The following is a 72,089-nucleotide window of genomic DNA, read 5'->3' as shown; positions in this document are numbered from 1 at the left end:
GCGCAATTGTTTGTGGGATTAATTGAACTTTATGTGTATTGTGTTCCACATTATGATGGAATTACTGCACCCTAATATCCCTTCATGAAATGAGTAAAAGCTTTCTCTGGAATGAACATTGTGAGAATTCCTTTGGTCTGGTGAAACGAGATCCCTTAAAAACATATGATAAATATGACAAAAGTATAGAGATGATAGATGTGTGTGTGTGTGTGTTTGGGGCAGTTCTGCTTCAAGAAAGGAATGGCAAAGAGGAGGTCCTGGCTTTTGCCTCAAGGTCATTGTGGGGTGCTGAATCCGGCTACTTATTAATTGAGAAAGATTGGCCGAGCAACCTGAGATGTTGTCTTGCAGCCGCTCTCCATGGCCGCCAGTGGGTAAACAGAGTTCTTCTAATCAGATGTTAATGTAAGATGACAGACTGTCAAATTAAGTTCTGAAAATGGTTTTTCTGCAGTGATGCCCATCTGGTCCGGAGGCATGCAAGATGATTGATTCCCGCTTGCCAATGATTGAATTCTAGCCCCCCCCCCCCCCCCCCACTGCCAAGGGCGGGTACTATGGAGGCTTTCACCTCACCCACTCCCATCCCTTTCACACTCCTTTCTTTATTGGCTCCAGCGCTGATGTAATAATGTGTGTGTGGCCCTAGGAAAGATGTATTTTCTGACAGGGGCACTCAGTAGTTTGTGGGCAGTCGTGCTGTGTACATAGGGACGGGGCTGTCTGGTAGAAGTGGTGAGATCAGAGCAGTGCACACATGCCTTCATTTTGGGAGCACTCCAAGTGTTTTTTTAAAGCAGGAACAGGATCAATGATATTTGTCATGTCACAAGCGATATTTGAAGGGGAAAGGAAACCTAAATCCCTATATAGGTTTTGTGTGTGTAAACTGTGATCAGAATGTTCTTGATCACTGTCCCTTAAGTCCCTTAATGGGAGGGAACTGAGGGTACAGGATGGGGATAGGATGTGAAGGAAGCTTGCATTACTTGTGTCAATGCTGTATCTGTTCTTTATGTGAAGGAAGCTTGCACTACTTTTGTAGCGCTGTATCTGTTCTGTATGTGAGGGAAGCTTGCACTAAATTGTGGTGCTGTACCTTTTCTGAATGTGAGGGAAGCTTGCACTACTTTTGTAGAGCTGTACCTGTTCTGTATGCGATGGAAGCTTGCACTAAATTGTGGTGCTGTACCTTTTCTGAATGTGAGGGAAGCTTGCACTACTTTTGTAGCGCTGTATCTGTTCTGTATGTGAGGGAAGCTTGCACTAAATTGTGGTGCTGTACCTTTTCTGAATGTGAGGGAAGCTTGCACTACTTTTGTAGCGCTGTACCTGTTCTGCATGTGAGGGAAGCTTGCACTAAATTGTGGTGCTGTACCTTTTCTGAATGTGAGGGAAGCTTGCACTACTTTTGTAGAGCTGTACCTGTTCTGTATGTGATGGAAGCTTGCACTAAATTGTGGTGCTGTACCTTTTCTGAATGTGAGGGAAGCTTGCACTACTTTTGTAGCGCTCTATCTGTTCTGTATGTGAGGGAAGCTTGCACTAAATTGTGGTGCTGTACTTTTTCTGAATGTGAGGGAAGCTTGCACTACTTTTGTAGAGCTGTACCTGTTCTGTTTGTGAGGAAAGCTTGCTCTACTTTCGTGATAATGTACCTGTTCTGTATGTGAGGGAAGGTTGCACTAAATTGTAGTGCTGTACCTGTTTGTATGTGAAGGAAGCTTGCACTACTTGTGGCCATGCAGTACTTGTGCAGAAGCTTGCACTACAATACCCTTTCTGAATTTGAGGAAAGCTGGCACTGCCGCCATGTGCTATAGGTGAAACAAGAATACAAGGCAGGGAAAGTGTATGAGAAGATTGATTATGCTACTATCCCTTCTGTAAATGACTGTGCTTACATTGAGAACTTTAGTCCTTGGCTTGCAAACATTAATATGAGTCAGGCCTTTGGGTCCTTGGATCAGTATTGCACCGTTAGTAAATCTCTGCACCTTAGCAGAACACCTATCCTTGTGTCCGGATCCTGCCGTGTTTAAAAAATGACGTGGCCTCTGGTTTAGCAACACCTCACACACTGCCTTAGTTGATTGTCTGTGAGTCGACCCATCCGAGTGCTCGAAATGCCCTATGTCCGTCTGGGATAAATAGGGCACACAATGATTCAATGGGTACTCAGGAGTTAAACAAGCACTGAGTCAATATGTCTGGGGTTTATGTATTAATGAATGCAGTATTAGCACATTCAAGGGAGACACATGGGAGGGAGCCAACAGGACTAGACAGAGAGAAGTAAAGTTAAACTGTAGTTCCTCGTGCAGTTCTACGCAACCACTTGAGTGGAGGCCAAAGGATCCGCCCGAACAGCCAATCACTTTAGATTAAGGATGCAAATTTCACTGGGCTCAGCCAAGCAGGGATTGACAAAGTCATCAGCTCTTGTTTGAAAGATGCTGCTCAAAGAAAGCCAATGGTTGCAATGGTTGCATAGGTCGGATCTAAAGCCCCTCGATGTATATTGTTATCCATACGTCTGTTTGACAGTTCAATATTCATACCTGAAAACTGGCGCTGAATGACCCATGCGTGGGTCTCATTGGAACAACATCTGCAAGTGAACCATCTGCCCAACCCTCCTACCCATTACAGAAAAATATGCTCCTTTCAGTGGTTGATCAATTGCCTAGTTACAACGTCTTGGGAGATAGTATAGAGCACTCTGATGTATTTTAAACTACAGTACAGTGTATAGAAACAAGGCCATAATTGCAAGCCCCACTAGCAAAGGTTGTGAAACTAGTGCATGCTAGTAGAGTGTGTAGAAACCAGACCATAGTATGTAAACTGGGCAGTGTTAGCATATACGTGGCCCCGCTAGCCAGACTAATCAAAGGTCTAGTGCTCGTGTCTTATGCTGATGACATGCAGCTAGTGGGGACTTGTCAGCTGAACGGTTTTGCAACTGTCTGTCCTCACTGATGTCATGAATTAATACAAATTTCCTAAAACTCAACACCGACAAAAACCGAGATCTTAGAATTTGGTCAGAAAACTTAAATCTGGAGCCAACTATGGTGACCCACCGAAGCGGGAACCTGCCCGGTACCGGTGTTAAGGTTAGAAATCTTGTTTTTTTTTCTCGACAAAGATCTAACACTTGCCTCCCAAATAAAACAGTGGCCTCAGCCTGCTTTTTTACGTTGAAGGTCTTGTGTAAGATTCTCCCATTCATTCCGTTCTCATTGAGGAAAACGGTGGTAGGAGCCTTAGTTCTATCAAGAATAGACTATTGTAATGCCCTCTATCTAGGCGCTGGAGTAAAACAGTTCACTAAACTTCAGTCACTGCAAAATGCAGCAGCACGACTACTGCTTGGTTTACCCAGGCAGCATTCCACGTCGGCCAGTATAAAACAACTACACTGGCTTCCAGTGAGACTGTGGGTGGAGTTTAAAGCTCTTTGCCTAGTGCATAAAGCCCTCCACAGAGGAGGGGCGGCTGACTTACAATCTTTATTTCCTCTTTACGTCCCACTGCATCGCCTGAGATCCGCTGACACTGGACTAGTTCTTCTTCCGAAAATAAAAAGAGCAAGATGGGGAGGAAAACAATTTTCTTTCCAAGCAGCCAAATTATGGAACTCCCTCCCCGTACATTTGCGACTCCAGTCCTGCCGCACAATTTTTAGGAAAAGTATAAAAACATGGCTCTTCACTCAAATCTAATTTTCTTGCTGTCCCGGTTCAACATTACCCAGCAACAAAACGCTTCGGTAATAGTGCGCTCTACAAATATCCTCAGTCAGTCAGACAGTCCGAGTGATCACAAAAAAAAGACAATAGTAATAGCATATAGAAACTTGACTTTGCTAATAAAGTGCATAGAACCCAGGCCATAAATTTAACCATACTAGTACAGTATAGCATAGACACTAGACCATGGGTACTCACAAACTTTCTCTCGGGGGCCAAATTTACAACGTGGTTTGTGGCTGAGGGCCGCACCGCACACTCTCTCTCTCTCTCTCTCTCTCTCTCTCTCTCTCTCTCTCTCTCTCTCTCTCTCTCTCCCCTCTCCCCTCTCTCCTCTCTCCTCTCTCTCTCTCTTCCTCTCTCTCTCTGTCTCCCTCTGTCTCCATCCCTCTGTCTCTCTCCTCCCTCTCTGTCGTCCTCCTCCTCTGTCTCCCTCTGTCTCCGTCTCCCTATGTCTCCATCTCCCTCTGTCTCCCTCTGTCCCCCTCTGTCTCCGTCCCCCTCTGTCTCCGTCCCCCTCTGTCTCTGTCCCCCTCTGCCTCCCTCCCGCTCTGCCTCCCTCCCGCTCTGCCTCCCTCCCGCTCTGCCTCCCTCTCTCTCTGTCTCCTTCTTTCTCCCTCCCTCTGTCTCCCTCCCTGTCTCTCTCCCTCCCTCTGTCTCCCTCCCTTCCTCCCTCTGTCTCCCTCCCTGTCTCTCTCCCTATATCTTTCTCCCTCTGTCTCCTTCCCTCTGTCTTCCTCCCTCCCTCTCTCTCCCTTCCTTCCTCCCTCTCTCTCCCTTCCTTCCTCCCTTTTTCTCCCTTCCTTCCTCCCTCTCCTTCTCTCCTCCTTCGGTCTCCCTCTCCCTCCCTCACCCTCTGTCTCCCACCCTCTCCCTCCCCCGTCTCCCTCCCTCTGTCTCCCCCTGACTACCTCTGTCTCCCTCTCCCTCCCTCCCTCTTTCCCTCTCCCTCTTTCTCCCTCTTTCTCCCTTTCTCCCTCTCATTCCCTCCCTCTTCCTCTCCCTCTCCCTCTACCTCCCTCTACCTCTGTCTCCCTCCCTCCCTCTCTTTCCCTCTACCTCTGTCTCCCTCCCTCCCTCTCTTTCCCTCTACCTCTGTCTCCCTCTCCCTCCCTCTGTCATCCTCTGTCTCCCCCTGACAGCCTCTCTCTGTCTCCCTCCCTCTGTCGAACGCTCTCCGTTGCCTACTTGGACTACACTCTTTAAATAGTGTCTGCTAAACAAAATGCGTCACGGACATCCATATTATCCTACCAAAATAATCTCTCCAGGCCGCCAAACTTCCTGTTCTCTTTTATTCTGTATGTATTGTTTATTATTCCCGTCTCATTTGTGTACCACCATATTTAATCTTCGTGCTAGATGTGAATCAGTCACTGTGATCAGAACATGTTGATGGTCCTTTTGTGGCAGCCCCCTGCTGAAGAAATCAACATCAACATCACTAAGGCCCAGCATGTGTACTGTGGAATTCCGGATTCTGTTTCTAGACGAAATAGCAATTGTTATTAATAGGAGAATACTGCATTTGCGATAATCCCCTCTGAAAGCCAGTGAAATTGCCGGGTGTGAATAGGCTGAAGAATGGAGGATTTCTGTGGAAATGTTGTATTCCCGGTGCCAGCAAGGTAATTCACTAGTATCCATAATATTGGTAATTGAATGTGTGATGCAAGATTACTGATGCGGAATTCCAGAGACACCAGTAATTGGGACCAAAGTATTTCTGATGAATACATTTTCGAGGAATTAATCCCATCTGATGATTTATTCAGCCTTTGCGAATGCCTTTCCACTGCACGGGAAAACGTGTTGCCAACTTTTTTTGGCTATCTTTTGATCCGTTTTGAGCCCTCTCCTTCCCTCTGTCTCCCTCCCTCCCTCTGTAATCTCACCCTGTGTGTGTGTCTCAGTGGCACACACACACACAGACCCACCCCAGTACTTCACAGGTCTTTACAAAACCATTAACATGTTAATGAGGCTATGTTCACCTCCTAGGCCCCTGCAGCTCCAATCTATCACTGGAATCGCCCGGCCCCCACAGAGCAGAGTCTCTGAGAGTCCGGGCTGCTGCAAACTGCGTGTTTCCTGACACAATATATAAATATATAATATAAAACACAGGTACGTCCTCTGCAAGGTCCGCGGGCCGCCAAGGAAGGCTTGCCGGGCCGCTCTCGGCCCGCGGGCCGTACTATGAGTACCCATGCACTAGACCATACTAGTATAGTGCCTAGAAACCAGACAATACTCCAAGAGTGAGTAGAATCTTGACTACGATAGTATAGCACAGAGACCAGGCCATATGAGTACAGCACATAGAAACTAGACCATACAAGTACAGCGTATAGAAACCAGGCCATTCTAAGGCAGTGTACATAAATCAGACAACACTAGTAAAGCGCATTGACACCAGACCATAGTGGTACAGTGCCAAGACGCCAGACCATAAGAGTGATGGCTATTTTTGTGAGCCAACCTTTATTTTTTTATTTATTTTGGCAATTATATATACCATTTATATGGCCGAAGACATCGGAACGCTTTACAACAGTAGCATGATACATGGGTACAGGAAGTTACAGTTACAATAATTATGTTCAGATATTTGCATCGGTAGCTGTGACCAGGACAAATGCAGCCGTTGGACAAGGGACAAACACAGTTCAAGCACTGATTAAGATGGTGGGGACATACAATGAAGTTAGCTCGTCTCCCGGATAGAGTACTTGGGTATGGTCGAGGGTGATTAACCCAGGTGTCTGTCAAATAGGAGGAGCTTGAGGTCCTTTTTAGGTCTCGCTGGAGTTAGCATCCGAAGGATGCGTCCAGCTAGAGACGTATAGCTGCCTGTCTCGGGGGAATTAGGGACAGGAGGGTGTTACGAGCTTTTCGTGTGGATTTGGGTGCGCGAACGCGCACGTCCAGCACGGCGCCGTGCACACTGTCTTAAACACGGGCACCCGCAGGGAGGGAAAGCACACGTGGGGGGCGGCCACCGGCAATGTGCCCCGACGCCCCCCTCTGCTACCACAACACCGACCCCACTTACCGGTAGGCTGCCGGTGTGCTCTGGAGCTCCCGTTCTTAGGAGCTCCTGTGGCGGCATCTCCTCATGTAGCGCGGGGCTCGCTCCATCATACAGGAGCCCCGCGCAGCTCCACCGGCTTCCCTTTCACCCGGCAGCTCCACCGGCTTCCCCTTCACCCGGGCCCCCTCCTGGGACCCGGGGCTTTCTGCAGCAACTCCGGTCTCCCTCCACCGCATGGGAGACCGGCAACGACAGCTAAAGTTTTCCCCAGGCAGGGGGAAGCGGAAACCTCGATCAGGCCCCGCCCACGTCTCCTCCGTGTTTGCCGGTCTTCCTGCTTCGGCGGCCGCCAATGACAGCGCGGCCCCGAGCAGGGAGGCGGACACAGCGTCTCCCGTCCACAGTACAGCGAGGTAGGCTCTCGCTTAGAGAAATCCATTGTTTGGAAGGCATTGCACCCGGGGATCTTGTTCCATAACAAAGCACTGCATTTCAGCTGCTCTCCTGGCAGGGGTCACAGGAGACAGCCAAGCTTCTTCCCGCCTTGGCACCAACACAGCTGGGGAAGATGATCACATTAGCATATCTTAGAATCTGGGGAGCAACCCCGCCCCCCATCAAGTCTCCCCTCCCATTCTCCCCCAAGAGACAAACTTTAAGAAGTTGAGAGGGCTTGGGGGTCACAATCCTACAATCCTGAGCGAAAGCAGAGCAAGATGGCGAGCCTTCTGACTCTGGCAGGTGGAACCAGCGAGGAGAGGGGGTCCGCAGGGACCCCGGCGCCAGCGCAGAGCCCGAGGTATGGCAGATCTTCATTCCGGTGGTCTCCCTCTCGCCCACCGTGCTGGGCCTCCAGAGACACCAGGGTGCACCGGGGCCAAGGAGCGCACCCAAGAGCGGGCCTTTAGGAGCCAGAGGATGGCACAGAGGTGAGAACCGATGACTGTACACTACAGGGCAGCCCCGTTCACCACTGACGTCTGGGCAAGTGGGCAGGCCAAGAGGTGCACACTCAGTGCCACATAATTATATGCCACACAATTACACTCTACTGAATACAACATACACTCACACAATACCACTCAGTGCCACGTAATTATATGCTACATAATTACACTGCGCTCAACGCAACATACACTCCAAATACCACTCAATGCCACATCATTACACACCACATAATTACACTCTACTGAATGCAGCACACACTCCACACAATACCACTCAATGCCACATAATTATATGCTACATAATTACAATGCAACATACACTCCAAACAATACCACTCAGTGCCACATAATTACACGCCACACAATTACTTTACTGAATACAGCATACACTCCTCATAATACCACTCAGTGCCACATAATTATATGCTACATAATTACTGCGCTCACGCAACATACACTCCAAATACCACTCAATGCCATTTAATTACACGCCACATAATTACACTGCACTCAATGCAACATACACTCCAAATACCACTTAGTGCCACATAATTAGATGCTACATAATTACACTGCACTCAATGCAACATACAATCCAAATACTACTCAGTGCCACATAATTACACGCCACATAATTACACTGCTCTCAATGCAACATACACTCCAAATACCACTCAATGCCACATAATTACACTGCACTCAATGCAACATACACTCCAAATACCACTCAGTGCCATATAATTACAAGCCACATAATTACACTGTACTCAATACAACACACTCCACACAATACCACTCAGTGCCACATAATTATATGTTACATAATTACACTGCACTCAATGCAACATACACTCCAAATACCACTCAGTGCCACATAATTACACGCCACATAATTACACTGCTCTCAATGCAACATACACTCCAAATACCACTCAATGCCACATAATTACACTGCACTCAATGCAACATACACTCCAAATACCACTCAGTGCCATAAAATTACAAGCCACATAATTACACTGTACTCAATGCAACACACACTCCACACAATACCACTCAGTGCCACATAATTATATGTTACATAATTACACTGAACTCAATGCAACATACACTCCAAATACCACTCAGTGCCACATAATTACACGCCACATAATTACACTCTACTAAATACAACATACACTCCAGACAATACCACTCAGTGCCACATAATTATATGCTACATAATTACACTGCGCTCAATGCAACATACACTCCAAATACTACTCAGTGCACATAATTACACAACACATAATTACACTGCACTCAATGCAACATACACTCCAAATACCACTCAGTGCCACATAATTACACGCCACATAATTACACTGCACTCAATGCAACATACACTCCAAATACCACTCAGTGCCACATAATTACACGCCACATAATTACACTGCACGCAATGCAACATACACTCCAAATATCACTCAGTGGCACATAATTACACGCCGCATAATTACGCTGCACTCAATGCAACAATACACTCCAAATACCACTCAGTGCCACACAGTTACATGCCACATAATTACACTGCACTCAATGCAACATACACTCCAAATACCACTCAGTGCCACATAATTACACGCCACATAATTACACTGCACTCAATGCAACATACACTCCAAATACCACTCAGTGCCACATAATTACACGGCACATAATTACACTGCACGCAATGCAACATACACTCCAAATATCACTCAGTGCCACATAATTACACGCCACATAATTACACTGCACTCGATGCAACACTACACTCCAAATACCACTCAGTGCCACATAGTTACACGCCACATAATTACACTGCACTCAATGCAACATACACTCCAAATACAACTCAGTGCCACATAATTACATGCCACATAATTACACTGCACTCAATGCAACATACACTCCAAATACCACTCAGAGCTACATAATTACACGCCCCATAATTACACTCTACTGAATGCAACACACACACTCCACACAATACCACTCAGTGCCACATAATTATATCTATCTATCGCCCTCACTCTATCTATCGCCCTCACTCTATCAATCTATCTATCTATCTATCTATCACCCTCACTCTATTTATCTATCGCCCCCCCCTTTATCCATCGCCCCCACTCTATCGCCCTTTCTCTATCTATCTATCGCCCTCACTCTATATATCACATCACCACAACATCACTCAGCACCACCACAGCATCACTCAGGGGCACCACAACATCACTCAGCGCCACCACAGCATCAATCTGTGCAACAATTCAACAACAACTAGTTCAAATATGTTCTCTCAATGTTTCAAGCTTTATTATAAATGTCACAAAAAAGATGTTAATATTTCATATCTATTCTTGGATTTTCGTCACAATAAAATACACTGAACATATTCTTCACAAAAATAATTTACAAAACTTTAAGCTATTGCCATTATAAATTACAATAACTTTTATTTAAGTATTAATTATTAAAAAATAAATAAAAGCCATTTATTTGTAAAATCAATACATGTAAGTCACGTAAATAAAACACATATTGCATTACAAATTCTATAGGTGTCACATTTGCGAAAGCTGTACCTATTAGCATTGTAAATGACAAAGCTATTAATTTCGCTATTTTCAAAACCAACACATAAATACAAAATTTGTCATTTACAATACCAATAGCTCAAACTTTCCTAATGCGAGACCTATTGCATTGCAAATGCTTGTTGAAGGTGACTATGCAGCTTGTTAGGCAAAGGGAGGGAGGTAAGGAGCTACATCTCTTGACAAGAGCCTTGTGTTAATAATCTGTGAGGAAAGTAAAGGTGTTCTGTGAATCTTACAGAAAGGGAAAGGTTGTTGCCCAAGCAATCTTCTGAACTGCCTGTGCCGTGCTCGACACAGATTGCTTGCTCTGGGTCATCACCACGTGTAATGACACATCAGCAGGCTCCCGCGCTCCGGGCCTGCAGGTATCATTCTCAAGCTGTGTCCTGCTGTGTTGTCTCTTCATTTCTTATCGTGGAAGATGTACATCACCCCACAGAGGGTGGTGATTGGGTGACAGAGGCTGACTCTGTGTCCGCTGGAGAAGCACGGAGCCTGGTTAGCGCTTGAAGGACACAGTAATGACCAAGGGGTTTTGGAAGTGGTCCTAATGGTACAGCGCTCAGAAGGAACCTGTGGCACAAAGGTGCCGACGTCTGTTACCCAAAGTAACCTGTTGTATTATTTAATGGTACTAACACACTGGTGTCTTTTTCCTAAAGTCATATTAGACATCTAAGGTACATTAAAGGCCATTTTAGGTAACATCCAATGTCCTCTGACCCTGATGGTGATCTGTTTGTTGTAAACAAATCTTTTTTTTTTTTATTCAAAGTTAATACTGGTAATTTCATGATGCAGTGGTTCATTTGGAAAACTGGGCTCACTGCCATGATTGCACTTGGAAATTCTTTCAGAAACTAGATTTATTTACATTGTGGCATCCCTCAGGGGGTTTTATATCTCCTCTCCTATTCATCCTCTAAAACCCTTTAACAGACCTGATTAGATTGTTCAACCGCACCTGTTACAGCTATGCAGATGATAAACAAATCATTCTATAAATGGATCACCCAGAAGACCTCTGCAGTTCAAGATTACCTCCAGGTTGTAAATGCTTGGGTGATGCTCTACACTTGTGGACAATGGCACAAACGCCAGCCTGCTGCTATACGAACCAAGGAACTTGTTGTCCTTCCATCTACTTCATGAGAGGTAAGAATCTGGGATTACCACGGATTCAGCCCTTTCCTTGATGCCACATGTCAACAAGGTCACAGAGAACACCTTCTACACCCTGAAAACAGTGCAAATCACCGGATATCAAGAGAATCTACAAGCTATCCTCACACTCTTAATCTCCAAGCTTGACTGTATCAACAGCTATAACATGGCACACCCACTTTCATCAAAAGTAGAGTACAACTAATCCAAAATTCTGCTGCAAGACACCTTCTCGACCTCCATTCAAGAGAACTCAGGACATCTTTCATCTTATAAGTACTCTCTGGCTGAGACTAACTCTGAGGTAGAGCCCGGAACAATAATCTCTCCTTCAGGTACAATACAATATAGAGTCCATAGTTATGAAACATCCCTGTCAGCACTCTCGCCTCATGTTGGCAAACACTCTAACAACGTTCCATGCCCACCAAAGCTATGGATGGCTGACCTGTGCCTATCTTGGGTATGAAATAGTAATGTAAATCCATACATAACCCTCCTGGTCCTCACTAATATACTGTAATGCTCTGCGCTCATGCAGCCAAACGTAGTTCAAACAAGAGGCATAATAATAATACACTCACATAAGCCAGATTCACTACAGGTCATGTCCGTCCCCCTGTACTGCACCAGTCCAAAAGAACAACACTTTCTGTCATCAACTAAAGAGGCATGGAAGAACAGAGGCGATCTGCTAGAAATACCTGGGCATCGGAGGACTTTAATTTAGTCCACCACTGCAGCTCTCAACTGACTACTTACTATGGCCACTTCTTAACATATCACAATGACAATATAAAAGGGCTGATTATAACAAAGTCTATCTCAGCAGACTCTCCCGACCATCTCTCCCTCCAAATTATGCTTGCCCAGGACCATAAACATAAAGGAAAATCTCAGAATGTACAACCCAGACAAGTGACCAGCTTAGTGGTCTGCGATTATAAAAGATACCACACAAGAACCTGCAGAACCGATAAAAGCTTTAAGTTTAATGAAAAACATATTTGGCACTCCTATCTCTCACTGTTCTTCAGCCGTCACACTGCTAAGAACTGCATCCCATAACACGATAACTGCCCTTTGGTGGTCATCACCCACATCATAGAAACACTTCCAACAGTGGATTGAAACTAGCCCAGCACCCTTCTGACGACACACGCTACACCTTGTATCATGCTACCCTTATAGGCAAGTGCTTTAGCGCCCCACATAGGTATGGTAAGCACTACACAATCCAATGCAATGAATTAAGCTGGCATTTTTACATGACGTTGCCTCTTTTCTTTGAAGTATCAGCAGGTGGCTCTTCAGTTTGTTTTAAAGTCCTAGGATGAGGAACTTGGAATGTGGGAAAGTGAGTTCCAGTAGACAGGTCCAATAAGCTTAAACGATCAGAACCTAGATGCAGCACTTTGAGATTTAGGTGATGTTCTAATATTTTGATTGATGGATCTTAGGTTGCAGGTGGGAGTGCAGTGAGTTGTGAGTAGCTGCAATACTCCAGGTCAGTGCTTTATTGCATGGAATACCAATCTCAGCAGTTTGTAGATGGTATTTTTTTGACCCTGGAGGCTTCTAGTGGTGGCAATGGGCTGGGCAGTTAAAAAAAAAATATATTTTTTCTAAAGTTAGAAAATTCATAAAAGTTGTAGCGAGGTAATAAAAAAAAGTATGTCCTATAGTAATTATGTAGTGTGTAGGTGTTGGACCTGGCCCTTCTGGCAGGTTCCACCCCGAAACTTTTTGCTTTTACCTAGCCTGTTTCTGTAACCTGGTGTTGGTGATTTTAGGTCTCTGCGCACTTTTTCACTGTGGTACAGTGTAAAGTGCGTGAGCTCTCTGTGTGTGTGGTGAGTGACCTGCCCTCCCATAGGAATGCATGGGGAAAATGTGTGACCATGGTAGATCCTGATGTGTGGGTAGTGCAGGGTCGAGTTTGGTATGTGCGAACTCGTGAGATTGAATGCTGCGTAATGATGTATGTGCCACTTCTAGACATGGGTGTGCGTGTGTAGTGAGTGTGCTGACACGTGATTGGCTGAAGCCTGGCTCCAGGATGTCTGGATGGGTCTGCCCAGTGGTGAGTGTTGAGATTAGCATGCTGATGTGAGGGGAGGAGTGCACGTGGGTCCTGAATGGGGCTGGGTTTTCCCCACACAATTCTGGCTCCACCCCCTGTGGTAAGACTGATGACCCTGTCCTGCCTAGTGAATGGGAGGGGTGGCTGAGCACATCAAGGGTGCTCCCAAACCAGCTGCGCCTGGTTTTTCCCCCACCCTGCACCTTTAGACAAAGGGATTTGCTGTATAAAAAGGGGCTGTGTCCCCTTCCAAAATGTTCTTGTTTCTACCAGCTTGAATCTGCTTGGGCCCAGGGGAAGGCTTGCCTCCCTGGGCCCTGCCCAGCCCCTGGATGCCTGATGGACTTTCCTTTGTTGGGAGCTGCTTGCTCCATCTTTGCTGTCCAGGACTTCTTGGGACCCTTTTATCCTGTTGGAGTGAGGCCCCTTTTGCTTATAGCGCCTGGAAGCGCTTTTATTTGATTTATAGCGCTGGGGAGTGCTGTACCTTAACTTCTAGCGCTTGGGAGCGCTTCATTTCTGCCCTACCGCTGAGAGCGCTTCACTTTTACTCCTAGCGCTTGAGGGTGCTTGTTCCTGTCCTTTAGCGCTGAGGAGCGCTTTATTGTACCTCTTGCGCTTGAGAGCGCTTTTTGTTGCCAAGCCGGTGCCCACCCGGCATTGTCCACGATCGAGTGCCCACCTCGATTGTTAATTTACTGAGAAGAGCCGGTGCCCACCCGGCCTTTGCCCCGAGTCACCGCCGCAGCCCCGAACTCTTTCCGGCCACGGAGACAGCCGAGCAGCGTCACGAGCAGCGCCGCGCTGAGATTGGGCCCAGCGCCAGCGCCGCGCTCGGATTGGCTGAGGGGAGGCCGAAGAAGCAGGATGCAGCCAGTCGTGTCCTGCCGGGGCTCCCGAGTGAAGGGAGAGCCCCGGGCTTCTTCCAGCAGCCGCCGCAAGACCCGGTGAGTGCCTGTGAAGGGAGAGGGGCGTCGGGGCACATTGCCGGTGCCCGCCCCTCCCCTCGAGTGCGAGGCTCGTGGGGGCTCTTTTTGTTTGAAGAGCCGATCCCGGCTCAGCGGGCCGCTCCCCCAGCGAGGTCGCATTCTGGTTTGACCCACGAGGGTCCCAGGGACATTTGTGTTGATTTACTAAGGGCCCAGAGAGGCTCGAGGCGCCCCTTTGTAAATACGAGCCTGCGAGGCTCGGAGGGGCATTTCTTTAATTCAGAGTTCTGCGAGAGGGACTCCATCGTTCAGGGGCATTCTTTCTTCGAGCCAGAGAGGCTCTTGAGTGCCATCCTGTGATTCAGAGCCCCGAGGCTCTTGAGGGCCATTCTGTTGTTTAGAGCCACGAGGCTCTTGGGGTCATGAGTGTTTTGGCCCCCTTGTGTTCTTGAGCGCACGAGGCTCCAACGTTGGCATCCACATTGCTTACAACTGCCCAGCACTTAGTGGGAAGTTGCTACGTTTAGGACCCTGACATTTGGGACTGCCACAGGTTGTGGCTAACGTGATTTCTACGTATTAGCTTGTTCCTTACACCTCTGAATTTGTAGTTTATGCATCATGTGTTCTCCTGTGCTGCACCTCTGAATGTGTTGATTATGCGTCATGTGCCTTGTTCCCTACACCTCTGAATGTTGTGATGCATCATGTGTAATGTGTTCATGCTTATACCCCTACAGGTATTGTGATACTTAGGTGGTTGTTTTCTCCTAGTACAGGTGGTGCTAGTGAAGCCCAGGTTCCCTACGTAATATTCTCCTAAGGTTGTTAGGGTTGCGTAGGTGGTACTTACCTGGTACCAGTAGTTACTGGTTGTGCGCTAAAGTGATTACTATTCTATGATCTACAAAGTGCTATTTCTAACAGTATTTCTAGTCCTAAAAGTGTTGATTCTGACAGTGGCCCATGTGGCCCTGTCCTGTAAAGAATCCCTTGTGAATATTGCCGTGCCAGTTGGCACAATGTACATGTGTGATTACTATCTGATGTGTTTTGACAATACAAATGTTATTTTTATATAACCTTGTGTGGAGTTCCTTTTGCGGTGTGCCTAGGATGTTGTTGCTGCTGTGTGCGTGCGCAAATGCTTTACACATTGCCTCTGGGATAAGATGTCTGCTCGTGCCAAGCTACCAAGGGGGTGAGCAGGGGTTATCTTGGCGTGTGACTCCCTTGCCCTGACTAGAATGGTGGCTTCTGCCTGGCTTTGGCGTAAGCCTTAGCCAACCAGAAATCCCTGTTCTAACAGTAGGCTACCCAAAAGCAGCTCTGATGGTGAGTTTAAGATGAGTATTGTCATGCTAACGACTGTGCCTTATTATCAAGATGTATTCAGTGTGTAGTAAAATGAAGGGATTAATCCAGCAATGCTGCCTGTTGAAGAGCCAAGCTTGAGGATTGTTGACGAAAGTTTGCTGAGATCCTTTGTTTCTTAACTTGTTTTTCACTTGGTGTTTATGCACTTAAAAAAAATCTTATACGCTTTATTAAAAGTGCTTGTGGTTTATTTCACAAGCTTGATAATATGATTTTTAAAATTACAATTGTGTTAATGCACAGTACTTATAGCTAGGACTTTTACCTAATCATAGGGTCACTATGCAGTGGAGCGTAATTGTATACGCCCCTTCAGGGGTAGTAAAATGCACATACAGTACAATTGTCCTTAAGTAGCTGAAATGCCCCTAGCTCTGTGGTGCTCGCATCCTTGACAAAAGCGGTTTGAGGGTATTATAGATGAATGTTACATAGAAGCATTACATACATGAATGGGTGAGTTGGTACTGGTCTATTTCCTTTGCACCATCAATAAAGTGGCAAGTGATGGAGCGAGATAGAAAACAAAATTTTGTTTAAACTCGCAAAGTCACATTTCCATAACATGAATAAAATTATTAATGATTTGTGATATGTCGTACTAATACAACCTAGATTAAACTTTACACGTGGGGGGACTAACATGTGTGCTCATAAACGTGCATATTTGTTGCATCTTTTTGTTCGTGCAAAATAATAAAATAATTTATTGTTTTTGTTTTTGTCATTACTAACTGCTGCAAACTTAAAAGAAGCATGTGCTTGTTTTGCTTTTCCTTGTCTGTGTGATGTCATTTCTACTATTCTAGGTGCATATGGGTCTCATAGAAAAACGGAGACTGGTAAATATAAACGCTGCTTTATTTGTTTGCATTGGCTAGGTAACATTTTGATTAATTGGATGGGTTAATTAATTAGTAAACCATGGGGTGGATACAGAATATACTTTATTTCTTACATTAATACTTTTCTTGTGTTTGTTTTATACTAGAAAACATAAGTTGCCTGCTTTTGGGCCTAGTCATTTGAGCCGCAGAAAAAGAGCTGATCTATAATTCTGCAGAAAGTCACGAGACGCCCATTCTGAATTAAAACGTTTATTGAAGCTGCATTCACAAAGCAAAAACTGATGAGCTGACATCATTCTGTCGGACATGGCCAAGGTCGAAAGTGAACATTTTGTCAGTCCTTAACTTGGCATCCGCGGAAGTTGTACTGAAAGTCTATGGAAGCTGCGAGGATGACTTAATACAAAGTTGCAATCGCAGGAAGCTTCTGGCTTCACGTGGAAGAGACAATGGTCTTTGTAAGACATGATTTTGTGGAACTTTTTGAGAATCGGGTGACATGTCACTTGTCACTCTCAACCAATGGGACGTCGAAGATTTCTGAAAACTTTCCTTTGCTAGTTTAGTTAGCGTAGAAAGGTATAAAAAGTCATGCCCTTAGGGTTGGGCTGGCTGCTGCTTTCTGACTTTCCGATGAGGGTGATGTGCTGCTGGACTTTGCGTGGAGCACGTAAGAATCCTCAAAGATCTTTACTTTAATTTCTGTCTATTTAGCTCAGTTAGGGAAATAGGTTTTAGAAATGCTAAACTTTATATAATTTCTTTAAAATTGATTCAATTGCTTAAATTGTATTTTTCTCATATTTCTTACTATCATGCTTGCTATATTGCAAATAAATTTCATTTATAAAACTTTCAACTTATATACCATAATTTAGAAAATAAAATCTTACTTTTGTCAAACAAGCTGGTCTTGGTTATTCAGAAGTATAGGTTACCATTAGCTAGATCACGTCGCCTATGGTGGTCGTTTAAATGGTTGGGTTTTATTCTAATGACAATATTCTTTCTGCAAATGTATAAATATGTATATAGTTTGTAGATAATGTGTATATAGATTTATTCTGACCACCTGATTCAGTAGGCCCCAAATATATCAGGTTCATAAATGGGTCCATATTTAGTATAGAATTTTGTTTATAGGTTATGAAGTTGGGTAGCGTAGTTTATGATATATTTTCTATAGCCCGCTGGATCAATTCTCTGGTAGCAGAAATTGATGGTTGCTAAGAGGTAACCAAGGTAATATGTTGGTTGCTAAGGGTTACGTCATGGTATGGAAATAGGATCGATGTTTTAACACATGTTAAGTTCGTTTTTCGTGCCTATCTGTAAGCTATACCGGTATAGATTGTGTGGCGAGAAATTAGTCACGCAAGCCATCTGTTCAGTTTGTAGTGATATCGCCGAGTATCACAAGAGGTATCGCCGTGTACCATAGTGTTGTCGCCGAGCAGCACAGTTTTAGGGCTAGGTCTGAATCTTGTATAGTGAGGATTTTCTAAGAAATCAAAGCAGCATGAGAATAGGGACAAAGCGCCTTCCATAAAACTCACTGTGATGAGAGTATTAGTTATTTCCGAGCTTGAGTGAAGGGTAAAATTAACGTCGGTGCATGATTATCTATAAACAGGTTAGAGTCCTGTGCGGGTACATGTTTCATATCTATAAACAGGTGAGAGCCCTGTACGGATAACGTCGTTATTTTGCTAACGGTGCATGAATTCTATAAACAGGTGAGAGTCCTGTACGGATTTCATGTGTGTTTGAATTTAGGGAATTTTTCGTGTAAAAGTGCGAGTTTGAATTGTATTTTATGTTCAAGTGGAACTCTTAGAACTTTCACTTCGCGGTGGGTTCAGAGCAAAGCGAGTTCATAATTATACGTGTTAGAAGGGTGGGGTAAGGTTACTCTACTGACAATTGAATATTATCCTTAGTGTGAATAGCGCCGTCTATTCCGAAGTGTGGATACTTGAATGTATGTAAACTATCCTAATTAGTGAAACGAACAGATGTTGTCTTTATAGTGATTGTTAAGAATTAATTTACACTGAAAAGTGTTCTTAAAATGGCGCTGTGAAAAGATTTTGTGAAGGAGGGGTAAGCGCCTGGAGTGAGAAGCGAGAAACCGCAGCTGCTGTGTACGTCACAGAGCCGCGCTGGGATTGGGTGACCTACGTCACAAGCTGTATTCTGATAGGCTCTTGAGTCTCTGACGGCCTGTGAGCTGATTGGTCGTTCGGAAAAACTCTAAATTTATTGGTTGAGCAGAAAAGTGACGTAGCTCAACTGCCATTGGCCTGTTGGTGTGTTTCGCGCACGGATTGGTTGTTTTGCGGAACATCCCGGAAATATTTTACGAACGATTTTGTGAATTAAATTTAACTTTTAAAAATGAGTTATCATTTTAAACATGTTGAGAAAAAGACAACATTATTTCAGAAATTTAAGAATTTATTTTCACCTGACAAGAAAATCGAAACGCGAGGTGGTAAACTACTTCATAAGTATAAAACACCTGCAGCGTACATGGAAGGTGAATACGGATATCATACTGTCTTATGGTTCGACAGTTGGAAACGCTATACTAAAAACGACGGTGTTTTAGCTTGGCCTGATGATGGTTCATTTAATGTAAGAGTTTTAAGAAATTTACGAGAGAAAATGAATGCTCTTGTTCCAAAACCGAGACCAACTCAATTTGAAGCTTTAGTTGAGTGGGAAGACGAGATGTATCAGTTACAAAGAGAAGCTAGTGGAATTAAAAGACCTTCTAAAAATCCATCATGGAAAAGAGAAACTCATGAAGATAGATTGCGAATGTGGAGACAGGGAAACATGAGTGAAGGATTATATTTAATTCATGAAATGGTAATGGGTTCTCCTACAGGGAAATCTATGGAAAGTGAATCTGAGGATGCAGTTATGGAAGAAATATATACAACTGCTAGAAAGAAACAGCCTAATCAGCCTTTGAGACCTCCTAGATCATGGTCTACTCCGGTGGTTTCTACTGAAACTTCACCGAGTGCACCTCCAATTAGTGAAGCTCCTAAACTTTATCCAAATAATAGTGAAATCACTGAAACTCCTAGAAGATCAGAATTTGAGAATGCTCGAAATGAAGGTAGACATTTTTCAATGACTCCAAGAGCAAGGGAACCTCCAAAAGATTATGCAAGAGAGACAAGAAATGTTGAGGATGTTGATTATAATGAATATTTAAGGTCTAAAGAAGAATTAATTAAAAGAATGACAAAAGGCATGGAAGCTGTCACAGTTCCAGTAACAATAGGTCCTGTTCAGCCTGTATTTGATCAAAGAGATACAAACAAAAACGGATTAACTATTCCTTTAAATACAGAAACTCAAAAGGCTACTGAAAAATTTTATTCAGACTTGACTTAATTAAACACTTCTAGATCGAGAATGCCTGATTTAACCTTTAATGAGGATTTATCTCCAAAAACACCAATGGGTGCTATGTCAGATGTAGGAAGTCCTGAAGTCAGGGTAACCACACCAAAACTTGATGTGGCCAAATTAAAAGCGAATATAGAAGAATTAATAATTGGAACAATTGGCCCAGATAGTTTAAATTACTATCGGGATGATGAACTACTATTCATTTGCAAAAGTATTCAGTGGAAAACGAAAAATAAATATGATCAATTAGAGGATCTAGCTGCAGAACTTGAAATCGATGTAAGTAAACAAAAGAATTTTGCAAAGCATTACAGATTAGACTTTTCAGAAAGTGACATTGAGAGTTTGAACTCAATGGGAAGAATAGTTCACATTAAAGATTTGATTGTCTATATCAAAAAGCTAGGAGAACTGAACAAATGGAGAGTGAAATGGACCAAAAGGAAGGAAGATGAAAGATTGGAAAAATTGTCAAAACAATTTCCAATGAGAGAAGTTGCAGGTGGAGGATATGTTCATGTCCCATGGTCGAGACAAGACATTCTGTTATTCACAAATGACTTTCCAAAATTGAGGGAAAAACCAGTTGAGTGGTACAGGCAAGTCGATAGATTTATCAAAGTGTCAAAAGTTCTGTGGATTGATTTAGATGGATTTTTTGACATTGTAGTTCCATCTGATCTTTGGACAGAATGTAAAATATCTATTAGTTGGCCAAAAGCAGAACCTGAGCGAATTAAAGAAACAGGTGCCCCAAATCCACTTGTAATGGATTTCTATGAGAAAGTAATTGTTTGGATGAAAAACAAAATTCCACCCAAAGAAGTTGATTGGGTTAAAATAGAAAGAACAGAACAGGAAACAAAAGAATCAGTTCATTCTTTTTATGAAAGACTATTGTTAATCTTTAAACAATACAGTGGTTATGAAAAATTAGATGAAAAAGACATGAGTCATTTTATCTATAGATTTGTTTATGGACTAAAACCTGAAATTGGAGAAATGATCAGAACTAGTATTGTCGGATGGCAAGCACTATCTGTAGATGATATTCTAAGAAAAGCAAAATATTGTAGCGATGAATTAGAAGTAAAACAGAAGAAGCTGAAGGAGAAAGCCATGTGGGCTCAGGTAAAGGTGGCTGAGCAACAGATTGCCAGCATGGGAAATAAGAACACTAATTTTGTTCAAACTGGAAATACAAACCAGATACAAGGAAAGTTTAAAGGTAATAATTTCCCAAAGAAATTTAGCCCAAAGATAGAAGAGCTGAAACAAAGATTACCTTGTTTTAATTGTGGCGAAATTGGACATTGGAGGGACGAGTGTCCTCATCCTCCTAAAAACTTAAAGAATCCCTTATTGAATCCACAGATGCAGAATGGTGTTAACCTGCAGCAACAGCTACAGATGCAACAGGGGTTAAATGAATTTAATATTCAGCGACAGTTACAACAACAGCAACAACAACAGGTGAATAATCGTCAAGACCAGTTGCCACAACCACCTTTTCCGAATTGTGGGGGAGTTCAAAAATATAATCCAAACGTGGGATTTCAGGGATGTGAACAGGTAATAAAACCACAAAAACAGCAAAAGCAGCAAAGGGTTCAAATGCAAAATGCTTCACAACAATTTTTATTAACAGAAAGTCAAGACAGTGATTCTGATGATTATTGCTGACGGTGCCCGAGAGAGGAGAAAGAGTGTGTTGTTGGAGCCACTCTTGAGGTTGACCAGTCTGGTCCTTATGTAAACGGGAAAGTTAATGATGTAGACATCACTTTTCTAGTGGACACTGGTGCTACCCGTTCTACTGTTAGATCAGTGGAAATTGAAAACCTACCTCTCTCTGGGGATACCATCCAAGTTGTGGGAGTAAGTAATCAGCAAATTAAAACAGACTTAACTGATCCAGTACCAGTTGAAATTGGAAATTACAGAGACAAACACAGATTTGTGGTTTGTAATAGTAGTCCAGTAAATCTATTAGGTAGAGACATCCTATGTAAAATGAATTGCAGAATATATTGTTCTCCTGAAGGAGTTGAGTTACAAACAATGGAGGAAGATGGTTTGTACAGAATGACAATGATGATGATGGAAGCAGAAGAAACAAAATTGTTTCCTGCATTTGAAGAAAAGGATTTACCTCAAGAGCTAAAGGAAACAGTGAAATCTGAAATATGGGATTTTACTGGGAATGAGATGGGTCTGATGAAAAACGTAGATCCTGTAAAAATTGCATTGAAACAGGGGATAGAATTTCCAAACACTCCACAGTATAAAATGAAAATAGAGACAATTGAAGGTATTACACCTATAATTGAAAAGTTAATCAAGCAAGGTGTATTAAAGGAAATGAAGAGTAGCTCTTGTAATTCACCAATTATGGGAGTTAAAAAGTCTAACGGAACATTTAGGATCGTACAAGATTTGAGAAAGGTTAATCAAATTGTCATTCCATGTTGTCCTGTGGTTCCAAATCCAGCAGTAATTCTATTTCAGATTCCACATGATGCTGAATGGTACACAGTTATTGACCTTTGCAATGCATTCTTTACTGTTCCCTTACACCCAGACAGTTATGAAATCTTTGCTTTCAGATTCCAAGGTAAGACCCTTGGATGGACAAGAATCCCTCAGGGCTATACAGAAAGTCCTTCAATCTTTAATGAATTGTTAAAAAGATCATTAGAAAATTTAGACTTACCAGGTAGGTCTACGCTGGTGCAGTATATTGATGATTTGTTAATAGCTGCAAAGACAAGAGAAAATTGTGTAACAGACACAATAATTTTGTTAAATCGCCTTGCAGAAGAAGGACATAAAGTGTCCCCAGCAAAACTACAGTTTTGCAAACAAGAAGTAAAATATCTTGGTCACAGAATTGCAAAAGGAAAAAGACAAGTAACAATAGAGAGAATAAAAATGATTCAAGCAATGTTACCGCCAAGAACACAAAGACAGGTCAGAATGTTCCTGGGAATGGTAGGTTACTGTCGACAATGGATAAGTGGATTTTCAGTAATTGCAAAACCACTACAAAGATTGACCAAATCAGATGTAAAAGATCCAATTATTCTCAATGATGCTGAGATGGAATCTTTTGAGAACCTGAAAAAGAGCTTATGTCAAGCTCCTGCTTTGGGTATGCCAAATTATGAGAAAGATTTTGAACTGTATTGCAGTGAGAGAGAAGGATGTGCATTATCTGTGTTAATTCAGAGACATGGAAATCTAAAGAAACCTATTGCATACTTCTCCGCAGTTCTTGATCCAATTGCAAAAGCATTACCAGGTTGTTTGAAAGCAGTTGCAGCTACAAGTATCAGCCTTGAACAAAGTGAAGGAATCATTATGGGATTTCCTGTGAAAGTTTTTGTGCCTCATTCAGTTGAAATATTACTGACAAGAGGTAAGACTCAACATTTAACAAGTAGCAGATTGACAAAGTATGAGAAAATCATACTGGGAGCAGATAATGTTTCGATTTCAAGATGTTTGAATCTGAATCCTTCTACATTACTGCCTGATTCTGAAATTGTTGATTATATTGAAACTGAACATGAATGTTTAGATGTCATGGAATTCTGCACAAAACCAAGAAAAGACATCAAAGACAGACCTTTGTCTGAATCGGATTTTGTCTACTTTGTAGATGGCTCATGCTTAAGATCTGAAGGAGGTGTCTTGAAAGCTTCATACTCAGTTTGTACAGTTGTAGATGTTGAAGAAGCATCATGTCTTGAAGGAGTTCGTTCAGCACAAGTGGCTGAATTGATTGCTTTAATTCGTGCATGTGAAATATCAAAAGATATTAGAGTTACCATCATTACTGATAGTCAGTATGGGTACGGAGTTGTGCATGATTATGGACAACTCTGGTCACAGAGAGGATACATGACATCAACAGGATCACCAATTAAAAATGCAGTTTTCATTAGAAGATTAATTGAAGCAATACAATTGCCAAAAGAAATTGCCATAGTCAAGTGTGCAGCGCACACTAGAGGAACTGATTATATTTCCAAGGGAAATGCCTTCGCAGACGAAACAGCAAAGTACTGCGCAAGAAAAAATTATTCATACAATCGGGAGAGGAGTAAAGAAACTGATTCAAATTCATTAATGCTAACAACTGTTGTAGAAACATGGCATGAGATTAGAGATTTACAAAACGAAGCAGATGATGAAGAAAAAGACCTATGGTTAAGATCAGATTGTAGACCACGTGAAGAAGATGGAGTGTGGGTTTACAAACATGGCAGAATAGTCTTACCAAATTGCTTGATTGCTGACATGGCCAGATTATATCATGGTCCTGCACATTTAGGAAGAGATTCTATGGTCAGACTTTTTAGAGAAACATGGTTCAATACCAAATTTAGAACCATTGCAGAATCTTTTTGTCAAAGGTGTTTGTCATGCCAACAAATGAATCCAAACAGAAAATCAGTGGTGGGGACAGGAATAATTGGTCGAGAAGGTGGTCCCTTTACCAGGTTACAAATAGATTTCATTGAAATGCCCTTACACAACTGTTTGAAATATGTACTTGTAATTGTATGCTTATTCTCAAGATGGGTAGAGGCTTTCCCTACACGACATTGTGATTCAATTACAGTAGCAAAACTAATGCTCAGAGAAATCATCCCAAGGTACGGTTTTCCAGTCACTATTGAGAGTGATGGAGGAAGCCATTTTGATAACAAACTGTTGAAGTTAATTTGTGAAGCTTTGAGCATTGAGCAGAAAATACACTGTGCATACAGACCAGAGGCATCAGGTGTAGTCGAACAAATAAATGGAACTATCAAAAACAGAATTGGAAAAATGTGTCTAGAGACAGGAGTTAAGTGGACTGATGCTCTTCCACTTGTTTTGATGTCATTAAGAAGTACACCAGATAAAAAGACAGGTCTGAGTCCTCATGAAATTTTAATGGGAAGAGTTATGAGGCAAGCTTTTGTACCTATAGGTAAACTGTTGAGCATAAATGACAGTGCAATTTTGGATTACTGTAAAAGGTTATCTGATATGGTAACTTCTGTGTCTAATCAGGTGGGAACTGAAGCTCAATCAAATGAAAAAGTTTTGACTCATGATCTGAGACCTGGCGATTGGGTCAGAACGAAAGTACATCGGAGAAGGAATTGTCTATCTCCTAGATGGCAGAAACCTAGGCAGGTAATCTTGATCACTACTAATGCTGTAAAGTGCAGAGGATTGAAGCGCTGGATTCATCCAAGTCATACTATTCCAGTACCAACTCCTGAAAGTTCTGATGTTGAAAGTGATACCACAGATGATTCTGATTCTGAAGCAGAAGACAGAACAGAAGGTGAAGTAATTCCAGATTCTGAAGATCGACAAGAAAGTCGACATCTGGAAACTGTGCCAGTGAATGGAAATCTGACAAGAAAAGACTTAGAAATAATTGAAATAGATTCTGAAGGTGAAGAGAATCTGTTAAAAGGAAAGATAACTGAGGATTCGGTTGTCTCTATTGAAGACAAAGAAGCTGAACCAAAAGAAGTTTCAGACCAGGAGAGTATCGAAAGGCAGAGAACAAGCTCTGAAGTAAGGAACAAAAATCCGAAATCTGGGAAGCTAGAGGTAATTGAAGAAGAAGAGGAGAACGAATTACCGAGTACCAGTGATGGAAGACAAAGTGAAGTTCCTGAAGGAGTGAAATTGCCGAATAGAGAAGTTCCTGAGTCAATTGAAATTTCAGACTACGAAACTGAAGAAAGTGACGTGGAAGGTGGAAGTGAAAACGGAAAGAAAAGGACTTGGAAGTCAGAATCAAATAATTCTGAACCAAAGAAGAAGTACGTGAGAAAAGCAGACTACTGGCCTGGTGGAAGATTGAGAGTAAGATTGATCAAAAAGCCAATAGAACAAGTTGAAGAAATCAGTAGTCAAAAGAGTCCAGGAAAAGAAGTTGGAGTTGGAAGAAAAATTGAAGTGATATCGAGAAAAGGGAAGAGAATAATTAGACCAAACCAGAAATACAAGTCTCCTGAGTGGACTTACTTAGTAATTCCACCTGTTATTGACATATATGATAGTAGTGAAGAAGAAAACGAAATCCAAGAAATTAGTGACAATGATTAAAGTACAAAATTATTAAATTGGCAAAAGGCTGAAGGAATCCTGTTAGTTGACACAAGGTCGAAGAAAAACTGTTTAGTAGAAGAAAACTTATGTATGACATAAGGTCGAAGAAATCTTGTTTAGGGTTATAAAAGAAAATATATTTTAAAAGGGGGGTGTATATAAATTTTAAAATTTATTTTTATTTTTGAGGCTAAAACTAACCTAAAAATGCCTTATGTTAAGGAGAGCACTTCAAAGTGTTCTGGTTTTAAAAGATGCTGTAAGATGACTCTGGTGTGTCTGCTCATTTTAGTTCTGCTCTGGTTGGTACTAGCTGTGATTATCCCTTTAGAAATGAATAGAGAATTACACAAAGTTAACATAACAAGCAAAGCTCTGATTAGCCAAACTAAACATAGTGCATCTGCAAAAGTTATTGATCATCAGCCTAACATTCATCAAGATAAATCAATAGGTGATTTTTCAAGCAATACATTCACAAAGCTATTGAGTGAATATGTAAAGGTAATGGATGCAAAGGACTGTTATGTCTGTGTTAAGTTACCTGCTTCTGTTTCTGAGGGAGTAACATATAATATGCTTCCTCTCACTTATGCTGTTACATGTAGTGTATTAACTAGTTTATTTTATCAAACTGGTCGTTTAGAATATTACTATTCAAATTATGATGAAATTTTTGCTAATGTTAAGATTGATAATGCTTTAAATAAGCATAAGAAAGCAAAACAATTGAGAGAATATTTCCTTGTTACTAACGAACTCACTTATGAGTATGCTTACAAGAATAATCTAACATGTAAATTAAGTGCTGAAGGAAAGAAATTTTTGAATATGGTTGAGGAGAGAAGAGCAATTTATAAGAGAAATGAATTAGTCAAGCAGACTAAGTCATCCTTCTGGCAAAAAGAGGATGAGAAATTAAATGGCAAAATGCTTGAAAATATTGCAATTCACATAGACAAACCAGTTAGTGGAAAACTTTGTATTAGAAGAGATAATACACTTTTTGATAATTATTTTGTAGGTGCAAGCAACTGTGAAGATACTTATCAGATTATGGGAGGTTGGGGATTTAAAGGTGGAAAAGATCCTATCTTCCCTGGAATTTATTTTGTTTGTGGTGACAAAGCTTACTATAACCTTCCTGACCATTGGTATGGAACTTGTTATGTGGGAATTGTTTTTCCTAAAGTGTTTCATGTTGACAGAGATTCAGAAGGATTGTTTAAAATTCATAATTATGTAAATAGAGCTAAAAGAGAAACTTTTACTGAAGTTCTGGGAGATATTTTTCAAGCTGTAATACCTTTTGTTGGTATAACCCTAAATGCAGGGAGAATCAGAAAATTGTCCACTATAGTTGATAGATTATCAACAGACACTGCTGATGGATTTCAATTAGTGAATGTTGAAGTTATTGCAATTAGATCCATGGTAATTCAAGATCGTCTTGCTTTAGACATACTCTTAGCAAAAGAGGGAGGAGTCTGTGGCATTTTACATGTCCAACATTGCTGTACATATATACCGGATGAAAGTAAGAATATTGAAATGTATATTAAGAATATTACACAAATGCATTCAGAGATAATTCCTTTAGAAGAAGAAGATTTTACAGGGAAACTTTCAAAAAGGTTTCAAGCAATTAAAAACTGGTTTCATAATATCGGAAGTTCAATTCTTGGCAAGATTCTGGCACCTTTGATTATAATAGTATTCATTTTTATTTTGACTAAAGTAGGTTGTTTGTTACATAAAAGAAAGAAACAGTTGAAGGAAAAGAAGAGAATCTATAAACTCAGAAAAGAAGAGGAAAGGGAGATCGAGTTACAGGAGTTACATAGAGAGCGTCATGTTAATTGCAAAGATTATGCTGAAACAGACTTTTAGGTTTTCTAATTCAAATGAATTTGAATCGATTTCTTAAAAATTTAATTTACCAAAATTTTGAGTGCTGGTGTGGTGATTTGTTAATCACCAGATGAGGGAGTTGATGGAGCGAGATAGAAAACAAAATTTTGTTTAAACTCGCAAAGTCACATTTCCATAACATGAATAAAATTATTAATGATTTGTGATATGTCGTACTAATACAACCTAGATTAAACTTTACACGTGGGGGGACTAACATGTGTGCTCATAAACGTGCATATTTGTTGCATCTTTTTGTTCGTGCAAAATAATAAAATAATTTATTGTTTTTGTTTTTGTCATTACTAACTGCTGCAAACTTAAAAGAAGCATGTGCTTGTTTTGCTTTTCCTTGTCTGTGTGATGTCATTTCTACTATTCTAGGTGCATATGGGTCTCATAGAAAAACGGAGACTGGTAAATATAAACGCTGCTTTATTTGTTTGCATTGGCTAGGTAACATTTTGATTAATCGGGTGGGTTAATTAATTAGTAAACCATGGGGTGGATACAGAATATACTTTATTTCTTACATTAATACTTTTCTTGTGTTTGTTTTATACTAGAAAACATAAGTTGCCTGCTTTTGGGCCTAGTCATTTGAGCCGCAGAAAAAGAGCTGATCTATAATTCTGCAGAAAGTCACGAGACGCCCATTCTGAATTAAAACGTTTATTGAAGCTGCATTCACAAAGCAAAAACTGATGAGCTGACATCATTCTGTCGGACATGGCCAAGGTCGAAAGTGAACATTTTGTCAGTCCTTAACTTGGCATCCGCGGAAGTTGTACTGAAAGTCTATGGAAGCTGCGAGGATGACTTAATACAAAGTTGCAATCGCAGGAAGCTTCTGGCTTCACGTGGAAGAGACAATGGTCTTTGTAAGACATGATTTTGTGGAACTTTTTGAGAATCGGGTGACATGTCACTTGTCACTCTCAACCAATGGGACGTCGAAGATTTCTGAAAACTTTCCTTTGCTAGTTTAGTTAGCGTAGAAAGGTATAAAAAGTCATGCCCTTAGGGTTGGGCTGGCTGCTGCTTTCTGACTTTCTGATGAGGGTGATGTGCTGCTGGACTTTGCGTGGAGCACGTAAGAATCCTCAAAGATCTTTACTTTAATTTCTGTCTATTTAGCTCAGTTAGGGAAATAGGTTTTAGAAATGCTAAACTTTATATAATTTCTTTAAAATTGATTCAATTGCTTAAATTGTATTTTTCTCATATTTCTTACTATCATGCTTGCTATATTGCAAATAAATTTCATTTATAAAACTTTCAACTTATATACCATAATTTAGAAAATAAAATCTTACTTTTGTCAAACAAGCTGGTCTTGGTTATTCAGAAGTATAGGTTACCATTAGCTAGATCACGTCGCCTATGGTGGTCGTTTAAATGGTTGGGTTTTATTCTAATGACAATATTCTTTCTGCAAATGTATAAATATGTATATAGTTTGTAGATAATGTGTATATAGATTTATTCTGACCACCTGATTCAGTAGGCCCCAAATATATCAGGTTCATAAATGGGTCCATATTTAGTATAGAATTTTGTTTATAGGTTATGAAGTTGGGTAGCGTAGTTTATGATATATTTTCTATAGCCCGCTGGATCACAAGCGGACTCCCTTTACTCTCTCCACATATACTGAAGCACTCAAGATCCCAGGTTTGGTAGGCTGGCCAGCGGGTTGGGATTTCAAACACTTTCAAATGTATCTATTTATTTCAAGTTTTATATAGCGCTAGCTAGACCGGAAGCTATCAGAGCGCTTTAAAAGTATTGCGTATAGGATAATTTGAGATACATGTGAGGATACATGTAGATCAAATGTAGTCAACGGGAGGTATATACAAAACATATTAAAAATAGCGATAAAACACAGTCAAAGTACAACAATAAAGCAAAAAGGTAATGAGGTTACACAATACAGCAAATAGGTAATGACATTAGTGCCAAAGTGGGACTGACTGGGACAGGAGGCTACAACGAGAGTGTCTGTAAAGTAGAGCAAGGTCTTCAAAGATTTGAGATGCCGTTTAAAGCAGTAGAGGAGGGATTGCATCATTTCCTGAGAAGGTGCTGCCTGGATGGTTTTTTTTTTTCAGCCTAGGGGGTATGAGAAGAAGTGAGTTGGAATTTCTCAGTGTCCGGGGTGTACCAGCTCTAGAAAGCTTGGTTTCTAGGTTTTTGTTTTTTTTGTATGAAGGGCTTTACTGGTGATGCAGGCGGTCTTGAGGATGCATCTTCCTTCAATGGGAAGCCAGTTGAGACTCTTAAGGACAGGTGAGATGTGGTCAAACCGTTCTATTTCAGAGTTTTACTCCGGATCGGCAGCAGCCTGTGCTGGTAAGCCTGGTGGGGCAGTAGGGCGGGCATGGGGGATGTCGACAGATGACGGAATATGGCAAATTAAATAAATAAATGACTCCTATTCCGTCGTCTATCGACATACCCCCCCCCCCGCATCGCCCCACTGCCTCACCGCCCTTACCTGCACTGACCGCTGCTGCTCAGGATGGGAGTAGTCTGGCTGTTGTGTCTCAAACCCTGTTCACTGGCTGCTAGAGATTTGTGCTGCAAGTCATATGGGAAACGCTGTGGAGTACATGCTGGTGCTTTTTTCGAATAATTTGCATAGCCCAGCCCCTTGCAACCTCAGTGCTTGCATTCATCTGGTAAAATACACAGGGCCGATTCATCACTAAGCCATTTGCAGCGTGCATTCAAGTGACACTTGCTAATTTCCTTTTTACGAATGTATTTCCATATTTGTAGTTAACAAATTGTGATTTTACATTTTACCAACGCACAGTTTCAGCTTGGAAATTGAATCCTGTCAAGAACAGGAGTAAATCGGTTTCGATGTAGGAAATGAGAAGAGAAAGTCTCCAAAATTTGCGAGGTTGATGGGGGAAATGTATTTTACCTGTGAATACGATCAACTTAAGTGCAATGTCACCAATGTGTTGTGTACAAGTGAACACTGTGTATATGCATACTGAACACTTTGAGGAGAATTCTTTGAAACTGGTGGCTGCCGCAGCATCTCTGGGGTTCTTTTGGAATCCTTTACAAATTCAAAAGTATCGTAAATTGCTTCCAAACAAAGGTGGATACCAAAGTAGTGTTTCAGTTTTGTCTGTGGTAGCAGGTGGTGGGTACCAACACTCGTTTTTGGGCACTTAGACTTATTTTACATAAAACACCTTTGACTCCAAGTAAGCAAGAGAAAGAGAGAAAGGGGAGGATGAAGGGGCAGATAGAAAAACAATGACAAAGGGGGTGACACAGGGATATAAAGGAGCAAGTGAAGGGGAAATAAAAAATAAGAAGTGTAGAGTGGTGGAAGAAAGAGGCATGAGGTGGAATCAAGAGTAGCCTATGTATTTGGCAGTTTGGGTATTTGGCAACACAGGCCTTTGGCAGCACCAGAGGGAGGCTTCTAAGAAAAACTTTGGCTCCAGCTCTTACTATTTTTTTTTTTTAAATTAAGCACTAAAACATAGTCACGGCTGCCAGCACTAGAGAGTGGTAGGGCGGGCAAATGGGTGCGTGACTGCATATACACAGTTAATAAATAAAATAAATAAAAAGGCCCTTACCTGCATTAAGGTCCTCGTTGCTCCTGTCCAGTTTTCTTCTGCTCGGCTCTGCCTCCAGTGAGGGACCAATAACTACTCCCCTAACCAATCCTGGCGCTGCTCTCATGCCATTAACCAGCATGAGAGCAGCACCAGGATTGGAGGGAGCTGCCTCTCTCGGCCCTCCCAAGGGCACTGGAGACCCAGGCTTGGTCTAACCCAACTCTTAAGACAGCTGGGTTAGAGGTTTCAAAGTACAGATGTCTGGATGGCCCTTGCAAGACGGTGCCCAAAGGGACATGCTCACTTTGACCTGCCCACCCTCCTCCCTGCTGTTGTCACGTAGCAGGCCCAGCCCCGTCCTGACATTCAGTTTGTGACTGTGGATGAAAAAAAAAATAGTAATAAATTATGTTTATTACCATTTTACTCTTCATCTCTGGGGTTTTTTTTAGGGGCATTTTGGTAGGGGGACAATGATCATCTACTCAAATGGAGGAGCCGCTCTTGCTAAAATTAACAGCAAAACATCAATTGTTGTTTTTGCATTTGTCACCCCGAGTGGGACGGGTATGCTCAGACGTGAGTCCCATGCTCTCCACACCACTGGAGTCAAGCTATCCTGGCTGATGAAGGCTGATAGCCAGAAACCGGTCCTAGGATGCTTGATTCCGGTTCAGGAAAGACATGGCTTGGCTGTTCGGGCTGGACTGTTCCCATGAGGCACAGAGTCAAGACTGATTTGCAAATGGCCATGTCTGAACTGGGGTGGTGTGGTGAGCAAAATAACGATGGATTAAACCCATATCTGTGACTGGGGGCGAATGTTTTGCCATTGTGCAACATTACGTCTATCAATTACTGTTTTTGCACTTGCTAAAATTAAGTCAGACCTTTTTTTCTGAATCAAACTTGTATAGGTGTGATCCCAGACCTCATAGAGTCTTTATGATTTGTTTTTATAGGTACTTGCTCAACACACATATGACTAGGGATTAGGGATCTGGGCACTTACAACATAACCTGCCCCTGGGGTGCAATGGGCATGTGCATCCTCTTTCTGCAAGCACAGGGCACTTTGGTATTACAGTAGGGGGCACAAATGCTGTTATATAGAGAGCACTGTTTCACATATAGTGCCAGCGATATCATAATGAGATTTTCTCTCATTGCATGGGGCATAGCCTCTTTCAAGTAGGGGAAACATTTTGCCTCCATGCGTGCGCTGTATTATGGAGGCGGGCACAGAGAAAAAGAGGCCTTCAGGAGTCGCGCTGTGCAGGCCATGTGGCCCCTGAGTCAGTGTGCAGTTAGCCTTCACCCACCTTGAAGTGTATTTCTATCCTCCCTCTGGAGTGCAGGCCGGGAGTTGCCTGGCCTGCAAAGGACAGACCTACAGCTTCAAATAGCCGGTCCACCTTTCACTAATGCCCTGCCCTTGGGGCACACAGCTGCCCTGAGGGCAGCGCATCATCAGTGATAGGACGCACTGTCCCTGTTTGCACCTAGCACACCTAATTAAAGGTGTGTTGCCATGCCAACAGGCACAGCGGCTCTTTGTGCTATAGTGCTCTTGGACTGCCCAAGTGGGAAAGAGGCCCCATGACAGAATTTGGGAAATGCTGACGCACAGGCAGTGAATTGTTTTTAAAGAAGAACAAAAAAATAAGTGCAGGTGCCCAACATTTTTTTTAGGAGTCCACTGATCATTTTGTCTCTGGTGCCGCTCACTTCCACCATGGGCACTGTTCCCCGCCTTCAGGGACACTGCCCAAGCTGAAGTGCGACAGAAGTGAACGCGTCGTCCTTCCTTATGAGCACCCATGGGGCTTCATTTGAGAAGAAGTTGAAGACAGTGCATTTTATAGTCAAGTTTAACTTAAATTTGCTGGGGAAAAAAGGCCATAGATTGAAAAAACACTTGTAAAATATCAGCGCTTTCATAGTCATGAGATTGCCCTGACAATAGATGGACGATTTTAGATGTTCACTCTTTACAGTTTTTAAAAGACTTGGCAGCGGTACCCCTTGTTTCATACATCTTCAAACCAGTCGTCAAATTGCACATCTGTCAACACTGTTGTGTTGTGTTTATCCATTGTTTCGTGGTGAGTCATTCTGCCCAGAGGCCATCGAAGTTGAAACAGACAAACATTGTTTGGAGATACATTATGTGGGACAGTGGCCAACTGGATCCAGTTATGTATCTATAACAGTATATACATTAGTCAAGTGCCGGAGGCCATTGCTGTTTGTTTTATTGTGGTGTGGCGCATGGTTGTCAACCGGATGGTTTCACGTGGTTATTGTGTGAGTCTGGGAAGTTTATGATCACTTCCTCGGAACAGCTGAAGTGGCAAATGCTTAGCCAATGATAGGGCTCGGAACCCCGTTGTGCGCATGATCGTGCCTGGAGTTAGGACGTTTTTGCAAGTGAAGTGACGTGAAGTGTAAGTACAGCTAGATCTGGAAGTGCTGTTGAGGTGAGAAGCACTCAACCAACAGTATGACAGGAGCACCCGTGCGTCAGTCCTTTAATGAGCGACTGAGTGACGTGTGTTGGGGCGCTTGACACAAAACTGAGTTGCTGGGATGTGCAGGGATGCCACTACGTTTCTTGTTTTTTTTTTTTAAGTATTTTTCTTTACAGTTTATTCCAAACCAAACCTTTCAGAGGACTGAATTACAATTGAATTGAGTGCGATAAAACGCCAGAAATAAAACGCGAGGGATAGGGTAGTTGGTCTCTGCATAGTTAATTGTCAAGATAAACAGGTTAACAAAACAGTTATCACCTGGCGCAGTAAGAAATTGGGAACAATAGCTTCTGTCTTTTCGACGTTAATTATGAAAGCTACGTCACTGATGCGTGGGCGCATCTGCTATTTTCAGCTGGCGCTTGCTTATGGAGCCTGCGTTTGCAGTATTGTTTTTTAGAATAATACATTACAGAAAAACGATTCATCTATAACAAAGGAAAAAGAGCATATATTACATTTTAGGAAATCACGTCGCCTTTTCTGGTACGAGATCTCAGTGAGATGCGTTTGCATCCTGCAGGTGACAAGTTCGATTCTAACAGAGCCAACGTGACCTTTCACCTTTCTGTGCCTTATTAAGCAGGTGCCAAACGTTGGATAATGGCAATTCGTTGCAAGTATAGCGGTACAAATGGCTACTTCAAGGTACTGGATGCTATGTCAAACAATTATTAATGGCACGTTCCCTGTTAAGTCGAGTCACGTGCAAGTATCTGGGATGCCTTTCCCTACGATCGACCAGCGAGCTAGGTGATAAAATTCTTCCTCTCATGGTGCAAACATGGACAAAGAGTGATCACGTTAGAAAACAATCTGCACCCTACAGGTTGCCTGGTCCGTTTTCCACCTGGTGTTGTGATGAATACCATGAGACTTTATTAGCACTGGTGCAAACTGCAATGAAGTGCAAAGACGGGAGGATCTTCAGCACTTCTGGCAATGGAGAATTTTCCGAGTTTGGGGGCTCCCTGTACTCTGAAAAATTTTATTTTGCATAGAGGTGGGCCAGACACTTAAAGCTAGATCCAGAGGTCTAGTTCTAGCTCAGCTTGCAGTCCTTTTGCACCCTTGAACCCAAAACGAGCCAAACTTTAATGTAACTTCTTCCTGAGACCCACGGTCTGCCATCATGCACCAAAAATGTAAAACAAGCGTTAGCAATGCCAAAAGGTGAATTTCAAGCAGGGCCGGACTGGGAACCAAAACCGGCCCTGGCAAAGTGCTCGGCTCCCCCCCCCACCCCCCAGGGGGCTTTGGGGGTGCAACCGCGCTCTTTCCCAGGAACGCTGCAAAAACGGCCCTGTAACAAAAAACAGCCCGCAGTGGCCCAAAACCGGCCCCCACCGTTGCGGCGCACCGGGGGATTGCCCGGTGCCCGCAATGGCCAGTCCGGGCCTGATTTCAAGGAATGTTGCATGATAATGTGAAGCATTACAAGTAAATAGCATGGGAATTGATACATATTTCTATGGAGGTAAAGAACAGTAGAAAAATATAGGCATAGGTTAAAAGGTCAGGTGACAGATGCACTGTCAATCCAGATCTAAAAATCCATGTAGACTAATGACTGTCCTATTCCCTTGCTTGTGCTTAAAAACAACATACGTTATCTAGGGGCATACCTACAAAATGTTTTTGCAATCAGAAACGGGATGAATCGCAGAATCGGCTTGCTAGGGACCACAAAAAAGGCATTTTTTATGTCCAAATGCCAAATTGCAGTTTGGTAACTTGTTATCAAATCACAATTTGATATAGCGATATGGTCTTTGAAAGAAGCATGTTTAGGGTGTCCCTTTCAACTACCAAATCACAATGGTATGTATTGATGTTTTGCAACCAAATTCCAGTAGCAAAACATTAATATTTTACCAACACCTCAAAGGAGGTGGTAACCCATTTTCAAATGAGAAGGGTCCCCAAGGGGCCTCTTCCTTGGAGAATGTAAATAGATAAGTTTTTTGCCTGCTCTTAAAAAAGGAAACTTGATTAAAAAATTAAACAATCATTTCATTTTTTTTTTTTAATACATCACATTTTTCTTTATGGAAAGGAGAGTAAGAAGTACCAATCTAGTGGGTGAATTGCATAATATGAAAGAAAAAAACCTGGGACCAGTCATGATTCCCCACCATGAATACATTTTATGATCCTAGAGACCTAGACAAACATTTCACTTTACAGAGGCTCCTTTTTCTTCATTATCCAGTGGCGGCCCGTCCATTGGGGGCGTGGGGGCGTTGCCCCCACGCCCGCACCCGCAGCTCCCTCGGCGTACTGCTCTGAACTGAAGTAAACTCTCAGTTTACTTCAGTTCAAAGACGCCGAGGGACAACGCCTGTCAGTCAACATGATGCAGGACCGCCCACCCCCTTCAGAGTCTGAAGGGGGTGGGCGGTCCTTTGTCATGTTGACTGACAGGCATAAGGCATTGTCTGGGGCAGGCAGCAGCACACAGGTGCGCATGAGTGGGGACGGAGGCACATTTTTCAGCCTTGCCCACGCATGCGCACTTGTGCCTGCTCGCATGCCCATAGAAGAGCGAAAACTCGCTCTCCTAATGGGCAGGCGGGCAGAAAGCAACCATGCCCTGTGTCAATCCTGGCGCTGCTCCAGCGCCAGGATTGGCTGAGGACGGAGGGCGGGGTTTCCGCTTCAGCAGTTGTAGGCGCCAAGGTCCCAGAACAGAAGATGCAGCGCTGACCGGTGGCGTTCAGGTAAGTTTTCTTTCTTCAATTCCCCGGTGTGCCCCCCCCCCCGACCCCCGGGCCCCCACGAATGCGAAGCAAGCAAACAGCGATTTGTGCTGGACTGTTTAAAGTAACCCTCTTGTAGTGGACTTCACTCCAGATCAATTTTGGAAAAGGGGGGTGGTGATGGACAGAGTTTCTGAATGATGCAGAATACTCTTACCAAGTCAAGAGATCATGGTTTTAATCCATCACCGTTTTTTAGCTCACTGCACCATCCCAGCTCAGAACCCGGCTATATGCAAATTAGTCTGTTCCTGTCCCTGTGCATGATGGGAACAGGGCAAACCAAACTACAAAGCCAATTCTTATACTGGGAAGGAAACAAGCTTCCAGATCAAAGCAGCAAGAGCGCTAAGTGAATATTGAATCATGTCATGCAAACGGCACATTTAACCTGGGAATTGCAGGTGATGCACAGTGCTCCGTCCTGCCACCAGCGCATTTCAGCTTGACGTTAAAATGACCGGATGGGGTTACGTTTTTGCAAACAAACTCTGACTGCCTTTGACCCCAGTACCGAGTCGAATAAAAGGCCCTCTCGGGTTTAGTATGAAGAAGATGGCGCCTCTACACTTAGTGTGCACGTGGAAGCGAAGACGAATGAAAACTGTGCCGATTTTTACTTGATAATTAGGGGCAAAGAGCGGACATGTTTCCACAATCTGGTGTTTATAATTCCAATTGGTGTAATGTTCTGTGATGCATAGCATTCCACCTTATAGACACTTTTGGATTAACGACTCCTTCTCAAGTAACTGACTGCTGCTTTTAAACATATGTTGGTGGAGGATGTTATGATACTTTGAAATGACCAGTTCTGTTGCTTTTACTTCCAGTGAGCTAAAAGGTGGTCAGTCGTGTATATGCACATATAAAACGTCTTGCAATTCCGATCTGGAAATGATGTGGCCTGACGTTATCTGTGGAAAGCACACATTTTGATTGGGATCACCACTCTTGGGGAGGTTAGGTTAACCAACAGGGATATTGTCAAGCTGCAGGCGGTTCTGATTTTTGTGCACACCATACCTGTGTTAAGCAAGTAGCTCGAGTAACAAACACGAATGAGAAGGGCGTTGTGTGCCTTTGTTCATGCCTCTGTGTGTATGACATGCGGTGACACTTGTCTTCACACGCACACATAATATGTGTGGTTAGCCCACAGCAGTGTTCCACCCTTGTTTTACTTTGTTAACATGAGACAGTTTGCGTTTATTTATTGTGTATTCTCAATCTCAGGTAACACTGGTGGAGCCTACTACCAAATCTCCCCTTCAGCTACTACTAGGTGTGTTGATAACAAAACCAATTTTGTTCTGTCTACAGCAGGTGGACAGTACACCTGTCGGCATACAGGCTGCGTATTTACATATTTACTTTGAGCACAGAAATCTATAGCCATGATTTAGTCCACTTTGTTTATTATGCTAAGCGATCTTTGTAAACGCTCACATGAAGATTGTAATTGTGTTTTCATATTAGAATCCACATAATTCCTTTACCAAATGTACATTACGTTTGTAATACTCTTTGAATCTTCTATGTTTAAACTGTCTCAGATTATACGCTGTTATCCAACTCCGCCTTTCATACTTTGTTATAGTAAATACCATTAATTCAAAAGCATGTATTGTTTAAGGCAGAGTGCTGGGTCTTCAGTTTATGGAGTAAGGGTGCTGTGTATTGTGTCCAAGAAGATAAGGTGCCGACTGAGTACGGATTAAGGGGTGGGAGGAGTATACAGGAGGGCTGAGAGAGCGACAAGAGAAACATAAGGGAGAGAATAGAGCGTGTGGAGGGAGAGAGAGAAAAGTAGTGGAAGAGGGGAGGAGAAAAAGTGTGAGCACTTGGAGGAGAGAGAAATATATGGAAAGAGTGACAGGAGATACAGAGGGAAAAGACAATACAAACCACAAAGAAAGGAGAAAGAGGCAGACCAGAGTGAGCAAGCAGAGAGAGTAAGCAAGAGCAAGACAGGTAAATAATGGGAGGTGGAGAAAGAGAGAGGGAATGAAAGAGGAAGGAGGAAGAGAGGGGAGAGACAGAAGTGTAAAAGAGAAAGAATAGAAGATGAAGATAGAGCAGGAGAGGAGTATAAAGAAAGAAAAAGACAGAAAGATAGAGAAGAGTTAGATGGATAAGGGAAGAGAGAAGACGAGTCAGGGAAGACGAGAGAGAGAGACCAAGTGCTGCGATTTCTGTAATGAACACAAGATGATAGACGGAGTGCTGAAACTTTTCAACCACTCACCCCCAGTTAAGACAGCTGGGTTTAATCCATTGCTCTTTTGCTCACCGTGGAATCCTAGTTTGGACCTAGTCATATGCATATCAGTCTTGAACCTGCTCCTCATGGGAACAGTCCAGCACAAACTGCCAGTTTGCTATGTTTGCCCTAAGTGGGACGGGTACGCCGGGCTCGCTCGCAGTGGTTCAGTATGACAATAATTTTACGCCTCACCACTGTCAAATGTCACCAGCCGCCACTGTCATTATCATATATGAAAAATCTTTTCAATAGAAGATGTGTACTGTACGATAATAATGTGATGTATTTTGGTGAAATGCTTATGTGAGTTAAAGAAATACCTTTTTTAAAATTTTAACGAGACTATCATAGTTTCATATGATGCTTGCTGCATGTTTTAGATGGCAACTATTCTCAGGGCTCTGCGGGTGCATGGGCTCTTAGAGCCCAGCTAGTTCCTTGGCCCAGCTCTGGCTTGACTTTCCCAGTTCATTGGTTGGTTCCACCTCCTATACTTTGCAGGCCATTTAGTATAAATTGGCGTCTTCAATGGGTGGCACTCTAAAACTACTCCCTTACCTGACCTTATGGAAGAGTTTGCCATATGCAGAGATGTAGCAGTTCTGGTATTTGTGTCCAGGAGAGGCTCCTTGTCCTTCTCTCTGGGGATAGGCTTCTGCCCTAGGGCCCCCTGGTGCCCTGTTGAGACTTCTGCACTTGCCACCCTTGAGAAGTGCCCATGTTTTCTGGTTGGCTTTCTTACTCACTGCGCCAGGAGTGCAATTCAATGTGGATCAAGTGAGGGGTTAATAACTCATTTGCTGGGACACTGCTCGGTGCTAATAAAACCCACCTATGGTGTGTGCCACTGGGGCTGACATCTCACGAGTGCTCCACAACCAGAGTCCAGGGCCATTTATGGCATGGGCAAAGTGGGCAATTGTCCATGACCCCACACCTTCCAGTGGGGTTGTTTATAACAAGCAGATTCCTTTTTAGTTTGATCTCTGCGCTTTCCGGTTGTTTTTACCTTTAATCATTGCGCTCTCAGACTGTTAGTGGTTATTGCACCCTACAATTATGCTTGTGCCTCTCTCTCCTTAATTCACTTCAGCTTTTCTAGCCCACCCTTTTTGTTCTACCTCTCTCTCACTCCATCATTCTAAATCTACATTTTTGTGCACCTACACCATCTTCCCATATTTCGTCTCTACATCTCCGTGTACTTTCGCCCATATCCATATATCTCAGCTCTACATCTGTATGCCCCTACCACATCTCCATGTTGTTTAACTCCATATCTATGTATACCTACAACACCCTACACTCATCTCAATTCATCTCAGCTCTGCATCACTACGCACCTACGCCATCTCGTTGCATCTCAACTCTACATCTCTTTGTACCTATCGCATCTCTGTGTATCTCAGCTCTGCCTCTCCATGTATCTATCTCGGCACTACATTTCTGTGCATCTACCTCCGTCTCTATGGGTCTCAGCTCTACATCTCTCTGTACCTTCCCTATGTATCTCAGGTCAACATCTTTGTGTGCCTACCCCATGTCCATCTTTCTCAGCTCTACATGTGTGTCTACCTATTGCATCTCCATGTATCTCAGCTCTCCACCTCTATTTACCTCTATGTAGCTAACCCATGTATCGCAGGGATACATCTCTCTGTACATACCCAATCTCCTTCTACCTCACCTCTACATCTCTGTGTACGTACCCCTTACATCTCAGGTCTATATCTTTGTGTGCCTACCCCATCTCAATGTACTGCAGCTCTAAATTTCTGTTTACCTATTCCATCTCCATGTATTCCAGTTCTATACCCCTATGTACCTACCCCCATCCATGTATCTCCGATATACATCTCTGTGTACCTAAACCATCTCCATGTATCTCAGCTCTACAACTCCATGTATCTCAGCTCTACTTCTCTGTGTACCTATTTCATCTCCATGGATCTCCACTGTAAATCTCCATATACCTCAGCACTACATCTCTGTGTACCTACTACATCTCTGTGTATTTCTATATATCCTACCTCTACCTCACCTGAGTCTGACTCACTACTGTTTTAATAAAACTCCCTCTTCCCCATGGAAAATGGATCATAAAAGCAAACTTGTTCCGAACATGGGACACCAAAATATGTTTTGCTGGAGCCCTACAAATTGCATAAGCTGGTACTGCTAGGGGCCCTCAAATTGAAGAGCATGTGGTCTGTAGGAAGCTGGCTTTTTATGTTGTGTACCAAAGTGAGGCACACTATGTGGAAAGTCCAGGCGACCCATATTAGTTTACAGGGCATTAAATTATTAATCTCAAATGCTCTATTTTGTTGTACTGTGTACGAGCAGTTTAGGCTTATCAGAGGGTAATGTTAAGCATTTGTGTACACACAGAGTCAATAAATGAGACACACACTCAGGAAAATGCTTGAGACCAATTTACAAAAATAATACATATTTTTATAGAATTTTAGACACCAAGATCTTCGTAATTAGGTAAGTACTTTAGACATTATCAAATGTTTACAGCAGAAACAGTAGAAAATGACAGCTGTCTGATTTGAGGCTTGAGCCTCAAACGTGGTAATGTTACCCTATGGGAGAAACATTCACTGCATAGGGTCACTCACAATTGACTTTGAGGACTGTTCTTCTGGGCTTAAGGTAAGTAGGGGCCAAGATCCAAGAAACCACCAGAAGGTCCCTTTTGTTTGCCCTGGTGTGTCCAGGTTTAAAGGTGCTGGTCGCCTGGGGAGGCTCAAACGCTACCTGCTACAGTCAATGGGAAACTGTACCTGTGGAAAGAGGCTGCAAGTCTGGACTGGGGGGCCGTTCTGGCAGAACCCAATGGGGGAGTTTAGGTTCCTGAGGGTCTCTCAGGCACAGGAGCCCCGTTGGTTTCCGTGGACTCGGGCTGTGGGGCTCGTGTTAATAGTTTTTGTGTCCGATGGGTTGCTCTGTCAGAGGCTCTCACTCTGTGTCGGAGATCCGGTGAAGGGGTGCAAACAGGGCAGCAGGACCACTCTTGGTGCTGGCCTCATGGATCCTGACCTCCCTTGATGGTATGTCGGTGTCGGAATAGGTGGTGTCTGGACTGGACACGCAACAAGCCTTAGTTGGGGCAACTGTTCCGGTTCCCAGCGTATTGGTGCAAGGGTAGCGCCTGTGGGGGTCCTGGTGTCTCCAAACTCAGTGGGGAGATGGATCTGACCTCCTAAAGCACAAAGACAATTTGCTGGGGTGCTGCTTCCTTTGTGGACCAGGGGGTCGACAGTACCCTGGAACGGGCAGCTTCAGTTGGTGCCTGCTAGTGCAGGTAAGTGGCTCCTCCACTCCCAGGGAGATCTTTCCTGGTTGTTTAGGTGCTGGACGGTCCTCCAAGAGTTTCAGGAGGGTGTCCAACTCTTCGTGAAGTCAGCCTTTTGTGATTGGCGAAGTACAAGCAACCTGACCGGGTTTGGCGCCAATCTTTGGGGCAGATCCTCTGTTCTCACTCTGTCGGTCCTTCTTCGTCTTCCTTGATGCCCAGTAGTCGAAGTCTTGACTTGATCTGTTTTCCTGGTGTCAGGGGGCCACCTAAATACTCAATTTAGGGGCATTAAGGGGAGTGTAGTGCAGTAGAGGTGCATATTTTCTCATGTAGATATGCCCTCACATGAGATATAATGCACCTTTCAGCAGGCCTACAAGGTTTGTTGTAGGGTGACTTACATATATACATGCAGTGATTTCTGCATGGCACACAGCGAGTGTGCCTGTGTGCCATGTTGTGCTTTCACTTATTGTTTGCACTATGACACACAATCTGCAAGGGAAGCCTGTATGCAATTTGGGTGTCGGTCCCTTAGGAGGCATAAAGCATGCTGCAGCCCTTAGGGACCCTCTTTAGTACCTATGGCCTAGGTACCAGGGGTACCATTTACTATGGACTTATAGGGGTGAAAAGATCTTGCCAATTGGGTTACAATTAGATGTTAACTTATTTTAGGGGAAAGAGGACCGGCACTGAGTTCTGGTCAGAAGGCCTAAGTGCAGTGTCAGAGTTGAAAACCAGTATCTAGCAGTCAAAAAGGGGGCTAAAGGTGGGGAGGACAACTTCAAAAAAATTCTAGTTCTCTACAACGTACATGTCTTTGACAACAATCTGCACAAAGAAGATGCTGTTTTCTCTCGTTGGACTGTAACTCTAACTCCACCATTTTCTAGCCTCTTCTGCTTCTCTTTTTACCTTCCCTCACACCTTTAGACTTAGACAAATGCTTTCCCTTTCCCTACCTTTATGCTGTTCCTGTCTCTAAAACGTAGCTCATCTGTTACACTTTCCTTGCTCCTAACCCTAAACCTACCAGTAACCCTTACCCATACACTGTCTTTTCCCTAACCCTTAACTTAACTCTCTTGGCAGTCTTTAATATAAACCTAACCTCACTATAAACTCGAAATCTAACCTTAAACCTAATCCTTACTCGAATACCTACCATTACCATAAATTTTCCTTTTTATACACTGATTTCAATAGTAATAAAAAAAGTTGTTTTGGAGACTTCCTTCATTTTGTCTATTTGTTGTGGGTGATCTCTGTAACACTATTCTCTGTTATGACATTCTATGTTATATGAATGTATGATATTACAACGCACACATTTGCAATGCATGCCTTTACAACACTGTTTTTACATCGCAACATCCTTTACAATGCATTCTTTTACATTTCATGCCATTACATCGCATTTTCGGAAACTACCTTTACAACGCATTCCATTACATCGCATTATACCTTCACCATGCATACCATTACATTGCATTTAAAGTAAGTGGTGGATAGTATAGGGGTAATAATTATTATTCTAACTCCAGTGAATGCAACAGTAGGGTAAGTGTTGGATAGTGTAAGGGTATTATGCATTGTAATGGTATGCATTGTAATGATTTGCGTTGAAGTGACATGCGTTGTAGTGACATGCGTTGTAGTGACATGCAATGTAATGGCTGCGTTGTAATGATATGCTATGTAAAGGATGTTGCGATGTAATGACATGCTATGTAAAGGATGTTGCGATGTAATGACATGCTATGTAAAGGTAGTGCGATGTAATGACTGTGTTGTAAAAGTTGTTTCCCATGTTATATCATAATATTGCACTCCACATGTCAATCTGCTGCTTCTGAGTGATTGTTAAGGATGGGGCAGGGTAAGTTGCTGTACATTTTGTATCTAAAAGGCTTGTAGGGTTGGAGCGGATTCAGTTCCTAGTCATGCTTGTTCCCACGAAGATAATATGGCTGTGAAAAAGTAAGCCAAATGTGGTATGGGAGGATGGTAGTGCTGGAGCGGAACAGTTGCGCATCACACTTGATTCGGTGTTGGCGTATCCTGCACGTAGCAGAGGTGCCATTAGTTGCTCAATGGTCAGGAGCTGGAGAGAGTTCACTGGTGGCCATGTTGACCGCAAGGTGGTGATGTCATCCGAAGGCGCTAAGTCTGGGGGGGAGTGAGACTCTTTGTTCGAACACTTGACAGTGAGCACCTTCAAAGGGATTACACCTGCAGTGGGGCCTGATTTGGAAGAGTTTGGTTTGGTGTCTATTGCATGACATGCCCGCTTCCAGAAGTTCTGTAGGACCTGGACAAAGTCTGAAGTGTGTCACTGCATGTTGTTCAAAAGTTGCTGGGACCTGAGTAAGGTGTGCCCTCAACCCTCACTTCCGAAACACACTCACGCACCAGGCAATTTCCTCTAAACGTTGCTGATGTGTACCCAATTGTTCTCATGCCAGGCTGCGACTTAAACTATCCCAATATAGGAAACCAATCTAATACTTCATATTATAGGAGACCCCCAGGACAGTTTCATAAATATAAAACCTCTCACTTTGAAGTTCTGGAGAGTGAAATTATGGTAATGAAGGGTGCAGGCCAGGGAAACCATTGATCAGAGAGTGCGAGGAAAACATAATAAAAAGAAATTGCTAAATAATTCAAAACATTAATTTCACGACTCTATTCTCAGTGGCAAGATAAAAACGCCTTGATAAAAGCTCAGAGCCTGCAAACAGATTGTTACTGTTCTCGACAGTATGAGCACCACGATTTGTGAGACAACCAGAAGTAAGCCAAAGGCAGTCAATCCGCCATGATCTCGCAAGCGAGATTCTGACTGGTTGGTAGGCAATGAAAGTTGCATAAAACTTCCTGTCACATCAACACACATTCTCAGTGTGATACTTAGCTATTATTTTCATTGCTATCATATTGTTTTGCATTCTAAAAATCCATCTATGCAGAAAGATGCTTTCTCATATGTAATTAAGCGCCACAAAGATGCTTTTTTTTTTTTATGTTTGAAAGCTTTATTGAGATAAAATTGGTAATACAGTAAGGTGACATCAGCAAAACAAAATGTAAAAGGGGCATTCATGGGAGAAATAAAACATAGGCAGCTGGTGGCACATTGGAAAAATCAAAGCATTTTTAGAGGAATGTTTGTTTTGGAGGGGGGAGGGGAGGAAAGGAAGGGGAGGGAATGAGAAACAATGCTAATACAATTAAGAATAAAATAAAGAAAAGATATGCATGTTAATTGGCAGCAATAAAGCACAGTAGATACATAAATTCATAGAAAAATATATGAATAAGAACCTTATCAAAAAAACACAAGTAAGATAGAACTACAATGGTGAAAGCTAAAAAACATGAAACCATAAGCAGGAGTACAACTGTTCAAGGGGGCCTAAAATTGTCACAGGAAAGTGGGGTATAAGGCTTTTTGACGGATTGATCTAAATATAAGGTAAGAGGCAACCAATAGAGTTCAACATTGCGAGAGGGTTTACAGCTGGAGGCAAATGCAACATCCAATCTATGAGAGTGACACAGGAGGTTCCACCAGCAAATGATGGAGAGTTTGGTCAAAGATTTCCAATTGGAGGCGATATGTTGGAGTGCAAGAGCAAGCATAAGGTCAAAAAGACCATGGGAATGTGGGGGAAGGTCAAAAGACTCGGACAGGCTACCCAAAAACACCAGAGGAGCAGAAAAAGAAATAGAAAGATTAAAAATACGGGAAATGCGAGACCAGACCTGTGTCCAGAAAAGTCGGACTGAAGGACAGAGAAAGAAGAGATGAAAAAGATCAGCGTTGGGAGCATTACAGGTCCAACAGTTAGCAGGAGAAGAAGAGAGAAAGCGGGAAAGAGAGAGGGGAGAAAGGTATAACCTGTGATAGAAGAAAAATAGGGATTGAGTGAGAGACGCAGTACGGGAGGTCTTCAAGGATTTAGCCCATAATCTGTCCCAAAGAGAAATTGGCCAAGAGCAAGCAAAGTCCTTTTCCCAAGAGAGTTCCACTTTTGATTTGGGACGAGCGGGATCAGGAGTCGAAAAATATCGATAAATAAGAGAAGCCTTAGGAATAGTAGAAAGAATAGTAAGGAGAGAGGAAGGTGAAGAGGGTGTTACATCTGAAGGTAGAGAATAATATCGATCAAGAACGATTTCCATAAGGAGATAGTATTTATTTGCAAACGAGGAAGGGCAACGAAATTGGGATTGAAATTGAGGAAAGGAGCAAGGAGTGGACCCGTCAAAAAGATGGTGAACCCAGATGATACCTTTCGATCTCCATGAAGTCCAAGCAACAGGTCTATTTCGTATGAGGATGAGTGAGTTATACCAAATGGGTGATAATAAGAAGGATGTACGAGAGACCAAGACTGTGGATACCAAGGGCCGTAAAAGAGAAGAGGTGTGTTTAAATAATGGGGGATTAAGGCATGGAGCTTTAGCAGTAAAGCGAATTGCATCTTGAAAATAGTAAGGAAGCAATAATTCACGTTCAACGGAGAGCCAAAGGGGAGAAAAAGGGTTAATGTCGTACGATAGCCAGCGAGAAGCCTGACGAAGAGAGAAAGACTTATGGTAAAGTCTAAAGTCTGGAAAATTAACTCCAGCATTAGATTTTGATCGACGAAGGGCTAAGAGAGAAATACGAGCTTTCTTCTGTTTCCAGAGAAACTTAGACAAGACGGAGTCAATACGACGGAAGTAGAGAGACGGGATATGGAGTGGAAGCATAGAGAGTAAATAAATCAGGATCGGGGCAATCATCATCTTGATCGAGTCAAGACGACCCCACCAGGAAAGGAAAAGGGGGTTCCAAGAAGAGAGCAAAGAATCAATTCTAGCAGTGACAGCAGACATGTTAAGTTGGATAGAAGAGGAAAGAGAATTAGAGAAGAGAACGCCAAGATACTTTATTTTCTTACTGTTCCAAGCAAAGCCAGTGGAGGCAAAGAAGTGTGGGAGGCAGAATTTAGTTAAAGGAAGAATCTCCGTTTTATCCGAATTTATTTTATATCCGGAAACCAGGGAAAATTTCTCAAATTCAGCTAATAAGGAAGGAACAGAAGTGACTGGATCTTAAATGAATAAAAGTATGTCATCTGCGTAAGCAGATAATTTCAGCTGATGAGGACCGTACGGAAAACCAGAAATGGAGGAATTGTTATGAATGGAAGATAGGAAGGGTTCAAGTGCTAACATAAAAAGAAGGGGGGAAAGAGGGCAGCCTTGACGCACTCCACGTTTAAGCGTGAAAGGAGAGGTAAGTTGACCATTGACGAGAACTGAGGCATTGGGCATAGAGTAAATTAAAGAGATGTAAGAAATAAATTTCGTACCAAAACCATGCCACTTTAGGGAAGCTATCAGAAAGGACCAATCAACTCGATCAAAGGCTTTTTCAGCGTCAACCGATACAGCTGCAAGGGGAATAGAAAGGGATGGAGCCTTATTGAGGACATTGAGAAAAAGTCTAGAATTATCTGAGGTAAGGCGGCCCTTAACAAAACCACATTGTTCCTTCCCAATGAGATGTGGCAGGAATGGATCAAGACGAAGAGCCAACAATTTCGCATACATTTTATAATCCACGTTAACTAAAGAAATTGGTCGGTAGTTCTTACAGAATTTGGGATCCCGTCCTTCTTTAGGGATGACGCATATGGTAGCATCCTGAAAGGAACCTTGAGCTAGACCAGCGGAACAGAAAGATTGAAAAAGAGAGAGAAGTTTAGGTAAGAGAAGATCGGAAAAGTGTAGGTAAAATTCAACTGGAAATCCGTCAGGTCCTGGAGTCTTACCTTTGGATAGAGAAGATAAAGCAGTGGATAACTCCGAAAGGGTAAAATCTGAATCAATGGCCGAGAAATTAAGTTGGGAAGTGTCTGGTTTGGGCAGACTCTCAAAATATGTTTGGAGGAGTTCTGGGGTAGGGGGGTTCTCAGGGGAGTACAAAGACTCATAAAAGGAGTGGAATTGTTCCAGAATTTCTCTATCTGTATGTAAGAGGGTATTGGTCGGAGAATAGATAGAATCAATGAGCGTTCGTTCTTTACGCGATTTCAGATAGTTAGCAAGTAATTTACCCGATTTATTACGGCCTCCATAGTACCGTGCACTACCCCGAAGAAGGAAAGAAGAGGCGGAGTCTGTAGTGAGTTTGTTGAAAGCAAGTTTCGCTTGAAGAAGTGCAGGGGACATATGATGCTGAGAGGAGGTATAAAATTGATGTTCAAATGATTTAATATGTGCAAGAGCGACTTTACGTTTGTGGATACATTTTTTCTTCTTTTTGGAGACAAAGTCAAGAATAAATCCTCGAGCTGTGGCTTTGAAGGAATCCCAAAGAACATGGGGGGGAATATCAGGAGTAGAGTTAATTTGGAAGAATTCAGAGGTGAAAGAACGAAAAGAGGAAGAAAAGAGAGGATCAATAAGAAGAGAAGAATTAAAACGCCAGCGAGAGGATTTAGGAAGAGGGGGAAGAAGATCGAATTCAGTAAGGATAGGGGCATGATCAGAAATGACAATAGGTTCAATAGAAGAGGAGATAAGGGTTTGAGACCGAGAGGGAGAAAGAAAGATATAGTCTAAACGAGAAAAAGAGGCATGGGGAGGAGAGAAAAAAGAAAAATCTACAGTGTCCGGGTGAGTAAGCCTCCATGAGTCTATAAGGTGAGCCTGTGTAATAGTATCAAGAAACTGTTTGTGAGGTTTGTGAGGGGTAAAACGAACAGAGGATTTACGATCTAAAAAGGGGTCAATGATCTGATTACAATCTCCACCCATGAGGAAGGAATCATCTTTATGTTGAATACACTTTGCAGTAATGGAGGGCCAAAAAGAGGAGTCAAAACCTGTAGGACCATAAACATTGAGCAGGGTAATTGGGATGGCATTAATAAGTAACTTAGCAAGAATCCAACGACCCTGATCATCCTTTTCTTCAAGAATTACCTTACATTTGAGACGTTTGTGGATCAAAATGGCAACACCATTTCTTTTCTGAGAGGCAGGAGAAAACAAGACAGTGCCAACCCATAATCGTTTTAGTTTCAAAGATTCAATATCCGAAAGATGGGTTTCCTGAATAAGGACAATATCAGGATTATAGGAGGAGAGGTGGGAAAGTACTCGCTGCCACTTAATCAGGTGATTAAAACCTTTCACATTCCATGAAACAACTTTAAAGATTAAAACTTATTAAACTGGTCAAAACATGACAGTGCAAAAACATATTGTACAAGCAATAATGCAGACATTAAAGAATTAGAAAATAAGCTAATCAATGGAAGAATAGAAGGGAAAATACGGGAAAAAAGAGGAAGAAAGAAAGAAAGGAGAGGGAAAAGGGAAGAGGGAAAGAAGGAGAAAAAAGGAAAGGGGAAAGGATCTGCAAAGGGAGGAAAAGAGAGAAAAGAGAGAGCGCATAGAAGACAGTACAAATCCAAAAGGATGACTGCGAGAAACATACCTGAAGGGGAAGATACACAAAGGGAGGTGGGGAAGTGGTGATGCGTAACAAGACAGGCAGACCAGGAGCAGAGGCACAACCGCACCGGAACCTCACAACAGAACAAAGGTTGAGAACATGGTGAAGGGGATAACCGAAACACATCTGTAACAAGCATTGAAAATGCAATAGGTCTCGCAATAGAAGAGTTTGACCTTTTTCGTTTTGCAAATGGATGAGTGGCGTTGCGTGGATGAGTGGCGTTGCGTGGATGAGTGGCGTGTGTGAGTGGCGTTGCGTGTGTGAGTGGCGTTGCATGTGTGAGTGCCGTTACGTGTGTGAGTGGCGTTGCGTGGATGAGTGGTGGATGTGGTGGTGGATGCGGTGGTGAAGTGGTGGTGGATGTGGTGGATGTGGTGGTGGATGTGGCGTTGGATGTCATGGTGGATGTGGTGGTGGATGTGGTGGTGGATGTGGTGGTGGATGTGATGGTGGATGTGATGGTGGATGTGGTGGTGATGGATGCGGTGGATGTGGTGGATGCGGTGGATGTGGTGGTGGTGGATGTGGTGGATGCGGCGGTGGTGGTGGATGGGGTGGTGGTGGTAGTGGTGGATGGGGTGGTGGTTGTAGTGGATGTGGTGGTGGATGTAGTGGTGGTGGGTGTGGTGGTGGTGGATGTGGTGGTGGTGGTGGATGCGGTGGTGGTGGATGTGGTGGTGGTGGATGTGGTGGTGGTGGATGTGGAGGTGATGGTGGATGTGTTGGTGAAAGCACAAGGAGGCAATAAGGCCTCAAAGGGTGCCTGGCATAACACCCTCTTCCCCTATTTCCACCCCCAAAAAGATTCCGCTGACCACATAAACCCATTACTGACGTGCCAAAGTCTAACCCAGTATAAGTATACCCTACGTGGTTTTCAAACAGTTGGTGTGCAGGGGTATAGAAGCTGAATTTAAGAACAGAAGAGGACTGGGATGGATAAGCAAGGTCGGAGGTCAAACATGCCATCTCAAATTCTTTCGGGGTGGGGGCAAGGAAAGCACGGCAGGAAGTGTCGGCCTGTGTCAAAGCAGCAGCCAGCTGGGAGATGAGCACGTGCCTTTTGGGGGTGGGCTGTTGCAGAGAGTGCTCACGTGACCTTCCTCAACACAAACAATGCGCAATCAAACCCTCCAGGGGAGGGGTGGGCGTACTTGGACCAGGAGGTTAATTGCGGCTGGCAAGTGGCACGCTATTTTAATACAATATGGAGTTTTGTGCAACGTGTGAGTTTGGGCTGCGGGGGACTGTGGGAGTAGGCAGCAAAAATGCTTGTTAGTATGGAGTGCTAAAAGGTAATATGCGAGAAAGTTATTTCAAAAGTATTGTGTGTGTGAAGGAAGATTGTATGGGTGAATGGCAGAGTATGGATAAGGAAGAGTGGGGGGCAAAAGATATAAGAGCAGCAACTTGTTGATAGTAAAGTTATGGAAGGCAAAAAGAAATTGTTTTTGTGTGTTGTCGTGTTATTTAACAGAAATAACTAACAATTGTAGCATTGTAATAACATATAAAAACAAGTAAACAATAATGAGAAGTAGTAGAAATACAAAAGTTGCAGTACAGCTCCAAATTGTTATATTAAAATGGATGCTGTAGTAGGTAGAGACAGGGAGGGAGAGAAGAAGATAGTAGCAGTTGCGTAAGAGTAAGGTAGTATTGTGTGCAAATGGTATGATGTATTATAAAAAAAACAATAAGGGCTTAATGGAGAAAGGGAGGGTTAAGAGCACGAAAGATGGCAAGCAAATAGTAGTGGCATGTAGCTAAAGCAGAAGGGACTCAAGAAAAAGGGAGGTAGGGAGGGAGAAAGCAGGAAGTGCAGTATGGTAAAGTGTTAGTTTGTGTTAAAGCAAATAGTAGCAGATGCACTGAAGGCACCTTGCAGTCTGTATTTTTTTTTTTTTGCAAGTAAATAGTCCGGTATTTAATTAAAATAAAAGAAGGGACTTGTAGGACACAGGATGAGAGGAGCGCGCAGGACGTCAAGCAAATAGTAGCAGATGCATCGAAGGTGCCTTCCAGTCTGACAACACAGAATAGATGGTGAGGTAGATTAGGTTAAGGAGAGGCCGCGCATGAAGTAATGAAGCGGACGCGCTTTGTGGTGGGGGAGGGGGGTGCATCTGTTCTGTTAAAGTGTTCATGAGTCTGTATGAAGGGGCTTATATGTTTGTGTGTGAATTTTATAGTTGTCAAATTCTTTGTAGTTGAGAGAGGCAAACAGAAAATACAGAATGACAGAAAAGAGACGGGTGAAAAGGAAAGCAAAAAAGAGACGGAACCAGCTTTGCAAAGGGGCAGATGGAAATGATCTAGACAAAAGACGAGAGGGAAACCTGAGCAATGCAGGCAGAGAGAGAGTGAGGGTTCGAGAAAAGAATGAGGCGTTGCGGTTCTCTTTCTCACTCTGGTCCCTCCTACCTGGGATGATCCCTCGCTTGTGAAAAAGGGAGAAGAAACGGTTTTCACATGAAAGGGCATGTTTTGGGATCAACTTCAACTACACACGTGCAAATTGTGAGATCGGGAAATGCATTGTGTCATTCCTTCAGAGGAATAAATGGAAAAAATGCTTCCGTGCGGCAGCGCTGATTGAGCCGAGTATGTAAGAGGAAAACAGCTTAGGGAGCCACTAGAAGCTTTGCCTTCATCCAGAGCGATTCTGGCGGGCTGAGATTGGGAGGGTTTCAGCGCTGCTAACTTTTCGCTGGGATTTCACGTGGTGCGTGCGCACACAAAGAAGGGAGGGGTAGTGAGAGAGAGGAAGGGGGAGAAGAGAGGGGGTAGTGGTACACAAGTGCAAATTGTGAGATTGTTAAAAGCATTGTGTCATTTCTTCAGAGGAATAAGTGACTCCGGGGAAAAGGGAGGGGGCGGAGCGGAAAGGAATAAATGGAAAAAAATGCTTCCGTGCGGCAGCGCTGATTGAGCCGAGTATGTAAGAGGAAAACAGCTTAGGGAGCCACTAGAAGCTTTGCCTTCATCCAGAGCGATTCTGGCGGGCTGAGATTGGGAGGGTTTCAGCGCTGCTAACTTTTCGCTGGGATTTCACGTGGTGCGTGCGCACACAAAGAAGGGAGGGGTAGTGAGAGAGAGGAAGGGGGAGAAGAGAGGGGGTAGTGGTACACAAGTGCAAATTGTGAGATTGTTAAAAGCATTGTGTCATTTCTTCAGAGGAATAAGTGACTCCGGGGAAAAGGGAGGGGGCGGAGCGGGTAAAAAAAAAAAACAAGACGGAGGGAAGGCAGAGAAGGGGAGGGGGGAGGAGAAATGCGACACGGCGGGCAGGGGAGGGGGCGGAGTGGGGAGAGGGTGTGAAAGCAGCAGGGGTCTGGAGTGCGGCTGAGGGAACTTAAGAAATGCGACACGGCAGGCAGGGGAGGGGGCGGAGCGGGGGTGTGGGAGGAGTGCGCCTGAGGGAAAATACATGCAAGGCAGGCAGCTGGGGGCATGTGCACGCGCTTTTAAGCTCAATGCGCATGCGCATTGAGCTTGAATTTCACGGGCACTGCAAGGAATCGCCACGATTCCTTGCAAGTTGGTTAAAGACTGTTTAAGCCCCCATAGTCTCGCAAGCTCGATGCGCATGCGCATCGACAGGCGAGACCTAAAAAGGGAAGAAAGAGAACAAGGAAGTTACAGGAGTCAAGCACCAGCAAGATCGATGGAGAACATGGTCAACAACATAGAAGGGAACAAAGAAAAAGAGAGAGAAGCTGAATTAACAACGAGAAGCCGCAACAAGAAAGAAAAGTGGAAAAAGAAACCGTTAAAGACATTACAAGTGCAGAACAATCACAGTTGGCCAAAAACTATAACCACTATTATCAGCCACTAGTCGAGGGTGAAGAATCCATTCCATCGTTGTTGTGTAGAAGAAGGAAATTACGGAGTTCTCCAGGATCCTGAAAAGACCAGGCCTTGTTTTGATGGGTGACTTTGAAAGTACAAGGGTGGAACAAGCCATATCGGGCACCAAGAGATCGCAAAGAGGGTCGAAGAGCCAGGAATTCCTTACGCCTAGAAGCGGTGGCATTAGAAACATCTTGGGATATGAAGATACGTTGACCCTGCCAGGATAATTGACGTTTGGTTCTGGCTGCGGAAAGAATGGACAACAAATCAGTGTACTTCAAAAAGAGGATGATAACACCTCGAGGTTTCGTAGACGTGGAAGAACGAGAACCCAGTCTGTGCGCCCTTTGAATGCTGATGGACGTGGAAGGCGGTAAATCCACTAGTTTCGGAAGGAAAGAGGTGAAGAAAGTGACTGGGTCATCACCCTCAAGAGTTTCCTGCAGACCATAAATACGAAGGTTGTTCCTCCTGTTTCGATTTTCCAAATCCTCTGTGTGGCGTTGTAAAGATAGAACAGTCTTTTCCAAGGATTCTATGCGCTGCGAGTTGGAGTGGACCTCCGGAATTTGTTGCTCTATGGAAGAGATGCGAGTGTCCATAACCTCCCACTTGTCCTTCAAATGTTGCATGTCCCTGCTCGTTTCCTCAATGAATGGACGCAACGCACGAATCTCCTCTAGGATTAATGCAATGGAAGGTGAAGGAGGAGAATCTGGTGGAGGAGAATTCTGCTTCAGTCTTTTACTAGATGACTCAGAAGGTGGTGTTCTGGATGATGACGAATGAGCTGAAGAAGAACGTTGAGAGGAGGAGGTCGCCATCTTGATAGGTCGTGAGGAGGCACCCAAGGATGAGGAATGTACAGTAGGAGTCTTAGAAGAGCTGAACACAAACTTAGCTTTGCGCAGATTCACCATAGGAGAGATGAAAGCGATAAAAGGACAATTGGCAAAAGTACATAAATAGGACCCACTTGGTGAAAATGAGGCAGTATGAGTCAATTATAAGGTAATAGGTCTAGTTACAACCAATGAGCTGTCGAGAATGTTCAGCACCGGAGACTGAGAGAAGCACACCACAGCATAGATGGGGAAGCAAGTACGCTGCTGTACAAAACAGAAGGTCAAAAATGGCGAAGAACGCCTTCCACCCTAAGCTGAAGAGAGTGCAGGGGCCACAGGTCCTGGTAGTAAAAGGTGTTGGAGTTACCTACACATAAGTAGGGTAGTACATACAGTGGTGCGAAGGCACATTATAGGAAGCTGCGAGAGCCAAACTGTGAAGAACCTCGTGAGGCACGCAGGAAGGAGATCACCATGACGACTGGTTCAGTCTATAGTGCGCAAAAGGCAAATAAGCGGCCATCACCCCACATAGGAAACAGTTATTGTAGGTGCAACAGCGTTCGCGCTGTTAAACTTGTGAGGGAAAGCTCGAAAATCAGCTGTGGCGCAACCAAAATGGCGGCCGTCTGACGAACAAGCAGGTCGTGAAGTAAAAATGAGAAGGAAAACAGCAGGAATAGTGCCAGAAGCAGCGAAATGCTCACCAAAGATGCCGTAGATAAAAGGCAGCAACCCGCAAAGACCAAAGCATGTCAGGCGAGAAGAGCGTGAGGTCCGCTGTTGAAGCTGAAGCTGCAAAATGGCGGCCGTTGAATACGCGATATTCACATCGCGAATTGAGGGTGATAAACAGCACTGTAAGGGCCACAGAGAGGACCCGGGTGCTCACCGTCGGGTCCGCTGGTAAAAACCGCTACTCCGAGACGAAGACAGTCCCCGTCACATCAGGAAAACTGCTAGGAGGCTTTCCGGTGCGGCGGAGCTCCGCGACTAGCCGGCCATCTTGCGCGGCAGCCAAGCCACGCCTCCCCACAAAGATGCTTTTAATAACAGAGCTAGTGTGTGGGGTGCACTTGCCTCCAAAGAAAACAATAATCTACAAAGCCAGTTGGCCAAGTTTGCATTTGCAGTGGTGGCTCCTCCGCAATGGCGGAGGAGCATTGCCCCACTGCCTGGCTCAGAGCCAGCAGATTTAAAATAAAATGATGCTCTTGCATAGCTTTATTCTACATTTGCTGGCTCTTAACCAGCGCTGTTGGGAGGGGTGAGCCTAGGCATGGGAGGGGGGAGAAGGCGTGCTACGTGACTCCTTAAGTGCTCATGTGTGTTTGGCCAGCCGTCTCAGATCAACCAAAAAAAAATGCGCTCTTAGGTTTCTCCAGCCAGCTGCATTGAGCAGCCAGGCCAGCGAACACCCCCATAGACTCCCTGGCCTGAGCATGCAGTCTTTACAGCTCGCTCCCGCCAATCCCTGCACTGCTCTGCAGCACAAGGATAGGATGGGAGTCTGTACCACGGGGAGCTGGGACCCAGGAAGAGGAAAGGCGGCACGACACTGGAGGCAGCCGGCAGCGGCAAAAGGTAAGGTATTCTTTTTTTATGTTTTATTTCTATCATCCCACTATACCCCGCGTTCCCTCCTGGCGCGCACCACCCTTTATTTGTGGCAGCCGCCACTGAATTTAAGCTTTGATTAAAACGTTTTAAAAGCCTCCAATTAAAAAAAAAAGGAATCGGAAAAGCCAATAAGTCTCAACTTCAATACCTTTTAGCAAAGTGGGAGGAAGCAACAACGGCAACGAAGGATTGGCAAGTGGGAAAGAAAGCAACAGGTTGAGTTTCAGGGAGAAAAAGGGCAACTGAGGGTGGGCATGGGGAAGCAACAAGTGCAACTAAGGGTGAGTGGGCAAAAACAGCAGTGGGGGCTAGAATCTATGGGAAGGGGTGGCACACGCACCAAAAATTATAAATATATATATATCTGAACTCAGCGACGTCCGTGCTCCGGACCTCTTCTTTTGACACAGGAACCGGATGCTAGGACTCCCTTGGCCAATCCTGGTGCTGCTCTCACCAGAATGAGAGCAGTGCTAGGATTGGTAGGAGCGGCCTCACAGCACTTCACAGCGCTCTTGAGGCTTTGGCTTGCTCTATCCTAGCTGTCTTAATAAGGTTAAAGTGTGCATGTGTGGCTGACCATCACAAGATGGCTGGCCAAAAAGACAAGAACACTTAAAACTGTGCCATACCGGCCCTCACTGCTGAGTGACATGCTTCTGCCACTTAGCAGCCCTGCCCCAGTCCTGACTTCCGGTGTTGAGATCTATTCCTTTCTTGGATATACAAGCTACGTGTCAGGGTATCAAACTGATTTGTTCATTAACTTCTTCGGTAAATACCCAGAGTTACTGAATTTGACTGGTAAATTTCCCAAAAGTACTTTCAGACTATAAATTCCAGCTGAATGATCAGGTTAAATAATCAAAGCGGACATTTGCCTGATATTATTTTAAGACCTGATGAAGTTCCAGGAGCAATTGGAACGAAATGCGTTGGCTGGATTTGATCCTTCTTTTACTAAAGAAATATAATAAAAGACATATTTTGAATACACCTTGGATCTTCGGTACTCTCTCGTGCACCTTCCTATTTGCTTTAATCTTTGATCTGCTGGACAGTGGCACCGAACAGTAGCAGGTACTGGAAAAGTTGTGCATTGGATATTACATATTATGCAAACTATGATTGAAGTGCAGTTGTTTTAGTCCGCCGTTCTTTCTGGTTGTTGTTTTCTAGGTAAGTGGACTTAAGACTAAGCAACACAGAGGGAGGGAGGGTGGGGGAGAAGGACTTTGGTGGGAGACAACAATGTGAAGCATTGTGGGAACAGCAAAACACTATAGAGGAAACAACTTGGAGCCCTTGGGGTGGGAAGTGAACACAAGGAAGGCAACTGAAAAACACATGCACTCTCATGGAGTGCTTTATGAAAAAGAAAACAACAGTTCCCAAAAGGTGGACACTGGTGTAAGCATAGAAGGAGCCAATCAGAAAGATGGCAAATGAACTATGCTCCATGGGACGAGTAACACAAGCTGGAAGAGCTAAAACGAACACAGCCAGTGAATAGCAATCAAATGTTTGAACCTACAAATTATTAGTTTCAGTATACTATGCTTAAATGAGATTAAGCATTAAAGCCCTCTATTTTAAAGTATTGATAACAATAGCTAATGTAGACAGTGGCATTGTTGAGCTAGACTTAAAAAAGAGAGAATCTTAAGGTAAAGTATGTTTTCTGTTTGCTTCTGGTGGTATGTGTCTGTTTTCATTTCTTTCATTTTTGTTTTCAAGGCTTTTAGGGAGATGTATGTAAATATATTTTATGTGTATTTTTGTATTTTGTGATAACTCCATTGGTATGCATCAGGCACTGGCCAAGGATATTTATGTGTGTTTGATTTACCCTTGGTTTTAAATCCATCATAACTTTAGTGGTACAGGCGTATGTAATAATTGTGACATTTGGGCCTGGAAGTCAGTATCTTTGCCCATAACTTTGTTGCTGTTTTCATTGACCTTTGTAAATATTTGTATACCATTCATTTTTAAGCCAACAGAACTTGTCACCTGCATGGATTTGTGGCACGCTCCACAGTTGTAATTAACAGTGCATAGTCTTTGCTGACACCAATTTTGTGACTGTGTTTTCTTTGATGTTTGCAAACATGTGGTCATTTTACATTTTTTTATCCAAATATACCTTGTGTCCTGTGTGCATAAGTGGTATGTGTTACAGGTGAGCCCTCCATGGTAATTATCACGCACACCATGTTTGTGCATGGTTTTACTTGTAACGTTCATGCCCAGTAATGTTCGAGAACATTTACCATCAGTGTAACAATCAATCAATCAATCAGTCATTTGTTAAGCGCACTACATACCCGCAAGGGTCTCAAGGCGCTGGGGGGGCGCAACTGATCGAACAGCCAGGGCTTTAGTATCCTCCTAAAGGTCAGCCGGTCTTGGGTCTGTCGTAGGCTCAGTGGGAGGGTGTTCCATGTCTTGGCGGCGAGGTAGGAGAAGGATCTCCTGCTGGTGGTTGTTCTTCGGATGCGCCGGACGGTGGCAAGTGAGAGGTCGGCGGAGCGTAGCTGGCGGTTGGGGGTGTAGAAGGAGAGCCGTCTGTTGAGCTAGTTTGGGCCGGTCTTGTGGAGTGCCTTGTGTGCGTGGATGAGGAGCTTGAAGGATATCCTCTTGTTGACGGGGAGCCAGTGCAGGTTTCTCAGGTGGGGGTGATGTGGCTGTGTCGTGGTACTTCGAGGATGAGTCGTGCCGAGGCGTTTTGGATGCGTTGTAGTCGATTGATGAGCTTGGTCGGGGCTCCCGCGTAGAAGGCGTTTCCATAGTCGAGTCTGCTGCTGGCGAGGGCCTGGGTGACTGTTTTTCTTGTATCTGTCGGGATCCATCTGTAGATCTTGTGGAGGGTGTTGAAGCAGGAGGAGGAGACGGCGTTGACTTGCTTGGTCATTGAGATCGTTGAGTCGAGGATGATTCCCAGGTTGCGTACTTGGTCGGTGGGGGCCAGGGCTGCCCCGAGTGCCGTTGGCCACCAGGAGTTGTGCTGACTTAGCACATATAAAATGATCGCAGTTTATATTGCTTGCAAAAGATTATTTTTTTTTCACATGTTATGGACATATAAAGCAATGTTTTTTGTTAAATGACTGTAAAAATGCCTGAACAAAAATGTACCAAACTATACAACACCTAACGGAGCTCATATACTACATAACTGAAAAAGCTGGTGTTCTTTTGTTCAGAATTTTTTCACTTTTTCTTCCAAGTCGTCTGTGGGATTTCCGTGAAAAGTCACTGGATTCAGAACCACTATATCCCCTTATAACTTTTGCGTCCTTTGACCAATCTGCACTTAATTTGGCAAATGTAAGAGTTGAACTTTGAAGCTATTTTGCTTATATAATCCCGAATGTGCCTAATGAGAATGATATAATATTTATTAATAGAGGGCACAGTACAAATTGAATTGCCATTCGACACTCAAACAATTGCAGGTTTTATATTCCTCTCAATTGCATTCACCTAAAATAAGACACAGGCCGTCGTTATGAGTTACTAGGATGTCTTAATGTGGAATGGAGTAGGAGTTTCTACTCAGACCGGGAACTCTGGGTGTAGATGAATTACCACCTGTAATATTACCCTAGGGCAGGGCACAAGTCCTAAAAAAAGAAGTGGGGGGACGCTGATGTCACGACAGGAAGTGACGTCACGAAAGGTGGCTTGCACCATCAGACTCATTGCCTCCCCTCGCTCACCCCTTAGATGTGATTGCATCAGAGAGCCAGCGTGTGAGCAGCGTTCTGAATGAGCTCCAATCTCGCCCCAGAGAGGCCAAAGAGTGAATGTGTGGCTCCATTTGCTCAAGTTATCGAGCTCCTGGTAAAATAAGTGGGGGGACGCCGTCCACCCACGTGGTACCCCGACTCGTGCCCTGCCCTAGGGTTGCCTGGAACACGTGCGCGAGGGCAAGCTGGCTAAATATGGGCCGGAAAAGGCCTGGAACTCAGGAATCAGAGCGGTGGCCGTGATTTCCTTTTTTTTTTTTTAAATATTTTTAAATATTTTTATTGACAATTTTTACATAATTAATACATTCCCCCCCCCCCCCCACCCCCCCCCCCCCTTTCCCTGACCAAGGGCATGTCGAGGAGAAAAAAAAGAAGAAAAAAAAGGAAAAAACATAGATACATAGATAAATTAACAAGCCACTATATACCAACATACAATAGAAATTAATCCGGAATGTGCTATATGATCCCAAAAAGGCATGCGTGTACATAATACCACATACTTAATACATACATACATCATCTGTTGGTCTAAGCTACGTTATAGGGATAAAAAATAATGTATATGTAAATAATACTATAATCCAAGATTGCTTATAAAATTAAAAAAAGGGAATACATGTGAGTATACTACTATATGCTTATTATATACATGCATCAGTTAATTTTCACTATGCTATTGAGGTACAAAGAAATATATATGTAAATAATACTATATATGCTAAATGCAATCAAGTATTTCTCTGGATCCATGATGAGCTCCAATCTCGCCCCAGAGAGGCCAAAGAGTGAATGTGTGGCTCCATTTGCTCAAGTTATCGAGCTCCTGGTAAAATAAGTGGGGGGACGCCGTCCACCCACGTGGTACCCCGACTCGTGCCCTGCCCTAGGGTTGCCTGGAACACGTGCGCGAGGGCAAGCTGGCTAAATATGGGCCGGAAAAGGCCTGGAACTCAGGAATCAGAGCGGTGGCCGTGATTTCCAAGGTAATTTCAGTTCCATATTCTGCAATGCGAGATTTCGGGCGGTGCAGCCCCAGAATTACAGGTCACTGCTTTATTGGTAATTCCAGATGCAAAATGGCCACTTTCGAACACCCTCTCAGCTTGATGCAAGAGCCTAAGTTGGTGATAGCGGAAGTAATAACTGGAAGTTTTAGCTCTTACGGTAGGTTGTCAGTCATCACACTGACCTACCTCACCAGTTTCAGGAACTCCCCTCGGCACCCCTCCGCTGTGAACCGACACGTTTTATGTTGTGCCAGGAATGTTCTAGAAGCCCGGAGAGAGACGACGCTCATCCTTTGATGTAGTGGTCTCGAGAGGCGCATCGACCCGTCGCTGCCTCCCTCTTTGGCGGCATCCGTTTGCCGCCAGGTGTCACCTGATCGTCTCTCCTGCCGCCCCTCTGCGGACCCTCCTCCTGGGATGAATCCGCAGCCATTAAAAGCCGCACTGTCTGAGCGCACGGCTAATGACCGCGAGCAGGGGGGCCCGTCGCACTCACTCACTTCCATTTAACAGCGTGGAAGCAGGCAGCAGCGCGTCTCATGCATATTCAATACGGTGGTATATAAGCAGCCGCCTGTTCCACCAGCGTGGACTGTACCATTTAGCCAGCAGGGGACGGGCCTCTGCAGATGATGCGACAACAGGCCTTGCACACGTGAAGCCCTGGAAGAGTCAGCCTCACGTGAATAAGGGCAGGGCACCTCGAGTCGAGTGAGTCCTACACCAGCACTTTTCCACCTGGCACTTAATGCATCTGTGGGCCTGGGCCACTAGAATGGACGGCGCTATTGGCAAAAAGCAGAGCCGCGAAGGCGTCACGCATTTCATGGACATTTCCATGCAGCACTTGTCTGCAGTGCTTTGCAAAGGCGGAATATATCACGGACACTGCATTTGGCCTTTATGCATCCCTGGTTTTCGAGGCGTCAGTCAGACGTTTGCACTCAACCCATCTCGCCACGGTTGACTGCATGGATTTTTGAAAACTGATGGTTAGAGGTGGGTTGGGGGGGGGGGGGGGTGGGAGAAGGCAGTGAAAAAACTTGGCGCTTTACAAAAACAATAATAGGCTTTAACACAACTATGGTAACCACGCAGACTATTTTTCAGTGGTGTACAGAAGACAGCACAGTGGTACTGGAAGGCATTTTATGAGGAATAGTATGAATCTGCCAATTTATGTGTTTAGTCGTTTTATTTATTTTATTTACCACTTATAGAGCGCATGGTTATGTCCCTGCGCTAGGATTCTTACCTCATAAAAAGAAGGGAGAGATGGGAGAGGGAAGAGGGAGAAACACCTGAACCTAAAGAGAGCGAGACAGAGTGAGGCAGGCTGAACAATCCCTGTCTTAGTCGTTTAGATAGCAACGTGGGACGTGACTGTGAATAGTACAACATGTGCAGTGGCACCGGTGTCCAGAGGTCTGAGGGGCCTGCTGTACCCCAATTATACTTGCTTTTATTGCTCCATACAACATGGGGCCTGGGGAAAAGGAGCCATTCAGTTAATTAATCAATCAGGGGTTTGTAAAGTGCAACTAATTACTTGCGAGGGTCTCTAGACGCTGGGCGTGTGGGGGGGGGCTCCGTTGTGTTCTGGGACCATCCGAAGAGCCAGGTCTTGAGGTCCTTCCTGAACTGGGGCAGTGTGGGGGTTTGCCGGAGGTGGAGGGGGAGGTCATTCCAGTCCTTCGCTGTGAGTTAGGAGAAGGACTTTCCTCTCGTTCTGGTCTTGTCGATACGTGGGACGGTGGCCAGAGAGAGGTCAGCTGATCGGAGGTGTCCCTTGGCTGTGTGGAAGGATAGGCGGTCATTTAGGTATGCTGGTCCGATGTTGTGGAGGGCCTTGTATGCGTGAGGGAGGAGCTTGAAGGTTATTCTTCTTTCGATGGAGAGCCAGTGGAGATCGGGGAGGTGTTGGGTGATGTTGTGGTGGCAGGGGATGTCTAGGATCAGGCCGGCTGTGGCATTCTGTATGCTCTGGAGCTTCCGAAGTAGTTTCTTGTTGATTCCGGCGTATAGAGCGTTGCCGTAGTCCAGAATCCTACCGATGAGGGCAGGTGTGACCATTTTTCTGAATTCGGGTGGGATCCATCTAAACGTTTTTCGGAGTATGCAGAAGGCATGCTAACGCGGGCATTTGGGCAATTCCCGGGGGGCCGGTGTCCGAGTCCCTGCTGTGGGCTGCTTTTTTGTGCAGTCTGGGGGCCGATTTGGGCGCTGTCTCTATTGTTCGAACAGCCAGCGGCCCAGTGGGTGTCTGGGTGGCCTTTCTATAGGCAGATGGGCACGCGTTACCTCCTGTTTAGCAACAGGCAGAGGTACCCCTTTGTCTCGCTAGCAGGCCCATTAATCTCAGTATGTGCACACCACATACTGAGCGGGGGCAGGGGGCCTGAGTAGAAGTGCCCTCACTTGTTTCCAGGTGTATTTCAGCAGTGTAAACTAATGTGTACATTTTTTTTACCCCCCGCGCTTTTTCTTTTTTTTATAAGATTACGCCGAAGCAGACATTTGAGGAAAGGCATTATGCAAATGTGGGCCAATTTTTTTTTTTTTTTTTTGCCTGCCCGGGCCGATTTTCAATCCCAATCCAACCCTGGCAGAGGGTGTTTAAGCAGGCTGAGTATACGCCGTTGATCTGGTGGTTCATCGCGAGCGATGAGTCTAGTATGACGCCTAGTATTCATGCGTGGTCTGTTGGTAGGTCACCTTATTATACGAACAACTAATAGTGTAATAAGTGACAAGAGCATCATATAGTGTGGCATAGGCACTTCAATGTGCTCTCTGTGAGCCTGATTTACTTATATTTGATGCAACTCCGCGCATCAACCAGACTTCTTGCGCTGCCTGCTCTGAGTCAAAGGCAGAGAGCTGTTTTTATCTATGCTTGCGCACTTTAGGTTGTCTTGTGCCAGCACGCACTCCCCTTGCTCTATGCCCTTGATGTGTATAATATAAAGGCATAGGCTCATATTATTCTTTCAATACCAAATACTACGCTTTGACTTCCTTTAACCCTTTTATAAGTTTGTATGTGTGCTGTACAGTACAACATACACGCAAAGTTAGAAAACGCCATATGTTTTTGGCAGAAATCGCTGTCTATCAATGTTAGTAGATAGGGGTAATGTCAAAACCCATGGGTGGTTGCATGGAAATGCCCCTCTACCACCCCAGGTATGCACCCTTGACGCAAAGTAGGGCAAGAAGTTCAGAGTGTTACTTTGCGTTTCTTTGGGGAGGTTTTGAACAGGATTTTAGTGTTAAAAAATCTGTCATTTACTAAATTATTTAGGTCAAGTGTGATGCCCCCCCCCCCCCCCCCCCCATATATAAAGGTGTTAATACTGGGAGTGAGATAGATTACATTATTTTGTCCTCTGATTTCTCTGTATTTCTTAAGGACTTTAATGTTGATATCTCCTGTGTAAGTGACCATGATCCGCTTGTCACGCTTCTTGATTTCGACCTTTCTGACGCTAAAGGAGGCTTAAGGAGACTCTGCCTCTAACATATTCACGGAATAAAGGCACCAGGATAAAATGGGACAGAGTAGACAAGGAGGCATGTTTATATTGGCTCATTAAAGATAACAGTCAACCAACTTTATCACTGACCTCCTGTGATGGAACCCCTGAGAATATTTTAACAGCCTTTAATATTCTATGCACATCTACGGCTAATGGGCTTACATTAAACAATGTTTCCAAAAAGTCCCTTCCGCAGGGTTGTTTAGATCACGCATGCACAGTCACCCATGACAAATTAAAACTAGCATTATCCAAAACCCCGGGCCGCAAGGAAGATATTATGTGTGCTAGGAGTTTCTATAAAGAAACCCTTGAGGCTAGGAAAACCGAGCTTAGGAGGGGTGCGTGGGAGAAGTAAAAAAAAAAGGCAGCTACATTGAGGGTAAGCCACTTTTGGAAGATCATAAATCAACCTTTTTGTCCGGATATGAAAAGCCTTTAATTGACTCCTCTATACCCGCTCAAGCATGGGTGTATCATTTCACTAATAATTTTTGACGCAGGCAGTAAGGGAGTTTTTCCAGAAAACAGGGAAGTAAAACCTGTAAATATGAGGCGGTTGCCCAACTCAGTGGAATTATCGAGGTCAGGGTTGTCATTGCTGCAGTCATGGTCAGTCAGTCAGTCAGAATATCTTTATTCGACTTATTCAAAGTCATACAAAGAAACAAATGCAATTAAAACATGACATAAGAGACATTATTAGGTTTCCTAACATCTAAAAAACATCATACCCAGTATGCATTATAAATACTATTTACACAGTTTAAAAAGGATACATTTAAATTTAAAACAATACACATAATCTCATTAAGATAGGAAATCTTTTAGACCGGAGGTTGTCCAACAGCTTTCGCCCTAGAGGCTGCGACTAGAAAGTTTGCTAGACTAAACGTTGTGCATGGGTTTGTCATGAGCTGTAAATAGAGCAGCGCCGGGCGCACCTGTGTGAACCCCGCTTCTTTAAATAGAGGGAGCAAATATTTTTTCCTCTGCTCACGATATAAACTACAAAACATGACAAAGTGCATTGTATCCTGCACGGAGAAATTGTCGCAACTGCAAGGGGCGGCTAGTTCTGGCTTCTGCCATCCCTTAAAAGAGCCTAGGTGAAAATGAATAAGATTAAACCTGAGTTTAGTTAATAAAAACCTATGGTAAGGGATTGTTACAAAGCGAAGATAAGGTGCCAAATTAGGAGCGCTAACCAATAGGTAGTGAGCCCTAACTGCTGGTTTCTGCAGCTCAGATACCTCACGGCAGGCTTCCTTCCCTTCTTTGAATGCCTTTTTTATAAAGGCTATATCTTGGGCCCTAATATTCTCTGGACAAAGGAACAAATCTGGGCGACCCAAATCTTTAAATGATTTACTTAAATAAGCCAACCATGGGATTTTGCTATAATTATCCATTGATTGGACATCCCTCAAAATTTTATGGTTCAGTGGAAGATCGACATTTAACCACATTTTCAGCCACATAATCAATGGTGCTACGCTCAATGTGTCCGACAAGTATGGTAGGCCAACCTCCTTATGGATAGAATAAGTTGGGGTTGACTGCTGCAGTCATGGAGTGAACCGTTAGCTCTACATAAAGATAATGTTGCTTTTTGGGCTGCAATATTAACCAATGTGTTCAGGGTCGCAAAAAAAGGGGCAGCTTCTCCCATCCTGGAGGGAAGTGGTGATTGTCCCCATATTTGAGAAGGGGACTAGACATTCTGTGTGTTGCTTTTATCCAATTTCCCTCCCGGATTGTTCCTTCAAGATACCAGGTTGGATTCTGGCTAGAGGTTTGGTTTGGGAAAATCAGGCCCTGTCTAGAGTGCAGTACGATTTTCAGCCCGCGTAGGCACTGTGGAACAGTGCCTAAACCATCAGCTGATAATCAGTAAATATGTGAGGGCCAGGAGAGATTCCATTCACCTTGCGATCATGGGCTTTTCCTGTGCCTTTGACATGGTGCACAAGGGTAAAACTTTGGGCTGTTATGGAGATGTGATGCGGATTGATCAGACCCTGATTAATTTACTTCAAAGGATGCATTGGGATGGATGGCGAGGATTAGATATGGAACAAAGGGTGAACTTTCCCCCATAATTAAACCTTCAATAGGGGTCCATCAAGGACGTGTGATGGCTCCATTGCTCTTCCTTATTTGCATTAATGGCCTAAAACAATATCTGTGCATTATAGGGAAAGATTTACCTCAACTGAAATTGTGTGCAATACCAGTTACTGTATGCAGGTGATGCATTTTTAATCTCAAGAACGGCAAATGGCCTACAACTTCTTTTTAATTTCAAATTTGTTTTATTGGTTTTAAAGGCAAAAATGATAGGCAAAGCAAAACAGTAGGCATGCAGTGGGCATATATAGCGAGCGAGACAGACAGGCACGTCTTCTCTAAGAGTCTTCAAGGAAGCAAGTAAAACATGCCAACACAGAAATGCACTGCCGATATTATGGTGGAAGTGCCATGTAAGAAAGTCAATTGAACAGAACAAGAAGAAGAACTAAGCCCCCCTCCCTTTACCCAACATGTGGATCTTTTAAATAACAAGTGAGAACTTCTCTACTTACTTATTTTAAACTTTTTGATTAGCGCTAATCTTAATTATCACTACCACCAGCCCTGCATTCGGGCACATTGATCGCTAAACCACGAGTGATGTTAATGCAACTATCCTGATAGTCTGCGATCGCTTCCTTTTGCCTCAATGCATGCCCCGAGACTGCCTGTACCCCAGGACATCGTTTCAAGCACTAATGTAGTATTATATAGCACCAGGGGCACGCATATTGACTAGCCCAAGCACAGTGCACTGAGAACAGTTTTTGCAAAATACATTCCAGTCCTACAATGTTAATGTCATGTTATTGTCTTCAATGTGTGTTTGTCATTCTCTTTCAGACCACAGGTTCCTCAAATTCTGAAGGAACACTCACTTTTTTCTGGTTTGTTCTTTTTTGCACCTATTTTACACAGAATTTTAACTTTCACACCCTCTGGTAAGGGTGGGCCATAGCGCGCCTACACCACCGAGGTACACTAATACACGGTCCTGATGAAAGCCCAGTAAAATCTACACATAAATGGGCAGAAACATGTCGACCCCACTCTAAGTGGAAATACCCAACACATTAGTTGGTAAATTTCCCGACACATATATTTTAACTAATGCCTGGCTGACCACAGAATAAAAGTTGTTGTATGGTACAGCTTGTTGGCATTTTTTAATTCACTTATATTTTTTCACACCATTGTCATGAAAAATCAGCTCCGCAGTAACCTGGCGTTGTAGCACACCAGGGAAGCATTCGGCTGCTCCTGGTGGGCCCGATGATGAAGCATGTCACCACCCAGGGTGGTGAGTGAGGGCTTCTAGATAAATCCCTAATTGACCTCCACTGTGAACTTTTAGGTTGATTTCATCTTTCTCAAAAAACTGTGCTTAACTATATCCTTTTCTGAAGACACTCTTCTGTTGTTTGACATAACTATTCGGGGGATTGAGAGTGTCCTGTCTCTACCCTCCCTCTCTAGTTGTTCTATTGTGATGGATCTTAAAACCAACCTAAGCAAATCATTTGCCATGGGTATAGCCCTAAAAATTTTAAAACTAGAACATTTCAATTAGGAGGGTCAGTAATCTCTAAAGTACCAACTTTCCCTTATTTAGGCTTTTCCCTGGACTCACAGTTAAATTGGACCTACATGTTTTTGTTAGATGTTTCTTCTTTATGTAGAAACTCTTTGCTTATGTTTACCAATCGTATTTACAGCGCTTTGATACACTTGGGTTATGTTTGTTCTTTATTAAACACCAAAAATAAATAAATGTTTAACACGTGGATAATTTATTGCCAAAGAGCCATTGAGTCAGTCTTTAGTTTTGCACTTCGACTTGATCACCAACCTGTGAAAGAGCTAGTCAACATCCATAAAAGCAGGTGTGTTTCATTCGTGAGGGAGGAGCTGGTGTTTAGGGGTACAAGGGTGCCAACCAACTACAGCAGGTTGAAAATACATTTCTACACAGACTTTAGGCAGTCCCTCAATCCACACCGCCCTTTATGTGTTGTTCTGTGGTAGGATCGGATCCCATGGTGAAGAGGATACATTTGAGACCCTTACTTCTTTGCATAAGAGTCTGGGGGAATCCTGAAGCCACCTTCACGAAGGAACTGCTGGTGGACTGTCTTGCTTTAGACAGCCCTATGGCAATTCACTGGAATGGATGTATTAAAATGGTTTTTTTATACCTTGGTTTAGCGGAGTTATTTTATAACCCAGAAGTCATAGAGGTACGAACAAAGATGCAGGTGAAAGGAATGTTCTTGGAAAGATAAGCTAGTCTTAAACATGAGAAATTTGATAAACTGTGTTCCAGTATTAATTACAGTTTAATCAAACAGTCTTTGGGTTGTGAGTTGTATCTGGTTGGTGTTCTAAACGTTAAGTATAGGTTTTATCTCACAAGATTTCGTTTTAACATTAATAATTTTGTTTTGTGGTATTTCCCAGACAGGCTGACTAATACTTTGTTGTCAAAGTGCCCTTGTAATAATGTTTCCCTCCAAAGTCCCATGCACTTTATGCTCTTTTGTCACCTGTATTGCTGGGCACGGAATTGTTACCTAATACCAATCTTGTGCACTGCCAATATTAGACACCACAAGGGAGCTTTAGCTTATTTGCAACAAATGTATAATTTGGAACTATGTGTCACAGTGGTAAAATGTATTTGCTGTCTGCTAGTAATTAGAAATAGATATGGCACTTTGGAAACTATTTTGGGATTTAACCTTTAGGTTTTTACTTGGTGAATAGTGTATGAGAACTGTTTTTATATGAGTTTTTATTGTTTATCTTGTGTATTTTATGTACATTTATATGAACAGTTTTTTTTATCGCTGTGCACTTTTAGGGCTTTTTAGCCATATAAAGTTGGATTATGCATTTCACTCTATTTGCTTATTCTCTTTATCCTATATAAGAAAGTATTTTTAACTACTTTTTATAGTTTCTATATTGTCTCCTAATTTATGATTCTTTGTCTTCTATTCACTTTTCTTCTCTTTTTTTCTCCAAATTGTCTCATTTACTTATTACGTATATTGGGCCTTATTATGAGTTTGGTGGTACGGGAGCGGGACCACCCCGCTCCCACACCGCCACACCCTTGTGAGCACCGCCTGCCAGATTTTGACGTTTTTCGTCACTGGTGGGCGGTTCTTTGGCGGTCTTATAAAAAAAGGCCCCGCACTGGGATTGCCAAAGCAAGTTCCTGCAGGGCATGGATTGTCAAGTCCATGCCCTGTAGGAAAAGGGGTGCATGCACACAGGGATACATGATGTGCCCCCCTGCATGTATCCCCACCCCCAGAGGCACAAGGGGGGCCTGTAGGGACCCCTTTGTTTCCTCACCACCAAACTTTTCACATTGGGCTCACTGTCGAGAAAAGTGAGGCGGGGAGAAAACTTGTAATATGCCTGGCTGGGCCGCAGCAGCCCCGCCAAGCATATTGCGGCCTCAAGACCGCTGCAAGTCCACCCAGGGATCGCGGATCCCTGGTGGCAGCAGCGGCCCCATGGCAGTCTGACCTCCCTCCCCCTACTTGTAATAAGGCAATCGGACCACTGGTGCGGCGGTGACTGCACTGCCACCGTGAATTTGGCGGCCCATCAGACCACCACTCATAATAAGGCCCACCATAGTCTCTTCTTTTTAATATGTTACAGTTAATTTGTAGGTTTTAGGAAACAAAATCTCATTTTTTTCCTTATTATGTCCTTGATGATCACTATGCATTGTGTATACAGACCTATTAATACATAGACTATGGCTTCTGGTTTTTGCATATGTCATATTGTCTTAATACAAACTATTTCATTGAACAAACACGCCCTTGGGCTTTGTGGGCGGCGGAGCCGCTGGAAAGACCCGCCCAGGGTGCCCTTGCTGTCAGGTAGCCTCGGCTGCCCCCGTCTTCCATCAGATGTATTCAGCGTCCTCATTTCGCACTGCAGAGCTCAGGCCCCCCAGGGACACGGCTGATGCCTGCTGAAGAGACACCCATTCACGGCCCCTATCGGAGGCCAGTTAATTGCACTTGGGCCATAAAAATGTTTTTTATGGTGCTGGATTTGCAGAGCTCAGGAAGCTCTTGGCAGGGATGACACAGCTCATGCTGTCAGGAAATCCATCGGACGAGGAGCGTCTCTGGGGCGCAGCATGGGGCAAAGCCAGGAGGCAGGGTCTGGAAAGGGAATGTTTCACTACAGGAGGAATCAGTTCAATAAAGCAGGTTCAGCTTCCGGGTTCACCTGATGCCACAGATGAGTCCTGCATTCCTGCCCAACCAGCTAGGTAATGTCTCCAGCCTGTCACGTGACGGCATTAATTAAAAGAGCAAATATTCCTTGAGCCACCCCCTATGAATTTACTGTAATTTAATTTATTTTAAAGGATTTTTCCCCTGAAGAATATTCTGGGTCAGATGGTTCACTGGGCTAATGCATCAACTTCAGAGGTCTGTGTTTAAACCCATGGTCAAATGTACAAACCTGGAGAACCTGCACAGCCTTTCATCCTCCCAAGGTCGATATGTTTTTGAGTACTATTGAGTTGGTAACCATAAACGTGTTATCAGTAGTCCCAAGGCGGCCTGAAGGGGGATTTGTGCTTTACAAATATGCATGTTATGCCGTGTAATGTTAAGCTGGGATTAGGTCATCTCCAGATAGGTGTTGACAGTGGCCATCACAGGGTTTGATATGAGCATGTCTTAAACAGACGACTCACCTTTTACACCCCCAACCGCCAGCTCCGCTTCGCAGACCTCACCCTCACCACTGTCCCCCACATCCGAAGAGCGACCCCCAGCGTAGATCGTTCTACCACCTCGCCGCCAAGACCCGGAACACCCTCCCCATCCACCTACTGCAAACCCAGGACTTTCTAACATTCAGAAGACTATTCAAGACCTGGCTATTCGAGCAGTAGCAGCAATCCCCCCCTCCCCCCAGCACCTGGAGACCCCTACAGGTGAGTAGTGCGCTTTACAAATGTTCTGATCGATTGATTGTTTAAAGGGAGTAAGCAGGAGGAGAAGATAAAATGCTGCACCATCACTTCAAGACTGAGCAGAATAACTCTGCAATATAGTGCTGAGTCCTACTGAATAATTTCTAAGAAAGGATACGTTTGGTAGTCCTAAACTTTCTCCTAGATGTTTAGCGCAGGCC

This window comes from Lissotriton helveticus, chromosome 5_1 (assembly GCF_964261635.1).
Source record: "Lissotriton helveticus chromosome 5_1, aLisHel1.1, whole genome shotgun sequence".
Classification (NCBI taxonomy): Eukaryota; Metazoa; Chordata; class Amphibia; order Caudata; family Salamandridae; genus Lissotriton; species Lissotriton helveticus.
Note: the sequence above shows the minus strand (reverse complement) of the source record.